The sequence below is a fragment of the Cannabis sativa genome, chromosome 4, assembly GCF_029168945.1.
Source record: "Cannabis sativa cultivar Pink pepper isolate KNU-18-1 chromosome 4, ASM2916894v1, whole genome shotgun sequence".
Lineage (NCBI taxonomy): Eukaryota > Viridiplantae > Streptophyta > Magnoliopsida > Rosales > Cannabaceae > Cannabis > Cannabis sativa.
Window position 1 is genome coordinate 60,302,591 of NC_083604.1, and position 72,089 is coordinate 60,374,679.

The 72,089-nt window shown below is 34.0% G+C and overlaps 4 protein-coding genes across 14 annotated transcripts; 3 read left to right on the top strand and 1 right to left on the bottom strand.

Annotated features, from left to right (window-relative positions):
- The first annotated feature begins 5,253 nt into the window (after positions 1 to 5,253).
- LOC133037027 (uncharacterized mitochondrial protein AtMg00310-like) lies at positions 5,254 to 6,039 on the top strand. Its single transcript, XM_061113828.1, has one exon. The coding sequence runs from the start codon at positions 5,254 to 5,256 to the stop codon at positions 6,037 to 6,039; it is 786 nt and encodes a 261-aa protein (XP_060969811.1).
- Positions 6,040 to 16,912: 10,873 nt separating this feature from the next.
- On the top strand, positions 16,913 to 39,946 carry LOC133037283 (uncharacterized). Of its 8 annotated transcripts, none has more exons than XM_061114250.1 (4): positions 16,920 to 17,294; positions 20,657 to 20,772; positions 21,737 to 21,932; positions 34,518 to 39,946. In XM_061114250.1, exon 4 carries the CDS (start codon positions 36,813 to 36,815, stop codon positions 37,986 to 37,988), a length of 1,176 nt encoding a protein of 391 aa, XP_060970233.1. In that variant the 5' UTR covers positions 16,920 to 17,294; positions 20,657 to 20,772; positions 21,737 to 21,932; positions 34,518 to 36,812; the 3' UTR covers positions 37,989 to 39,946. The 8 variants fall into 8 exon arrangements, 6 of the variants coding, with proteins under 6 accessions (XP_060970235.1, XP_060970234.1, XP_060970233.1 ...); XM_061114248.1 differs by having other exon boundaries at positions 16,921 to 17,294; positions 21,596 to 21,932; XM_061114249.1 differs by having other exon boundaries at positions 16,921 to 17,294; positions 21,645 to 21,932.
- LOC115712027 (serine/threonine-protein kinase Aurora-3-like) lies at positions 31,396 to 34,348 on the bottom strand. 2 transcript variants are annotated; one of them, XM_061114254.1, is made up of 4 exons: positions 33,880 to 34,348; positions 31,970 to 32,126; positions 31,640 to 31,882; positions 31,396 to 31,503 (listed from the first exon to the last, which is right to left on the bottom strand). In XM_061114254.1, the coding sequence occupies exons 1-4, from the start codon at positions 33,927 to 33,929 to the stop codon at positions 31,411 to 31,413; spliced, it is 543 nt and encodes a 180-aa protein (XP_060970237.1). In that variant the 5' UTR covers positions 33,930 to 34,348; the 3' UTR covers positions 31,396 to 31,410. The 2 variants fall into 2 exon arrangements, with proteins under 2 accessions (XP_060970237.1, XP_060970236.1); XM_061114253.1 differs by having other exon boundaries at positions 31,396 to 31,545; positions 33,880 to 34,333.
- Positions 39,947 to 44,216: 4,270 nt separating the features above from the next.
- Positions 44,217 to 46,193, top strand: LOC115715157 (RNA polymerase II transcriptional coactivator KIWI). Of its 3 annotated transcripts, XM_030643978.2 has the most exons (3): positions 44,218 to 44,700; positions 45,723 to 45,745; positions 45,826 to 46,193. In XM_030643978.2, the coding sequence occupies exons 1-3, from the start codon at positions 44,427 to 44,429 to the stop codon at positions 45,880 to 45,882; spliced, it is 354 nt and encodes a 117-aa protein (XP_030499838.1). In that variant the 5' UTR covers positions 44,218 to 44,426; the 3' UTR covers positions 45,883 to 46,193. The 3 variants fall into 3 exon arrangements, with proteins under 3 accessions (XP_060970239.1, XP_030499838.1, XP_060970238.1); XM_061114256.1 differs by lacking the exon at positions 45,723 to 45,745 and having other exon boundaries at positions 44,217 to 44,718; XM_061114255.1 differs by having other exon boundaries at positions 44,323 to 44,700; positions 45,723 to 46,193.
- Positions 46,194 to 72,089: the final 25,896 nt, after the last annotated feature.

The following is a 72,089-nucleotide window of genomic DNA, read 5'->3' on the forward strand; positions in this document are numbered from 1 at the left end:
CATCACTCAGGTTGATGCAGATGCCAGCCCCTCAGTTGTAACAGGTTAGCTTTCAGTTAATAACTCGTATTACTCAGTGCTGTTTGATTCTGGGGCTACACATTCTTATGTGGCAGCCAGAATCTTTAGTAAATTGGATAGACCGTATGATAGATATGAATCAGGGTTTGGAACCCTATTACCTGGTGGAGAGTTAGTTATCTCCAAAAGGTGTATTAGGTCTATGCCAATCAGAATAGATGGTAGAGAGTTAAGTGCTGACTTGATAGAGATGAGCCTAGTAGAGTTCGATATTATTTTAGGAATGGATTTCCTATCGAAATATTTGGCTAGTATTGATTGCAAAAGGAAGATGGTGATTTTCCAACCAGAAAGCGATGAACCATTTGTGTTTGTTGTTCTGTTCGGGGATCCCGGATCCCGGTGATTTCGGCCTTTTCAGCTAGAGAATTATTGCATGGTGGATGCTTAGGGTTTCTGGCTGTGGTGATGGACACCACTCGGCCAGAAACCATTCGGCCAGAAGATATCTGAGTGGTTCGGGAATTTCAGGATGTTTTTCCCGAAGAACTTCTAGGGTTACCACCTCAGCGGGAGATTGACTTTGTAATAGATTTGGCACCAGGGGTGGAACCAGTTTCCAAGGCTCCATATAGAATGGCTCTAGCTGAACTTAAGGAATTAAAGATTCAGCTCCAGGGGTTGCTTGACATCGGGTTTATTCGGCCTAGTGTGTCACCCTGGGGAGCCCCGGTTTTATTCGTCAAGAAGAAAGATGGAACTATGAGGATGTGCATCAATTACAGAGAATTTAACAAGCTAACAGTGAAGAATAAATATCCACTACCTAGAATCGATGACCTGTTTGATCAACTTCAGGGGAAGACGGTCTTTTCCAAGATTGACCTTCGCTCGAGTTATCATCAGTTGAAAATCCGAGAGGAGGACATTCCGAAGACGGCTTTCCGTACTAGGTATGGACATTATGAATTCCTCGTTATGTCGTTTGGATTAACCAATGCTCCTGCAGCGTTTATGGATTTGATGAATAGAGTATTCAAGGATTTCCTCGATATTCGTGTGATTGTGTTTATCGACGACATCCTTGTGTACTCTCAGTCAGAAGAGGAGCATGAGTTACATCTTCAGATGGTATTGCAACGGCTTCGAGAACACAAGCTTTATGCCAAATTCAAGAAATGTGAATTTTGGCTATGTCAGGTGTCCTTCTTAGGGCACATTGTTAGCAAAGATGGGATCAAGGTGGATCCCGGGAAGATAGAATCCGTCAGGGATTGGCCGAGACCGAAGACAGTGACAGAAATTAGAAGCTTCTTGGGTTTAGCTGGGTATTATCGTAGGTTCGTGGAAGGGTTTTCTAAAATTTCAACACCCTTAACCAAACTTACAAAGAAGAATCAGCGGTTTGTCTGGTCAGACAAGTGCGAAGCTAGTTTTCAGGAGCTGAAACAGAGATTGATTACCGCTCCAGTGCTAGCTTTGCCTTTAGACAACGAAAAATTTGTAGTTTATTGCGATGCATCTATACAGGGTCTGGGGTGTGTGCTGATGCAAGCCGATTGGGTTATTACTTATGCCTCCCGTCAGTTAAAGGATTATGAACAGCGATACCCGACTCATGATCTAGAGTTGGCCACAGTGGTTTTTGCTTTGAAGATCTGGCGGCATTACCTTTACGGAGAAAGGTGTGAAATCTACACCGACCATAAAAGTCTCAAGTATTTCTTTACTCAGAAAGATTTGAACATGAGACAGAGACGTTGGTTGGAATTAGCGAAAGATTACGACTGTGAGATTCTCTATCACCCTGGGAAGGCCAATGTAGTGGCCGATGCCCTGAGCAAGAAGGGTCCCGGGCAGGTAGCTAGCATGGTTCAGATCTCACCTCAGTTAGCAGAGGACATGGTTAGGTCCAACATCGAGTTTGTGGTAGGTCAGCTTCACAACTTGACACTGCAATCTGATCTGTTGGAAAGAATTAAAGCCGCTCAGATGACTGATCCAGAGTTAGTGAAAATCAGAGATGAAGTTTTGGCTGGTCAAGCCAGGGATTTCTCAGTGTCAGACAACGGGATGCTTCTGTATAAAGCTAGGGTTTGTGTTTCGAGTAGTGTGGAACTCAGGAATGAGATCTTTGAGGAGGCTCATTCTACCCCTTATTCTCTGCATCCCGGCACCACTAAGATGTACCAAGATCTTAAACCGTACTTCTGGTGGAGCGGTATGAAGAAGAATTTGGTAGAATTTGTATCGAGATGCCTCACTTGTCAGCAAATTAAGGCTGAACATCAGAGACTAGCAGGGTTGTTGCAGCCTTTAACCCTACCTGAATGGAAGTGGGAAGATATCACGATGGATTTCGTGGTTGGGTTACCTAGAACCACGGGCTTATTTGATTCCATCTGGGTAGTGGTGGATCGATTCACGAAATCTGCTCATTTCCTTCCTGTTAGAACAACCTTTTCAGTGGATCAGTTGGCAGAATTGTATGTTAGAGAGATTGTAAGACTTCACGGGGTACCGAAGTCTATAGTTTTGGGTAGGGATCCGAAGTTCACCTCCAAGTTTTGGCAGAGTTTGCAACGAGCAATGGGTACAAAACTAAAATTTAGCACAGCATTCCATCCTCAGACAGATGGTCAGTCCGAAAGGACAATTCAGATATTGGAGGACATGTTACGAGCCTGTGTTATGGATTTCGAAGGCTCTTGGAATAAATACCTACCGTTGATAGAATTTTCTTACAACAACAATTATCAGAGTACGATAGGGATGGCTCCCTATGAACTGTTGTACGGTAGGAAGTGCAGATCTCCCATCCACTGGGATGAGACAGGGGAGAGGAAGTACTTAGGTCCAAAGTCAGTTCAGCGGACCAATGAGGCAATAGAGAAAATAAAAGCTAGAATGCTTGCCTCACAGAGTAGACAGAAAAGTTACGCAGATCCGAAACGCAGAGATGTTGAGTTCCAAGTAGGGGACCATGTGTTTTTACGAGTGTCTCCAATGAAGGGGATCAAACGTTTCGGGAAAAAAGGCAAGTTATGCCCTAGATTTACGGGACCTTTCGAGATTTGCGAGAAGATAGGTCAAGTGGCATACCGGTTAGCATTGCCTCCAGCTTTATCAGCAGTTCACAACGTATTCCCTGTCTCGATGTTAAGAAAGTACGTTTCAGATCCCTCTCATATACTAAGTTATGAGATCCTTGAACTGCAGCCAGATATGTCCTACGAAGAACAACCAGTGCAGATCCTGGATAGAAAGGATAAAGTCCTTCGGAATAAGACCATAGCATTGGTCATGGTTCTCTGTAGAAACAGTAAGGTGGAGGAAGCCACCTGGGAGCTAGAGTCAGATATGAGAGCTCAATATCCAGGGTTATTCAGGTTAGATTTCGGGGACGAAATCCTTTTGAGGGGGGGGATAGTTGTAAAGACCGCTTAGTTTAATTTGGAAATTAGCAGTTAATCATGTTTAATTATGAAATTATTTATGGCTATTTAAATAATTATTATGTTGTTATTGTTGAATTCTAAAATGCATTTTATGTCATTTAGTGATTTTCATAAGTTTGCATTTCCGGTGCCCGGTAACATGAAACTCGGTGTTTGGCTCAGTAAAATCACAACTTAGTATGTTAGTAGATTGGGACGGTTTATTAGACATTGGGAATGTCGGGAATGGCCGGGAATTTAGAATTTCCCAAAATACCCTTTTAGTGCTCTTTATGTTATTTTAGTGTGAAGGGGCAAAATGGTCATTTTGCCCCATTGTTATTTTGTCCTTTAGTGGACTTAATAATTAGAAATTATATGTTATTTGATGTTAATATTGGCTGAAGTAAATGGGTTATGTGGCATTTATTTTCTTTTCCCAAACTTAGAAAAAATTAGAAATTTTCAAAGTTAAATGAAAAAGCCTTTTTCTCTCAAACCTCTCTCTCTTTTTCGGCCCCTTTGAAGCAGCAAGAACTTGGAATTTTCTTTGGGTTTTCAAGCTAATTTGTGTGCAACTCAAGCTTTAGGTATTGTTCTTACTTTTGTCTTCTTAGTTTTCTTGAATTTTTGATGAAATGGAGTAATGCATGCTTGATTTGGTTGTCTAGTTGCTGCTGTGTTTTGATGTTATTTTCAGGGGTTTAACTTTGTTATTTTAAGTAGATTAGAGCTTGTTAATGCATGGTTTTTACTTTGATTCAAGATTAGAAGTTTTTAGCTCAAAAATATGGTTTTCAAAGAAATATGTTGAATCTGTTGCTCTGCTTGCTGTAGTTGTTTGCTGCTATTTTCAGAGGTTAAATTATGCATGATTAAGTAGATTTGGGCTGAATTGAATGCATGTTAGTGGTGTTTGATCAAGTTTGAGTTTAGAACTCAAAGCTTGATGCTTTAATGGTGGTTTTGGTTTGGTTGCATGAAGCTTGGTTTTTATGCTTTAGAATTGATTTTTGACAATGTTATGGTGGCTTTTGAAGTAATACATTACTTAAAAAGGAAAACTAATGGAAGAAAAGGTTACATGGCGCTTAAGCTAGACATGAGAAAAGCCTACGACCGAGTTGAGTGGAGGTTCTTGGAAGCTGTCCTTCGAGTGATGGGATTTAGTGAACGATGGATTGGATTAATGATGGGTTGTGTTAACTCAGTTTGCTATCATGTCATAAATAGTGGTTTGAAAATGGGGCCAATCATTCCTACAAGAGGCATTCGGCAAGGTTGCCCTTTGTCTCCTTACCTTTTTATTGTGTGTGCCGAAAGGTCTGTCATCCTTGATTAAACATTATGAAGCCAACCGTCTCATCACGCGGTGTAAGGTTGCTAGGAGTGCACCTACTATCTCCCATTTGCTTTTTGCAGATGATAGTTATGTGTATTGCCAAGCATCGGAGGAAGAAGCAAATTGTGTTCTCTCGCTATTATATATTTTTGAAGGAGCTTCAGGCCAAAAAGTCAATCTTCATAAATCATCGACTTTCTTTAGTTCTAACTCCAGGATGGATATTAGGAGTCAGATTTGTGGTTTGATGCACATTCAAGAAGCGGAGGTTGATAGCATGTACTTGGGGCTTCCAAGCATCCAAGCATTGTTGGTCGCAACAAAAACGCAGTGTTGGGATTTCTTAAAGAGAGAATGAGGAAGAGAATAAATAGCTGGGAGGGTAAATTTCTTTCTCGGGCTGGGAAATAAGTGCTTATCAAGTCTGTGGTTCAATCGCTCCTGTCATATGCCATGAATGTCTTCCTTTTTCCAATCGGTACATGCAAAGAAATAGAGAGGATGATGGCAAGCTTCTGGTGGAAATCCAATAAATCTAATGGCAATGGGAGTGGCATTGTTTGGATGAATTGGGATAGAATGACTAAACACAAAGCTAAAGGCGGTATGGGGTTTCGAAATCTAAGGGACTTTAATCTTGCAATGCTGGGAAAACAAGGTTGGAGACTCTTATTTAGACATGAATCTTTAGCTAGTAAAGTCTTTAAAGCTAGATATTACCCGAATGGTAATTACTTGTCTGCTGAGTTGGGGTCAAACCCGAGCTTTATTTGGAGTAGTATCTATGCTGCAAAGGACACTGTTAAACTCGGTCTAAGGAAACGAATTGGGTCTGGTTTGACTGTGCAGATTACATCAGATCCGTGGCTTCCTGTCATGGATAGAATCTCTCCTTCTCCGATTGTTCCTGGTCTTGAAAACTTCACTGTGAATAGCTTGTTTCAAGTAGGACAACAAAGATGGGATGCTGATGTTGTGTGTGATTTATTTTCCCCAACCGACGCTGCTATCATACTTGGTATCCCTATTTCACAATCAAGTGGGGTTGACACTTGGTACTGGCTCGCTGAGAAGAAGGGATTTTATTCTGTGCATACAAGCTGCTTCAAGATCAAAAGTATCATTCGGACAACCCCGAGGGACATACTTTTTGGAAAAAACTGTGGGCACTTAAGGTGCCGCCTAAGACAAAGGATCTGGTGTGGAGGGCGGCATCCAATTGTCTTGCAACCAAGGTGAATCTTTGCATCAAAAAGGTCTTGGTTGATAACTGTAAAGACCGCTTAGTTTAATTTAGAAATTAGCAGTTAATCATATTTAATTATGAAAATTATTTATAGCTATTTAAATAATTATTATGCTGTTATTGTTGAATTCTGAAATGCATTTTATGTCATTTAGTGATTTTCATAAGTTTGCATTTTCGGTGCCCGGTAACATGGAACTCGGTGTTTGGCTCAGTAAAATCACAACTTAGTATGTTAGTAGATTGGGACGGTTTATTAGACATTGGGAATGTCGGGAATGGCCGGGAATTTAGAATTTCCCAAAATACCCTTTTAGTGCTCTTTATGTTATTTTAGTGTGAAGGGGCAAAATGGTCATTTTGCCCCATTGTTATTTTGTCCTTTAGTGGACTTAATAATTAGAAATTATATGTTATTTGATGTTAATATTGGCTGAAGTAAATGGGTTATGTGGCATTTATTTTCTTTTCCCAAACTTAGAAAAAATTAGAAATTTTCAAAGTTAAATGAAAAAGCCTTTTTCTCTCAAACCTCTCTCTCTTTTTCGGCCCCTTTGAAGCAGCAAGAACTTGGAATTTTCTTTGGGTTTTCAAGCTAATTTGTGTGCAACTCAAGCTTTAGGTATTGTTCTTACTTTTGTCCTCTTAGTTTTCTTGAATTTTTGATGAAATGGAGTAATGCATGCTTGATTTGGTTGTCTAGTTGCTGCTGTGTTTTGATGTTATTTTCTGGGGTTTAACTTTGTTATTTTAAGTAGATTAGAGCTTGTTAATGCATGGTTTTTGCTTTGATTCAAGATTGGAAGTTTTTAGCTCAAAAATATGGTTTTCAAAGAAATATGTCGAATCTGTTGCTCTGCTTGCTGTAGTTGTTTGCTGCTATTTTCAGAGGTTAAATTATGCATGATTAAGTAGATTTGGGCTGAATTGAATGCATGTTAGTGGTGTTTGATCAAGTTTGAGTTTAGAACTCAAAGCTTGATGCTTTAATGGTGGTTTTGGTTTGGTTGCATGAAGCTTGGTTTTTATGCTTTAGAATTGTTCCTTAGGGTCTAAATAGAAGGTCTGGAAGTTTTGGTATTGTTTGGATTGGATTTGAGCAATGTGTGAATTTTTGAGTTCTGCCTGCGAGGAACCGGAATTCCGGTTGTGCATCCGGAATTCCGGATGAGGGTTCAGGAATTCCCAGAACCGGAATTCCGGTTGCAGAACCGGTCTACCGGTTGGGGAATTTTCAGGAACCCTAGATTTCCTCGTTTTTATGTTATTTGGGGTATTGCCATGCTTTTTATCGATAGAAAAACTTTTAGTTCCTAGTTTAAGTCCCCGGGAAGTGATTTAGCGTATCACTTATAGTGTTGTGATTGTTATGGTTTAGGAGCCTGTAATCCGCTGCACAGTTCGTTCCAGTCAGGTTGACCAGCACACCTGAATTCGGAATTGAGGTAAGATTAGTATAACAGTATGCATATATAGATTACATGTTTAGCGTGCATGTAGGAAGCCTGTTAGATTACATTAGATATGTATGTTGGCTTCGAACCATCCGACTGTGTCACATCGGTACAGGCTAGAGTATGACTAGCAGCTGGAGTATGACCAGTGTACCGAGTATAGGCTGACACTGTATCACATCGGCACAGGCTAGAGTATGACTAGCAGCTGGAGGATGACCAGTGTGCCGAGTATAGGCTGATACTTGGGTTGGTGGTTCCGTACTATTTGACGTATCACATCGGTACAGGCTAGAGTATGACTAGGAGCTGGAGTATGACCAGTTCGACCGAGTATAGGCTGATACTGTAACACATCGGTACAGGTTAGAGTATGACTAGCAGCTGGAGTATGACCAGTTCGACCGAGTATAGGCTGTTACTTGTCAATAGTACCGTCCCTATGAACGTTCAGGACTCAGTATCGTGTTGGACACGGCAGTTAGGGTTATGGTCAGGGGTATGGGCGTCTGATCATGACTCGGGATTTATGTATGATTATTATTATGCTTTTCTTACTGAGTCTGTCGACTCACAGTGCTGTGTTTATGTGTAGGTAAGGGCAAGGCTAAGGCTGATGGACCATGAGAGCGAGCCGGTGAAGATTGTACATGTCGGGGCGGTTAGGCCTGGAGCGTACGATCCTCGGGACAGCAAGGCTATTTTTGTAACTAGTCGCTAGGCGACAAGTATTTTGTATAGACAGTAAACTTTTGTAAATGGTTTTGTAATCGGGATCCCGAGTATTTTGTATAAATATTTTATGAGTTTAATTAAAAAGCAAAAATTTTAATTAATCACGATTTCCATAAACCTCGTTGATTAGCAACGAGCTGCACAGTATGTTTAAAAAATCACGTAATACGCCTATGCTAGTTAGGGTGTTACATTAGGTCAACAACATAGCAGTCTAGTATTTGAAGTGTAAAATATTTGCTAGAGATTAAGCAATCAAATCAAGATACCATAAAATGTTATGAGGATTAGAAATCTTGAATCAAGTCTTTCGAATAGACTATGCAAGAATTCTTCTATCTTATTCTCATAATTCTGATACGTTATCTCTATCCATGTGAATGGTTAGATTTGTTTTTATCAGTGGTGTTCTTAAGTTCCTATCACAAATATCAACCAAACGAAGATGGATAAAGAATTTTAATATCCTCCCACTCAACTAAGGTAATGTGATACTTTATCAAAGAACTTTAATGGTATCATTAACTATTACAACAGTAAATCTAAACTGGAACATATAATCAAGATCAAGGATTTATTCTGATAATAGCTAATTATATTATTTCCATGCTTAACACTATGTGTCACAAAGGGTACTGTGGAATAAAGTCCACCCCTAAGTTTATAGAGATTATGATCCACCCCTCAAGGTTGTAAATCTCTAAGTGTGATAGAGAGTCTGTGGAGTTGAATATAATCCAGAGTTCATTAGATATAAAAGATCGTTGAACTGCATATTATTCTTAACTTTTCTCCACCCCTATCAGATCAAAAGATCTTTTTATTAAACAAATTCTTAAATAATTGTTTCAGAATTAACAATTATTCATAAACATAGAAGTACTTTCTAGTGTTTATGTAGTAATAACTCTGTAAGGAGTTTAAATACCTATAGAATTTGTATCAATAATGAAACACATACACATACAGACATAATAAATATAACAATTGGTAATAGATAAGATAAAGTACTGAAGCTCAACTCATAAATTGCAATTTATTTGAAAAAGATACTTTATTATAAACCAAAAAAAATGTTTGCAATATTATGAGAACCAAACAGGGAATAAAATCCCAAAACTTGAAATCCAAATTGTTTGAAAAACTAAACAATTAATTCAAAAAAAAAGAGCTTCTTCTTTATTATAGACGACCTCCATCCACCATCCAGCTTTCTACTTCAACTCGCTAAGACAGCATCCGAGTTCAAGAAGCTTGAGCTTGTTTCTTTGCAAGAAGCTTAGGACATTGGGATTTCTAATGGCCTTTCTCATTGCAGTAGAAACACTTTCCTTTTGGTGTATCACCAGAAGCTCCAGCCTTTTTGTTCTTAGCTGCTTTCACAGCTTGAGCTCGCTTCTTGGCATTTTTCCACTTCTTCTTATGATTGGATTTGGAAGTAGAAGCAACATGTGCCTTAGGATTACTCGTCTTATTACCATTTCTAGAATTCTGAGGTTTATTCCCTCTTTTCTTGGGACCTCCAATCAAATTTTCATATGTCTGAAGGTCATTGACTAAAGTATGAAAGTCTTGTTCCTTCTTATTCATGACATAATTTGATGTGTAGGGCAGAAAATCTGGAGTCAGACTATTCAAGATGAGACTCACTTGAGTAGTCTGATCCATTTCAGCACCATGATTCTGGGCTTCCTGGAAATAACTAGCCATCTGGAGAAGGTGATCACGCACATTCTGATGGGGTTCCATCCGTGCGTTGATGAATTTCTTAGTCGCGTCAAAACGAGACTGGATAGATGCCATACCGAATAGCTCAGTTAACTGCGTCATGATTTCTGCAACTGTGATAGTGTTTGCAAACCTTGTTTTCGAGGTGTCAACCATGCTGGAAAGCATGAAGTAACGAGCTTTATTGTTAGCATTCTACCAACGCTCGAACTTCTCTTTCACAGTTTTGGTTGCATTGTCACCTGGCTGCTCAGGGGACGACTCAGTCAACACAAACGAGGCACTTTCACCTATGAGAGCAATGTTAATGTTCTCTCTCCATTTTGGGAAGTTAGACCCATTTAGCTTATTTTCAGTTAATAGTGACAACATGGGATTCGACATTGCAATTCAGGATACTACAAGATAATAAATAGATATCAATTATGGTTTAACACAAAATCTTATTCAGAAATTATCAGCACATAGCAAGTAGGAATGACTAGAGAAAATACTAAAAAAAATTCAATCCTAAATAATTTCCAAGGTTTTCAACAAACTGATATCAGTGTCCCGTTTAGGCGAGAGTCAAAGCTACCATCCATTGAATAGAGTTGTCAGCTCATCTAAAATGACAAACATTCTAGCAACCTTTTATTCGATCGAAAAGAGAATCCGACGTTGTCCCGTTTAGGCGAGAGTCAAGGTCATTCTTATTTCATGAGCTTCTACCATTGTTTCATACGTTTGTAAGTCTTATACAGAAGCCACCATTAGGGTGATCAATACTAATATAAAATACTTACAAACATACTTATCTTTCGAGATTAAACGGCGCTAACTTGCTAATGAACGTTCCTCCATTAGGGAGGATTACTCACTAAAACAATAGCTATGTAAAACCAACAATGGAGATTGAATATCTTAAAATAATAAAGCTCATTATTTAAAATGTATTTTCTTCTATTATTTATTTATTTTAAATCTATATATATATTTATTAAATTTTAAATTTAGAATAAAATCTAAATAAAATTTAATTTAATATTTGTAAAATTAAACTTAGATTGTTAAGAAAATAAAATGAATTATTTTCCATCTTAGTATTAACTTTCCAACAAATATTAAGAAAATTACTTAATTTAAGTTGTATTTATTTAAATTAATTTGCAACTCAAATTATAATTTTCTACCAATATATATATATTGTATTTCCAAAAATATACAGTTTTCGAAACACATTAAAATAAATCAAACTTTACTTAGAAAAAATACTTCAAGCAAAAATATTATCTATCTAGATTTTCTTGACTAATTAATCTAATTTCTAATAATATATTTTGGTTCCTTTATTTTAAATTAATCATTAAATGAAAAGATCATTGATTTAAGTTGATTCAAAATTAATTAAAATAATTAATTTACAACTTTAATCTATCTTTCAAGATAAATTCAAAATCATCTTGCATAATTAAATGCAATTTTGAAAAATGATTAATAAAATAAATAAAATATATTTTGAAAATTATTCAAATTCAAGTTGTTATGAAAATATCCAACTTAAAATAATTTTCTATTTAATTAAATATCGTGAAAATAACAATATCTGAGTATCATTATGTAAATTAACTTAGATATATCATTTTCAATTTAATTAAATGTATTAAATTCAAGAAATAAATAATTAAGTGTAGAGAAGGCTTAATTATTAATTTCCAATTTAATACAAGGAAAAATATCCTTAATTGAATAGTACCAAAATTAACTATTAAACAATTAATTTCACAATCAATGATATTTTCCTATATTAGAAATAATAATTAGTATAGAAATAACTATCTAGAAAATATCTGAATTTAACTATGTATCTTTTCAAGATTTGGAAAATATCTTATTTAAGTTATTATATAAAGAATCTATAATTTACAAACTTAAAATTTTCCAAACAAAATTTAATTAAATATCAAAATCAGGTGGTAACTACCTAATTTAAAGATATTCCCTTTTAAGTTTAAAACCAACTTAAAAAATATCTTTTAAGAATTTTCAATAACTAATTCCTAGAATTTCTCAACTTAATATTAAATTCAAAATATATTCAAATTTAAGTTAAAAGGGAAAATTAGTAATAACTAATTCATAACTTAAATAGGAATATTTAATAAAATAATAAAAGTAAGTTTCAGAAAGAATCTAGTTAGTTAAAATTCTTTATTTAATTAAATATAAGAAAAATACAAATAGTTTATCTAGAAATGAAATTCATTAAACTATGTTTTTCTTAAATTAATTTCGAAGAAATTAATTATGTTGCTATTCAATTTTATTAGGTCAAACTAGTTTAATTAACCTAGCACATTTATCCAAATCAGGCAAATGGGCCTTCACAATTGAGGTTGTTCATGTGAGGGGGGGCTGGGTCCAATATGTCGTACCCACTTCTAAGGCTCCCAACTCTCACACAAGGCCCAAAAGAGAGAAATTTAACCTTAAAATGAACAACTGTTATTAATTGAATAGGCCCATTAACTAAATGAGCCTAAATAAAATCTATCAGGCTATGACATTTTATTTAGCAACAACAACCTATATGTGTCTATAACAGAAATTAAACATATAGGCTCACACAGGCACACAAATTTGGATGGATCCTATCATGTTACTAGGTCATACACAGATGAAAGAAGAATGTAAAAATATACCTGTTACAAATTATTTACTTGACCTATTGACAATTGAACCATGGGTTAAAATCAGATCATAGGATCTGTCAACAAGTTAACCCTGGCAATTTAGATCAAGCAATAATAGGTTTTAGAAAACTTACAAACAATCTAAAATACATACTCCTGCAACAAGTTTAGATTTGGATAGTTGGATGTAGGATTTATTTAATTTTAAAATATTAATCTTTATTTCGAAAATTAAAAAAAAAAAAAAAATCGGTTCTTAAAGAATAAATAAAATAATATTTAAAATTAAACCTACAATTTTGAAAAATTAGGTTTTGAGTAACCTAAATATCATTTCAAAATAAATTTGCTAACTTTCCTTTTAAATTTCATGTTATTTAATAAATTAAATATTCAATAAAATAGAAAATGGTAAATACATACCCTTTTCTGATTTTACAATCTAATTTAGGTAAAATAACAAAATTTAAAAAAATAACAAAAATAATCTTATTTCCCCTTTTAAAATACCATGATTATAGTAATCTTATTCTAATAAGGTCAATTTACCAAAAAAAATATTTTTTATAAAAAAAATTTAATTTCTGACCTTTTATTCAAAGTAAGATAAAATAATCAAAATTTAAAAGAAATAAGAAAATAGGTAAGCAATACTTGATTTTATCCTATTTTCAAATTCAAATTACACTAATATCTAAAATTAATTTTAAAATAAAATTAATTTATTTCTGATAATTAGATTTGAAAATTGAAAAACAAAAATCAAAATACAAAACGATACAAAAAATCGGAAGTCAATTCCATGAAATAGCATGAAAAATCGAAGAAAACGAAGAAAAATTGCAGGTGGTACGGACAGCATGCAAAACATGCTGTCCGCGCGCGTAATGAAGGGGGACTGTCGAGAAACCTCGGCGCTGGTAGGCTGCCAGCAGCCCTTCCGCGCGCGTGGGGTGGGTGATCACCACCTCGATTTTTTTCGATTTTCAAAAATTCATAACTAATTCAAATTAAATCGAAATCGAGTTCTGTAAAAAAGTAAATTGCTTAGAATTTTCCAAACTATCCAATAAAAATAATTCCAGATACAGATAATCAATTATTTTTCCCAAAATTCACAAACATCAATCAAACATCAATATGACACACCATGAAACCATCCAAATCACAAACTAATCGTTTTAAGTCCAAATTTCTTGCAAGCAAATCAATTACCATGGCTCTGATACCAGTTGTTGGAAATATATTTTACCAGGAACTTAGATCTACTCACAAGTATGTTGATTTAACAACCTAAAATTGAACTTCTAAAACGATGAATTAAACACATAAAAGTTAAGAATAACTTACAGTGATGGCAGCGGAATTAAGTGTCTCCTTCCACTCAGATCTCTAACCCTTGAAACCTGTCTGTAGCAGAGTATAATCAAGATCTGAGCCCGAAAGTTCTTCAGTTGGATGTGATCCTTCACAGTCTTCCAAACTATGATTGAGGCACTGAGTGATGTGTGTGGGCACTTCTCTCTCACTAGGATTTTCGAAATTCTCTCTTGTTTTCTCTCTTGATTTCGTGTATAGTGATTGCACACAAAGACCAAGCAAAAGCATACCAAGAGTAGAGAGAGGGGGCGGCTATAAATAGGAAAGGGGAAGAGCACAACTTTCCAGTTAAACAGTTTCCTCTTTTACTGTGTAATTGTATAACTGCCTTATTTAGTGTGATCCACAACTTTCCTATTTAGGCTAGGCTTTGATTAGCAATTATATGGCAATTTAAATTGAAAATAATAATTGGGAAACATGCAAAGGGTGGCCGACCATGGTGTGTATGGGCCTCACTGGAATTTTGCAGTTTACTCAATTTTATTTCTATTTCTCCAAAAATGTCATTTTTCCAATTCCAATCTTTTAAATGCCAAAACTAATTATTTAATAACTAAAATAGATTATTAAATAATATTGCCATTTAAAATAATTATTAATTAGACATGCAAAGTCTCTTAATTAATAATTAAACCTAGAAACCCTTTTATTTACAATTTCGTCCTTAAACTGTGAGAATTCACAAATTAGACATAGTCTAACTTTTAGAATTATAATTGATTAATCATTAATCAATTATAGAGTCTTACAAACAGTATAGTCTCAACTAGAATGGGGACCATGGATCTATATGCTGAGCTTCCAATAAGTTGAACCGATTTACCAAGTAAATCCCTAACTTATTAATTCCTTGTTGAATCCACTCTTAGAACTTGGAATTGCACTCTCAGATTTATATAGAGCATATCATATGTTTCACGATATCAATATGCTATCTCATTTAACCATTGTTATAATCGTAATGTGATTTAGAGATCCTCTATATAGATGATTTACATCGAGATGGGACCAATTTACCGTTTACACCCCTCAATGTATTTTGCCCCTTTGAACACTTAGTTACCTGTAAATGATGTTTTAGTGATCTAATATGTAGTCACTGAAACAAGAGCTCATCCATTTACTTTTATTTAACTAAGCTCAAAAGGAATCATCACTTTACTTCTATACACCAGTAGAAGCTATAGATTTCCATATTTATGTTCAGCACTCCCACTCAGTTATGCTATCATGTTCCCAAAATATATGTATTACCCTGACCCAAAAGTAGGCTTAACTAATAAATCAAAGAACATGAATGTCACTCCTGAGATTGAGCCTAAGCATATCAGGATTTAGATTCTCTTAATCTAAGATCAACTTTTGACATTGATTTGGAAAGATACAACGGTAAGTTTACAATATCTTTGACCAAGTTCAATATCGGTCCAGTCCAATGTATACTCTATACATTCGAAACTAGTATACTTTGCCAATGTTCTGGAAAGAACATAACACTTACTCCAAGTGTAAGTATACTTCATCGCTGATTATCACATCAGTGTAAATCCAAAACACTGATGAACAGGGACCAAATCTTTTAAATCAGATAATCACAATCACATTCCACTGTATTGAAAATACTGTAATTGTGAATAACTATATGTTCTGGATTTAACTGATTTTATGCATATATCAAGTATATATATTAAACCATAAACATGTAACATACATGTAATCATAAATCACTTCAAAATTCTAAATTGATACCTAATCAGATTGTAATGGGTTTTATTTAGGGCACAAAACCCAACAAAGGTCTCACCTGAATTAGCAGAAATTATGGGCATTAGAGAGGCTTTAAGTTGGCTCAAGTGCAACAATTACATAGGGGCAGCCATTGAGACAGACAGTCTGGTTTGTGTCGAAGCAATTAGAAGTCCAGAAAGATTTGTTTCTGGTTTCAGATTGGTTGTGGAGGAGTGCAAGAAGTTGCTCAAAAGTTTGTTAAATATTTCGTTATTTTTTGTTAAGCGTTCTACGAATCGTACCGCGCATTTTATTGCCCGGCATTCTATTTCTTTAGTTGAACGTATGTTCCCTATTAATAGTGTTCCTATGGATTTGATGTCTATCCTAATGAGTGATTGCTCAAGTTAATAAAGAACACTTTTATTCAAAAGAAAAAAAAAAGAAGAAGTAATTTTATGCTCAATCTTATTTTTTAACACCTTTAAGAGCTAAATTAGTGTATCAGTCCAAGATTGGTTCAAGTTATTTTTTTTTTCTTTTAAAAAATGAAAATTAAGTAAAAATGTAATAACTATAAAATCAGTAATTGTTAACTATTTTCACTCCTCGTTGAAATCATCTTCATTAATCTAAAAATTGTAAAAAAAAATTATCAAAGTAGATTACCAGCTAATTAAAATTGTTGTTTCTTTTTCACAAATAAGCATAACAGTAGAAAAATAGCAAGCAAATTATTAAAAATCAATGAAAATTTTAACTATAGCTGGTTGAATAGAGAAATGGGTTTGTGGTAGAGATGTAGGAGATTGCATCGAAGTGGAAAATTCACATAATATTTTAAAAAAATTATAAAAGAGGAAAATAGGTCAAGCGGTTGTTGCAAAATAATAATTAGATGTAATTTTTAAAAATTAATTAAGTATTCAAAATTTATTTTAGAACGGGTGGAGGTCTAAATTTTGTAAGAAAAAATAGAATTTTATTATAAATATTATAGTTAAATGGTGTAAATATTAAAAATATTATAATAGAGACTTAAATATAAAAATAAAATTATTTATAAATATTAATTACTAAAAATGATCTTATTAAATATTTAAATTAAAATAAATTACACATGATATGGGATTTTATAATTTTCTTTGAAAAATATGGCCGTTTTATGTTTGCCCATTTTTTATGGTATTTTTTGATTTTTAAATTGTTTTATGGTATTTTTTTATGACATATTTGTGTAAACTTAATTTTAAAACTCATATTTAATGTTTAGATACATTATTAAAAAAAACAATTTAAAGCTATTTCTTCTCCTCCATTACTTGCCTCATCCCTTAATAGTCCACCTACCCACGTCTATACACAGCGACACATCCAGCAATCGGTAGCGGCGACCCACACATCTGACGACTGACGACTCAAATGGACCCTGAGATCTCCACCAACAAAACCTTAAAGGATTGAATAGATTCCATGGTTGTTGGAGATCTAGATCTGCACCGTAATTGGAGCTCCACTGCCTGGTCCCGAACTCTTACATATTCTGAGGTGAGCTTCATCTTTCTTTTCAAATTAATTTTGTAGACTCCATACTGATTTTGTGCACTTCATCCCGTAGTTGTGTTGTTTGAATGACAGATTTTTTTCTTTCTTTCTTTTTAAAGAAATGGAAAATCTATATATATGGATATTGCTTTAATTTTTGTGCTTAAAAAACTGCAATATCAGTTGGTGAACAAGATTTGATATGCGATCATAGTAGTTAAATATAAGTAGACACTCAAACTATTCTCTTAATTGAATAATTGACAAATAGACCAGTATAACTGGTAAATTTTCTATGTAACCTGAAACCTGAGCGAGACTAGCTCAAGTGATATATAGAAAGAAAAAAAAAACCTTGTAAATATGATTATGCTAGGATGATATTCTATACTTCTTTTGTTTTTACGAAGTGTTTCATCTTTAAAACTAAGCTTGGGTTATATAGTTATAGGGGTGTTCATCAAATCCAATCCACACTATTTTGCTCATAGTGCATTCGATCCGCACTAAGTGCGAATTTTATTTTTTGGATCCAATCTAATTCACACAATAGCTCAAATCCATTTTAATTGAATCCGCAAAAGTGCGGATTGAATTGGTTATTTTGGATTGGTTGCTTTTTAATATTAAATAATTTAATATTTACGAAAAAAAATATGTTTTCTTTCAGATAATTGGAAACAAAATAAATAAATTATAATTATTTTTTGTCTCCAACAGCATATTAAAATAAATAAAATAACAAATAATAAGTTTAAAGGAAGAAAAAAAATGTATGTATAAAAAAATATTTACTTTTATTTTAAATTGTATGTAGAATAAAAAATTATATATAATAATAGAATATACATTTGATCTATTAAGTTTTGAAATATAATTGTATTATTTGCATTAGACTTAAATTACGATTTTCTTTACATTAAAATATCATTTTGTATATATAATTTTTTTTTTTTATAAAGATGTGTGGATTGGATTGGATAAGTTACTTTTACATGTCAATCAATATCCAATCGGTACAAGTACAGATTTTGAATTTTCCAATCCAATCCAATCCGCACAAGTACATATATCCGCACTTTACGGATTGGATTGGATCATGCGGATTAGATTGGATTGGTTATTTTATGAACACCTCTATAATATATACATATATGTTGTACTTGATCAATCTTACTATACAGTTTGATTATATCTGTAGTCATGCTTTGTTACATCTATCTCTATATAATGGGAAAGCATGTCGTTAGATCTTATTTGGTTCTGTTGATTAGAAGAGCTAATGATAACGTTGGCTCTTTATTAATAAAGGAGCACAGTGAACTTGTAATATATTTTTATGCAAACTGGTTTAATATTTTTATTTTTGGTAAGTTATGTTAATGGTGTTTGTTAAAAATTAGTTTCAATTTTTTTTTTGTTAGATATGTCAATGTATTATGTCCTTCTTTCAAAGTTAAGGTGGTACCATGGTACACTATTTTACCATAAATTTTTGTTATGTTGATTTTTATAAATTTTAATAATGTTATATGTAATTATTTGTTGTAAAAATTGGTTTTGTTATTGTTCTCTATTTGATTTGTCTAAAAATATAATGAAGTGAAGAAAAAAAAAGTGATAATTTATATTCAAGTAACTTCATTATGATGTCAGCCTTTTAGTATTTTTAATAATTATTAGTTGATGATTTGAGATTTTTTTCATTTCATTTTTGTTATGGTTTTGTATGAGTTCACAAGTTTTCTTATGGTTTTACAAGTTGTTGTTATAATTTTTCATAAGGTCGAAATTGGTTTTACAAGGTTAACAAGTTCGAAACTAGTATCACAGGTTCGAAATTGGTTTCAGCAAGTTCACAGGTTCGAAACTAGTTTTATATGTTTTGAGGTGCTCTATTTTATGATGTTAGGGTTCGTTTGGAATGCCGTATTAGGTCGTATTGTATTGTATTGTATTATATTGAATTGGATTATACATTATATTTTTATATAATACTATGTCAAACTTTAAGTTATACTAAAATATTATATATTTAGGTGTCCATAAAAGTTAATACCACATATAGTTTTACATAAAAATATTGCATAAAATACAATTCAATATAATACAATACAATACAATACGACCTAATACGGCGTTCCAAACGAGCCCTTAATGTATGTTTTTTATTTTAACTTTCTTTTTTTATGATTTTGTTTCTAGGTTTAAAACTGGTTTTAATTATATTTTGTGATTGGTATTTTGTTATGCATGGTGTATTGTTTTGATTATATTTATAATTAGTGTTATTTTTTTTGCATTTTTTTTGCATTTTTGTGTGTATTTTTTCTTTTTTTCATTTGGTTGTTTGGTAAAACTAGTTTTAGTTAATTTTATGTTTACCATTTCAATTTTGTTATGATTTTTTATAGGGTCGAAACTAGTTTCAGAGGGTTCACATGTTCGAAACTGGTTTCATAAGTTTTGAGGGTTCTATAATGGGGTTGCTCTATTTTATGATATTATTGTATATTTTTTATTTTAATTTTCTTCGTATTATTTTGTTTTTAGGTTCAAAAACTGGTTTTTATGTGTTAAATTTTTAATTGGTTGTTTTATATAGTTGGTTTCTATGATTTAATTTATATAGATTTCTTAAAAATTATTTTGTGGCATGTCTTATTATTTTATTGATTTTTATAACTGTTTTTTTAAGTAAGTTTTCATAACTGATGAAACTGGTTTAAGTTATTTTTATTGTATATCATTTATGTTTTGTTTCATAATCTTCAATGTTGTTGTGTGACGAAACTAGTTTTTATTTCGTTTCATAATGTTCATTGTTGTTGTAAGATGGAATTGGTTTCAATTTATTTTTTTTTAGTTTTGTTAAATTTAATTCCTCCAATAAAAATGCAATGGAAGTCGTTGGTACATTTTTTTTTATGTATGTTCTTTTTTTTAAAAAAAAATTATCTTCTCATAGTTTTATATGTTTATTTGTATGAAATTATTTTTTTAGGTATGTTATGTTTGTTTAATTTTTTAGTTGTTTATTTATAAATTTTAAAATTGGTTTGTTTTTAATAGAAAACTGATTTTTTGTAGGTGTCTTATTAATGTTCACTTTCTTAGTTAATTATACTAAATAACTAATTTTCGTGTTTAAATGTTAATTTTTTTTAAATGTAATTGAGGTTTAAGGTTTTTTTTTTTTTTGGTTTATACAAGAAAGTGGTTTCATTGTTCAGATTTTTAATTAGCTAATAAATGTAATTGGTTTATGAGAGACAAATTTCAATGTCTAACTCCAGTGACGATTCTGGCATCAAACTCTAGTGACGGCGATAACTCTGATAATTTTGTTTGCTGATTTTTTCTAGTGACAATGTAAATTTCGACGACTTTTTTGGCACCATCAGCAACTCTAGTGACTTTCTGTCACTGTCAGTAAATTCTGACGACTTTTTCGACACGACAGTAGCTCTCTGGCAACTAGGTTGGTGTCTTAGAGCTTTTAAGAAAGATGTAAAATTTATATGAGTTTTAGTTTTTGTAATTATTTTTTATTAAAAAACTAGTTTTCGATTATATAGAATTAATTGGTTTATTAATTTATTGTCTTAATAAAATTATTTAAATATTATTTTAGTTTTTGTAAAAAAAAATAAAAAATAAAATAAAATTCAGTTGACATTAATTTTTTATTCTAGCATTTTATTTTTCAAAAAGAAAAAAAAACACAATTTTAAAGTTTTTATATGGCATTTCTTCTTACATATAATAATTTTTATCCATATTTATTTATTTCTTTTAAAAAAAAATGTAATATTTTGTACAATTAAATTTTTATGCCATATATATATATATCAAAACTTGTATTTATTTTTCTATATTTTTGTAAATAGCACAATTAATTATTTTAAAAAAATTATTAATTATGATTAATTTAATTCTTAAAAAAATTACCTATTGATAACTTACTAATACAGGTAAAAAAAATATAATAATAAAAATATTATCATTGAGCAATCACCCTTATATCCATATTATATATATACATTTAACACTACCACATATTAACTATAAATTTTTTATTGTATTATAAATATTAGAGTTTTCTAAATTTTAATGGGTTCCTCGTAGGTGCCCAATGGATATAATTATGAATTTTTTTACACCATACTCCTAATTAAATAAAAAATATTACTTTTTAACAGTTGGTAGGAGTTTTTTTTACATTTTTAGGGTTATTATCTGATATTTTCATTATTTTAATGCCAAATAATTCAAACCTAATCCTAGTGGAATGCTATAAATAGATAGTGAAGGCTTCAGGAAATTTACACTTTTACTTCTGATTTCCTTCAGAGAAAAACCTGAGCCTTCTCTCTCTATACCTAGCCGCCACCTTCTTCTCTTTCTTCCCTCTTCAATTTTGAAATTACTTAGTGTTAGAGTAGTGTCCACACACAGCAAGTGATACCTCAATCATAGTGAGGAAGATCGTGAAGAAAGATATTCAACAAGAAGGAGTTTCAGCACTAAAGAAGGAGAGAAATAGATCTAGGTTCAGATATTGATAATGCTCTGCTACAGAAAGGAATCAAGGGCTAGATATCTGAACGGAAGGAGTCATATTATTTCGCTGCACCCAATGTAAGGTTTCTCATACTTTATATATGTTTATTTCATCGTTTTAGAAAGTTCATATTTAGGGTGTTAATCAACATACTTGTGAGTAGATCTAAGATCCTGGTAAAATAATTTCCAACAACTGGCCTCAGAGCCATAGTAATTGATTTGCTTGCAAGAAATTTAGACTTAAAACGATTTGTTTGATGTTTTGGATGGTATCATGTTGTATTGAGTGTTATATGATGATTGATTGATGTTTGTGAATTTTCGTGAAAAATAATTGAATATCTGTTTATGGAATTATTTTTATTGGATAGTATGGAAAAAATTAAGCAAGTTACCTTTTTACAGAATTCAATTTCGATTTAATTTGAATTAGTTATGATTTTTTGAAGTTTCGGAAAAAATCAGGATCGTGCAACAGGGACACGCGCGCGGAAATCGTGCAATTCCTTTCCTGGGCCGAGGTTCCACGCCCAAGCACACCCCATGCGCGCGCGGACATGTATGCTCAGCATACTGTCCGTACAGCTCGCATTTTTTTCGTTTTTCTTCGATTTTTCATGCTATTTCATGGATTTAACTTCCGATTTTTTGTGTAGTTCTGTATTTATACATTTACTATTCCTAATTCAATTCTAATTATCATAATTAAATTAGAGTAATTTGCGGCATAAATACCTAAGTTTTATGCCGAGTAGCAGATTAATACCTAAGTCGTATTTTTGGCGGTAAAAATACCTTCCGTCACTAGTATGGAACTTCCGTAGGTACCTGGCCGTTATGTGCCAAGTTAGTGTCCACGTGTCACTATGTGATTAGTCCAGATCATATAATTTTATTTTTATTTATAAATCAATTTAAAATATTAAAAATAAAACAAAAAATAAGTTTAAATTCAAAATAAAATAATAAATATTTAATATTAATATTTTCATTAAATTAAAATAAAATAAATTATTAATTAAAACCTAAAAACTAAAACTAACAAATAAATGCTAAAAAGAAAATAAGAATGCCTCTTCGTCATCCTCTTCTTCAACCTGCACTTCTTTTTGCTGCTGAAAATATCCATATACATTTTCCTCATTATTCAGTTGCAGCAAAACAAAAAAGGGCCAAAAGACACAAACACAAAGAAACCCACTCACTCAAAATCACTATTGCGAGCATCTGAGAACCCCCCAATGTTGGTTTTCCCTCGCGTTCTTCACTCTCTCTGCATCTCTTTCTCGACTTTTATCTTCTCAGAGCCAAATGGAGGTTCGCAACCCTTGAAAACCTCTAGATCTAGATCTGCTTCACTCTGTCTCCCTCCTCGCAGTGTCCCTCTCTCTGTTTCTCTTTGCTTGATGCCAGACGGAGCATCTCGACGGAGATCTAGGAGAGAATTTCATGGGACGCCTGGTCGCAGAGATCTGGGCAACGTCGTCATTCTCGGCATAGTGAAGACCGGTTTAGAAAAAACTCTTTCCTTCATCGTACATGTGAGTTAATTTTTGTTGATGGTATTTCAATTTTTTTCTGGGTTTTTGATATTTTTTTTGGGGTTTTTTTAATATTATACCTAAAATTGATTTTATTTATAAAAATATCTTTAAGAAAATTATTTGCATAAATACCGATGTGCCACGTCAGCATATATACCGAAATTCAAAACAATTACCGAAAATATAAAATACTGGAAAAATCTCGTTTCCAGAAATTTTTCGCTCTTCAGGAGTTTTGAAAAAAGCAACCATTTAGTTGCTTTTGATGTGAATAAGATATTAATTGGTTACTTTTCCATTAAAAAATTTATTTCAAAATTTTACACATATATAAAATAAAATAACCATTTTAATATGTGAGAAACATAAAATGAAGAATAATATTAAAAGTATTTTATTATGTTATTATATTATTTAAGATACCCTGAAGTTACTTTTTTTTTTTAAATGTAACTCATATAATGTTTCAGATACTATTTAGTTTTATTACAAATTATTTATATACTTATTAAAATAGTTTTATAAAAATAAGTTTATTTTTTATTTGTAATTTTAAATATAAAAAATAAAAAAAATAGTAACTTGTTCAGTTGTTTCATACATTAAATTTTATTTAAATTTAAATATTATTTATTTATTAACAAAATATAAAAAAAAAAAGACTAAAATATTTAAAAAAAAAAGAGAATGTTTGACAAGTTTATTATTATTATTAAAAAAAATATATTTTTACTATATATGCCATGAGTCATATAAAAATAATAAATAAAAAAGTAATTAGCAAAAAAAAAAAAAAAAGAAAACGTACAAGCACTGAATTAATTTATTTTAAAATTATTAAAGTGAGACAATATGTAAATAGCGCATTATTTTAGTTTTTTAATTAATAATAATAATAATAATAAAAGAGAGAGAAAAATAAATTGAATAAATAAATAAGAGAAATTTTTTGAAGTGCATCGCGTACTAGACTATCAACTAGAAAAGAGGAATATATTTTCATTTCGGTATACGTGCTTGAAAGCTAATTCAAATGATAGCGGTATTTCAATTAATTAAAGTGATGAAGATAATTTTACAAATATTTTATTATTGTCGTTGTATTGTGCAATTAATTCTTTTTTTTTTTGGGTTTCGAGTATAGGTGTTGTTCTTGTCATTTTGATTTTGATGTTAGAGATGTTATAAAAGTTGTATTTTTTTTTTCAAGGTTTTGAGTATATGGTGTTGTTGTTGTTATTTTGATTTTGATGTTATAGAAGTTGTTCTTGTATTTTTGCATCTGGGTGTTTTGTATTTTTTTTTTCTGGGTTTGAGTATATGAAAGGTGATTGATGATGAAATATTAAAGTTGGGGGTTCAAAATTATGGTTGTAGGTAGTGTATGATAAGTTAAAATCATTATTAATAATAATTATGTTTAATTTTATTTTTACATATTTAATTCACTATTAATAATTTTTTTTAATTTTAAAATCATTGTAAAAGGTTTAAATTGATTTTAAATAAAAAATAAAACTTAAGTGATTATATTTAATTTTTGTTTATTTTTTATAATTTTAAAATCATTTTTAAACATTAAAATAATTATTTAAATCATAAATAACAAATTTAATGACATGGACCAATGAATGAGTGACACGTGGACACTACCCTGGCACATAACGGCCAGGTACCTACGGACCTTCCACACTAGTGACGGAAGGTATTTTTACCGCCAAAAATACGACTTAGGTATTTATCTGCTACTCGACATAAAACTTAGGTATTTATGCCGCAAATTACTCATTAAATTAATTAATATTTTTTTTTAATTTAATTCATGATATTAGTGTAATTTGAATTTGAAAATAGTAAATATCTATCTTTTTGCTTAATTATCTATCTTATTTTTTAAATTTGATTATATCTTATCTTATTTTTAAAATTTATGGTCAGATATTAAATTTTTTAAATTAATTTTTTTAAAAAAATAATTTGACCTTATTTAATTTTAAAATAAGATAACTATAATCATGTAATTTTAAATAGATGTAAGATATTTTGCTAACTTTTAAATTTTGTTATTTTATTTATTTAAATTAAATTATAAAATTTGAAAAAGATATTTATTTATCTTTTTAATTTTTTATTTAATTTTTATTTATAAAATAACATTAAATTTCAAAAATAGTTAGCAAATTTTAAAATGATATTTAGGTTGGTTGAAACCTAATTTTTCAAAATTGTAGGTTTAATTTTAAATATTATTTTATTAATTTCGAAAATATTTAAATTTTATTTTATTTTATTATTTTTTTTCAAAAATAATTTTTTTTATTTATTTAATTAATTTTTTTTCGAAATTATTTATTTAAAATTAAATAAATCCTACATCCAACTATCCATCTAACCTTGTTGCAGGAGTATGTGTTTTTAGCTTGTTTGTAAGTTTTTAAAACCTATTATTGCTTGATTGCAAATAGTCATGGTTAACTTGTTGACAGATCCAATGATCTGATTTTAACTCATGGCTCCCTTGGTCAAGTAAATAATTTGTAACATGTATATTTACAATCTTCTTTCATCTGTGTATGACCTAGCAACATGATAGGATCCATCCAAATTGTGTGCATGTGTGAGCCTATGTGTTTAATTTTATTATAGATGCATATAGGTTGTTGTTGCTAAATAAAATATCATAGTTCTTGATAGATTTTATTTAGGCCCATTTAGTTTTGGGCCTATTCCATTAATAAAAGTTGTTCATTTTAAGGTTAAATTCCTCTCTTTTGGGCATTGTGTGAGAGTTGGGAGCCATAGAAGTGAGTACGACATACGAAACCCAGCACCCCCTCACATGAACCACCCCAATTGTGAAGGCCCATTTGCCTGATTTGAATAATTGTAATAGGTTAATTAAATTAGTTTAACCTAATAAAATTGATTAGCAACATAATTAATTTTATTTATTTTGAAATTAATTTAAGAAAACCATAATTTAAAGAATTTTATTCTAAGCTAAACTATATGTATTTTCTTGTATTTAATTAAATAAAGAATTGTAACCATCTAGATTCTTTCTGAAGCTTAATTTAAATTTTTCATTAAATATTCCTATTTAAGTTGATATTTAGTTATCTCTAACTAATTAACTTAAATCTGAATATATTTTGGATTTAAAATTTTAAAATTAAATTGAGGAATTTTAGGAATTGGTTATTAAGATTCTTTAGATATTTTTTAAGTTCATATCTTTTCGAATATTAACTTAAAATGGAATATTTTCAAATTAAGTGGTTATAACTTAATTTTTGATATTTAATTAAATTTGAATTTGAAAATATTTAAGTTCTAGATTTTTTCTAATACAACTTAAATTAGATATTTTTTTTCAAATTTTGTGGAAAAGATACTTAGTCAAATAAGATATTTTCTAGATAGTTATTTCTAGACTACTTATTATTTCTAATATTAAATAGGAAAATATTATACATTGTGAAATTAATTATTTAAATAATTAATTTTGGTACAATTTATTTTAAGTATATTTTTTCCTAGTATTAAACTAGAGATTAATAATTAAGCCTTCTCTACACTTAATTATTTATTTCTTAAATTTAATACATTTAATTAAATTGAAAAATTAAATATCTAAGTTGATTTTCATCATGATACTTAAATATTTCTTTTTCATGACATTTAATTAAAAGGAAAATTATTTTTAGTTGAAATTTATTTTTCAACTAAATTTAAATAATTTTCAAAATATATTTTTTTTCTTTATATTATTAATCAATTTTTGAAATTGCATTTCATAATGCAAGATGATTTTGAATTTATCTTGAAAAATAGATTAAGTTGTAAATTAATTATTTATTTTAATTAATTCTTGGACCAACTTAAATCAATGATTTTTTCATTTATTGATTAATCTAAAATAAATGAATTAAAGTATATTATAAGAAATTGAATTAATTAGTCAAAGGAAAATCTAGATAGGTGATATTTTTGCTTGAAGTATTTTTCTAAGTAATTATTATTTAAGTATTTCGAAAATATAAAGTTTTTATACTTTCTTTTTCAAAATACAACAAATATATTCTCATGAAAATTTATTTTGAGTTGCAAATTAATTTAAATTAAAACAACTTAAATAATTTTCTTAATATTTATATATCAAAATTACTACTAAGATGGAAATAATTCAACTTATTTTAATCACCATCTAAGTATAATTTTATAAATATTAGATTAAATTTTAATTTAGAATTTTAATTCAAAATTCGATATTTAATGAATATATTTTATTATAAATAATAATGAAAATACATTTTAAATAATGAGCTTTATTATTAAGATATTTGATCTCCATTGTTGGTTTTACATCGCGTTTGTTTTAGTGAGTAATCCTCCCTAATGGAGGAACGTTCATTAGCAATTTCGCACCGTTTAATCTCAAAAGATAAGTAGTTTGTAAGTGTTTTATATGGTATGGATCACCCTAATATTGGCGACCATATTTGACTTGCAAATTATGAAACAATGGTGGAAGCTCATAAGATAGAATTGCCTTGACTCTCGCCTAAACGGGACAACACTGAATTCCAATCTTGATCGAATAAAAGGTTGCTAGAATGTTTAACATTTTAGATGAGCTGACAACTCTATTCAATGGATGGTAGCTTTGACTCTCGCCTAAACGGAACACTGATATCAGTTTGTTGAAAACCTTGGAAATTATTTAGGATTGTATGTTTTAGTATTTTCACTTGTCATTCCTACTTGCTATATGTTTAATAATTTTTGAATTGTGTATGAATTTATATTGACCCATGTTATTTTCTGTTATTAAGTTGTAGTTTAATTTCGAATCTTCATTGTTGGTCTAACTTGGTTTGTTTATCTAATGAGATAAATCCCTAGTGGATTTTCACCATTAAACATACATAATAATGTTAGATCTCGAAAGATAAATATTGTATATGCAACATCTAGCTGTTCATCAATTGATGACACCTTAGACTAGTATTTTTACAATATGAAACAAGAAAATTATATAAATAAGATTACGTTGACTCTCGCTAATCGAAGCATCATTGGATTCTTATTTATAAACGAAATTATTTTAATTCCTCTTAGCTTATTCATTGCGAATTAGCTCAATAACATATCATTGGATGAATGGTCTATAAATCATTTAATGTCATTCTATTTTCTTTTAAGAAATTAAACGACACTTTTGATTATATTCCCGAAATTCTATCCCAAAATGATATAAATCCTCAATCTTAGAAATCTCCTACTTGTATAGGAAAATCTGACTTAGAGTTTATATTAGTAGTGGTGGTCCAAGATAGAATTACTCATTATATTTGGTATAAATTTAAGTCTTTGACTTTAATTTTAGATTCCAAACAGAAATTTTCTTATATTTCTATTTCCATAATACAATACAGTTACACTTTCACAAGTATTTAATATCCATCTTCTATTAATAGATTCAAAACTGTATATTAAAATATGGAATATGAGTTTAATATTCTGTGACCAGGATCCACTTGCATTATTCTATGAACTCATTGAAGTAACTAAACCTAAGTCATCAAACGACACAACCACATTTTCTTGATCTATGGCTTTTGTATCTTGTTCATAGTGGTTTTGACAAGATCAATCTCTGCAAAGAGTTTATATGCCTATATCCACTGAAAGTTGTTCATCTCATTCGTAGATGGATGTACATTCAGGGGTGGATATGAGTTTTTCGTTGTATTCTTAAAACGGTCACTCTAGATTATACCTTATGCAAAGAAATTTGAAATGTTTGAAAAATTTCATAAATTTCTAGCAATGGTTAAAACCATTAAGGTAAGTGGTTAAAGATCTTCCGAATTGATAGGGGTGGAGAAATAGTTAATAGATATGCAGTTCAAAGATCATTAAATTGATTTTTGAATTATATCCAAACTTACCTCCCCAAAAATTTTTATTTGCATATTGATGATTAGTTACTAGTCGTTGCCTAAGACCTTCTATGGTAATACAATTTCAGAATGATGTAATGATTGTATACTTAATGTAAATCATTACTAGATTCATGGATGACCTAATCAAAATCTTAAGAAAAGCTAGAACCGTTAACCATGGTTAGCATGTTTGTTAGCTATTCTAAGTGATTAGGGGTGGACCATCACATAGTCAATAGATAAGAATGTGTTTGTTTAAACAAATACTACTTTTCCAAGATAATGATTAAGTCTGAAAATAAAGTAGCAAATAAAGGAGATATTTTTTCTTGATTCCAAAAGTGTTCTATCATCTTATTTGACATATGATGATCCCACTGCCTCTGTTGTCTTGTCACAACTGAAGAGGTCAATACCATTTAGTTTTCTTAGACATAATTCACGGTATCTTGTCGTAGTGGGAGAGTTTCTAGGAACTCACCTTCTTATGACTTGGAAGACACTAGTGATTAAAATTCATTGTGAGTTTAAACAAGTAATGGATTGTCAAGATAAGAAACTAAGAAGAAAAGCCAATAGAACTATGGTTTAATCCATTCACATGGAGTAACCTAAACTTTCTATTACAAGGACATAAAAGGAAATTTCGTGTATAAGTCTATTCAATGGACTTAACAAGACTTCCTGTTCCTAGTATTATAGGTTTGAGTTTATCTAAACCTATGGCTTATGGTATACCTAGTAATTACTTACTCTAATGCAAGCAACTTACTTTAGTATAATGCTGAAGCATTTTCTTTCTAATGGCAATCTATAGAAGCTTCTCGACTTATAGGCATAGATTTTATTTATCTAAGGAAAAGTCTCAACTATTCAAGAAAAGATAAAGCCATGAAAGAATTTCTTATATCAACAGTGAGAGGTCTCAGATATGCTTTAGTATGCTTTAGACCAGACACCTGCTGTTGAGTGGGAGTAATGAGTAAGTATCAGATTAATCCAGGAGAAGAACATTGGAAGACAATCAAGTAAATCTTAAGATTAAGAAGAGGAACTATATGTTAGTCAATAAGGGTGTATTTAAAACTCTTAGACTAAACCACATCAGATTTTGAGATTTGCCTTTGTGCTAGAAAATCTTTCTGATAAGATGGTGATTACTCTGGGGGTGGAATAGTGATTTTGGAGAAGTGTAAAAACCTATCTGAAGTCTCTAGGTCTACCAGAAAGGGACTGAATGTTAAAGTTGCAGGAAAGGTACTTATTCAGTCTAAAAGGATTGTAATTAAGAAGTTCCATTACCTTCTGACTAAAATACTACATAAACATTAACCCACTTTTGGAACATCCATCAAGAACGGAAATGCTAGTTATTGCAAATACCACTGGAATTTGCAAACCTGATAATCCAAGGGTGCTCCATAATGTTCCGCAGAGAGAGTCTCTTTGAGGATTCTCTTACTAGAAGCTGCAACAAAAAAATCACACATAAAATTACACCTCAAATCGTTTTATTGATGATATATTCTATTTCAAAAGGCAGACACCATCAAAAAACATAGTCAGGTCCGCAAGCTCACCCTGCTAATGAGATTTTTGGCTTCTTGAGAAACATTAGGTGTATGAGGGAAGCACAAATCAACTTGCACTGTTCTGTAGTTTCATAAAGCATGAAAAAAAAACATCAATTACCCAACTTTATATTAATCCACATTAGACTAGTTTATGACTATTTACTAACTATCCAGGTAATGAACTTACAAGTAAACAAGTTATTTGTGTTACCTTCTGAATGTATCTCTTTGAGTTGCAGCCTCAAATGGAGGTGCCCCATATAGAAACTCGTAACAAAGAATACCCAAAGTCCAGTTATCAACAGCGTAATCATGAGCTTTATTCTCAACCATTTCTGGTGCTAAGTAATCCAACGTTCCACACATGGTATGCCTCTTGCTACTTGACTGAACAGACCATCCGAAGTCTGCGATTTTCAACCGACATTGCAAAGTTAGATTATGTGATCATTAAATTGAAGTAATTAGGTAAAAGCACACTACCAAATTATAAATCCAAATGACTGAAACTGTGAGTAGGCAGTACCTGATGGTCAAGCAACAAATTCTCTGGCTTTATATCTCTATGAATTACATGCTTCTGGTGACAATACGCCAGCGCTTGTGTAAGGCTTAAAATATACTACAAACAATAAATAAATAATGTCAACAAAATATAAATATTAAGCTTGAAAAAGAAGCATAAAACATAAAAATAGCATGCCATGATTTAGTACCGTAGCGGCTTGGTTTTCAGAGAAATGGCCATTTTTTCTAAGCTCCCCATAGAGCTCGCCCCGATGAGCATACTCGAGAATTAAGAAGATGCGTTGAGAATCGTGAAACCAGCCATAGAGTCGAAGAACGTTGGGATGCCTAAGACTGGTCTGAATTTCCATTTCACGCTTGAGTTGATTGTGCATCGAATGCTTCTCCATTTGCTCCTTGAATATAATCTTCAATGCTACTATGTATTTGCTCTGCTCCACCATTTTTCAAAATAATTTATAATATTAAAAAATATACATACATGAGTTTTGAAAAAGGGGGGGTTTATATTTGAGCACCTTAATTTCTCGGGCGAGATAAACTCGGCCGAACTTTCCCTTGCCAAGTGGTTTTCCGATCTCAAAGTCTTGCAATGACCAATTTCGTTTTGAATATCGGCTCCATTGTTTCTCCGTTTCTGATCTCATCTTCTCGGATTCGGTTTCCATGTTTACTCTGAAAGGAGGGAACTTTCGAATTGGTAAATGAGGAATCAATAATCTAATCAAAATTAACTGACAATAGTTTTTGTTAACACTTTTATTTTTTAATTTTTTAATCACAAAATTAAAAGTAAATTTTTTTAAAAAAAAATTTGATTTTGAAAAACAAAAATGAGTTCTATAACCATTTTTGTTTTTTAATTTTAAAAACAAAAAATATGAATTTTGAATTTTTTTTTTTAGCTTTTTCTAAATACAAAGGATCAAATAAAAAAAACACATTAACATCTTATAATAATAAAGTAATTTGAAATATCAGAATTCATTATCTATCTATAAGATAACACAAAACTGACAAAACCATACATAATAAAATAAAATAAACATATAAACTATTTCCAATTTTGAATAAAATATTAAAAAAGTCCTAACAATAGTCGATTTTGTATAATAGTATTTTAACTTCAAGAATCTCTTCATCTCCATCGATAAATATGTCTTTTTTCTCCATGTTTTTGAGTCTAAATAGAAGCTTGGCCATTGTCGATAATAAGCACTTCACTATCTATTCTTACCATCTATTTAATCTACATGTAAATATAAAACTATTCATAAAATTCCTAAAACAAAATAACAATTACAAGACTATTAGAATGAACCAAAAGAGATTCCAATCATTACAATATTATGTAGATTAGGAATACAATGATCAAATGTGGAGAAGGAAATCTCAAGTTATAGGATCTAGGCTCACTGAGTTGGGTAAAAGAGTCTAATATATGGGGGCGACAATTAATCCTTACAAAATACTAATTACTAAAAAGGGCCTACTTTAAATAATGATGCATTTTGAAACCTGTTATACCACTATACCAAAGCAAGGTAACCAGATAATTCCCTACTATATGATAATTAAATCGAGCTCTCAAAGCCCATCCCCTTCTCTCTATTCCTTCTACTTTTGAAAAACCCCTTCAAAGACTCTTCCTTCTACTTTTGAGAAATCCCTTCCAAGACAACTTATATGTCTATGATTGTGATTTTTTTTCTTTAATACATACTAAATGGAAAATTTAAATTGGAATCTCTTCTTGTCTCTAAAAATAATAGCCAGTTCCAACTTTTGCAAAGTTTTGCAAGTTGATCATAGGAAACATATCAGTCATATATAAATATAAATTGTCAAAAGACAAAGCAATCACAATAATATCACTAAAATTGCAGCCTAATAATTTACAGCGGGTGATGAGATGAAGCATAAGAGTTCATCAATGATTGATTTGCAGTGGCAAATCCATTCTTCATTCTTCCACATATATTGGCTCTAACCTTAACACTATATTCTTCAGAGGGACTTAAAATAGACTTGGGTAACATAAATTATTCTCACCACTAATCTCTAGCAAATACATTATGTGAATCAACCACAACCACAAGCAAGCAAATCAGAAACTATATAGATCCACGCATACATACACGAAAGTGATTGAGTCATTTCTACAAACACATATATATAACAGAATAGAATATTTATACTAACATCAAAAGAAAATTACACAAAACAACATATGAAATCAAAATAAAAAGAGAAGTAGATTTATGCACAATCGGAAAACTAAAATCTAAAAGACCAAAATCTTATTTCAGAGAGATTAAACCCAAAACCCAAATAAGAGATTAAATTTAAAATCCTAGAAAAAGCTAAGGAGAGATTATCTCAAACTTTGAAAATCCTAAAATCAGAAAAATACAAGAAAAAATCATACTTGTAATAGTAAAAAAACTTCCTCTCTCTGATAAGTGATAAGCTACTCATCTCGTCATCTTCATACTGTTCTCATTTTTCATTCTCAAATCTGAGAATAAAGGAAACATAAATAAATCTGACAGAGAGGGAGAGAGAAAGCCACACACATATATATACAGAGAAAGAGCGAGATATATATATATTTATATATATATATAGAGAGAGAGAGAGAGAGAAAGAAAAAAGTGTTGTTATTATGCATATAAGTGAAATTGCTTTGTTACAACTTCAGGTTGCAACTACTTATATGAAAATACCCGGGAATAAGTTAAATAGAGCAAAAAATATTTGGAGAAGAAAAGGACTAGGGTTTAAGGAGAAAATTTTAAAGGAATAATGCCCTAAATCTAAAAATCTTGTTCGGTTTATGGGTCAAGTGAAGAACTATATATCTACCCAACAAAAAAAGCAAACCAACCATTCATAGATGTATCATAATTTGTGTTTGAATTTTGATTTTGGTCTCCGTTTATTTGAGGTCAAAGAGTGCATAAAAGAATTAGAGCATCATAATTCAAATTACTAAATGGAATATTGAGTGTAAATGTGAAACACGAGTTGATTATTTATTTATCCATATAAGCTCAACTGCAACAGGATTTAGCAACGGACGAAACCTAGTTTGGATGTGCAAGACCCAGAGTAATAACACCATCTTTTAAGATAGAAAGTTACATGGGAAAGATCAACTGCCAAAGATTGCCGATTCTTGAAGATCACTGGGAACTGATGTGTGTGCTTCTGGCGAGAAAGATGATACAAAGAGTAGAAGACATAAAAGTTTTGGCGTTTTCAGTTTTGGAGGCAAAAATTGGATATAGAATTGTATTTGAATTTTAGTTCTAAAAATGAACCGCAACTCGAGAGTATTTTCTTTCAATGGATGAGAATTTTAATTTATTTTACATTTTTTCTAAGAAAAAAAAAACAAAACAAATTCTCCTGTAATATTCCATAAAACCTCTTTTTTTTGTTAACCCATTTTATTTTTACCTTTCTTTTCTATATATTTAATTTATAACCTCTTTTATTTATTATATCCCGATTATACGTTTATGTAATGAAAAAAACCTTCCTCACTTTTAGTGTGTTAACACCTTTGATGTGTTTATCAAGTGTAACTATAGTTTTCTTCAGTATAATGTATAATCCATACTAAAATTTTGGGTAAATCCCCATGTCAGAAATAATAATAGCTTCATTCTAATCTGTGATATCAAAATCTTTCTGCTCCGACAAAATAACCATTAAAAAATTTGGTCCTCTACATTTAAGCAACATAGTAATCATTATGTTTGTTTTTCAGCTAAAGTTTATTGTACTTGCTCTGTTGATCAATAAAATATCGTCATTCAGGTAAATGATTAGGCAGTTGGATAAATTACATAATTCATTGGCAAAAACCTACCTTCAGACATAATTTTGGTCGAGGATCTTTGATTGGTAGAACTTAATCCTTGGATACAATCCACCATCGAACTTTTTTCATACGTGTTTCTTTGTTGACGATTTCGTGTGTAAGTTCACATTAGTCCAGTGTCTGCTCCATTTTGGCACCATTCTAAATTACCTTAACTACTAGTGTTATTTCCTGATTAACCAAAAGTAGTTGCCAAAGGTATATGAGAACGCTAAGATTTACAAGGAAAGAACTAAAAGGTGGCATGACCGGAACTTAGTCAGGAAGGAGTTTCAACCTGGGCAACAAGTTCTACTTTTCAACTCAAGGCTGAAGTTGTTTCCTTGTAAATTGAAGTCACGGTGGTCAGGGCCATTTACAGTGGTTAAAGTGTTTCCTTATGGAGCGGTGGAATTGAAAGGTGAAGGCCCTAATACTTTCAAGGTGAACGGGGCAGCGGTTAAAGCTCTACTTGGGAGGTCAAATTGATCAAACCAAGTTCGCCATGATTTTGGCGCCACTATGAAGACTCAATCAACGTCCAGCTGTGCGACGATAAAGGCAACGCTAATTGGGAGGCAACCCAAGTGTTCTTTATGGTTTAGTTGAACTCTTTTATTTTGTTTTAGTGTTATTTTCTTTTTCTGTTCTGGCTAGTTTTCTTTAAGAAACTGGTAAAACAATCTTTAGTTTCTTGTTAATTTAGTATTGTATATATAAAAAAAAAAATTAAGGTACGACCAAGTGGCCGCGGCCAGATGTAGGCCGCCGCGGCCAAAAGGGTCTTACAGGGGGCCTTTTTTTCGAAGTATTTTGGCCGCGGCGAGGGAATGTATGGCCGCGGCCAAAAGGTCTGGGCAGAATGGCCAATTTTTGGGCCTATTTGGCCGCGGCGAGCCCATTTCTAGCCGCGGCGAGATGGGTCACACGGGATTTAAAACCCAAAATTCCAACACATTTCAAACTTCAATCTTTTCTCAACCCTAACCATCTCCACGCCGAATACCCCTCTCCTACACCATTTTTCTTCTTCAAATTCCATTTAAAACCTTTTTCCATCAAATCTAACCATAAATTTTCATCCCAAATCATCATAAACCATTATTTCTCTCATCAAACACTCTTTTCCTCTAAAAATCCAACCCTAAATCCCTATAACCTCACCCAAATTTCAAAAATCACTATTCATCTTCTTCTTCCTCACAAAACTTCAAGACTTTCTTCAATGGAGGTTGAATAAAGATGGATTCTCATTGAGGTAACAATTTTGAATCTCTCTATATAAGTTTTATTGGATTATTTGTGGATTGTTAGAGAATTTTGGACTTTTTGTTGGATTTTTGAGATTTTTGCTCCATACATTGTTAAAAATTATTGTTGTGAGTAGAATTGAGTTTGTTTGTGAAAGGGTTAATTCCCGGGAAGTGGATTTTTAAGGGGAAGTGCTGTCAAAATTTTAAAAAAATCTTGAGAGTTAGAAAATTTGAGGTGAGATGGGTCCTAAAAGATCAAGAGTGAGTGAACAAGGGGGAACCTCATCATCCAACCCACCTAGGGGTCGCTCTAATCTAGATAGAGTAAGGTTTACCAATACGGATGCTCAAGAGCGGTTTTTGAAATTGAAAGATAGGGCATTTATTGAAGATAGATGGATTGATATTGTTAACCTGAGCCAAACTGCAAACATTCCTGCTGTATTTGCGTCCATTAGAGATCAAATCTTAAATAGGCAGTGGACTAAGCTCGTGGATGTCACCGAGCGTAGCAACCAAACCTTAGCTTTAGAATTCTTAGCCAACTGGCCAGAAAGAGAGGATGACAAAGTGAGAGTTAGGGGGGTTAAAGTGCCTGCTTCCACAGCTGAAATTCATGCTCTTTATGAGCTCCCAACCTTCACTGTAGAACAGCAACCTTTGAAGCAGCAATTTCGGGCAAAAAGTTTGGATTATGTGGATATAGCCGAAACTCTAGGGTATCCTGGACTTAGATTTCATACATATGATGGAGAACCATATCAATTGTTTCGGTGTGAACTCAACCAGGTAGCCAAGGCGTGGCTATACTTTGTTAGTGCAAGGATGCTCCCGAACAAACATTTTTCGGATGCTCAGATGGACAGGCTTAAGTGGGTGTATGGAATTATGAAAGGTTATAATTTGAATGTGGGGGACATCATTCGAGTGACATTTGATATAATGGTTGAGGGGTCTTGTGGTGGTGGACTTGGGCTTGCTTGCATTATCACCGATCTGTGTGAGAAACATGGAGTACCACAGTACTCTTATGATACCAAGGTAGCGCCACAACGCAGTATTAACTTATCCACTGTTATTCGACTCAAACCTCCTCACCCTCATGGTCAACCGCCAGCTCAGGGAGATCCTCCTGCAAGAGAACAAGAGGAGCAGGAAGACATTGAACCACCACGTCTTGCTGGGCCTCTTGACCCAGCCATGCAGTACACTCATGATCAGCTGAATTATCTGATTCAGCAAAATATGCACATGCAGAATTACATGGCCCAACGGAGTGTTTTCGATGAGCAGCAGGTGGCCCAATTGAACACACTTGTCACGAGGATGAATGTCGGTGTGGACGATCCTAATTACTTTGCCATGCCACCCCGCTTCAACCCCTATGATCAGCCACCGCCGCCAAACCCCTTTTAAGGGGCTCAGGTAAGTTTCTCTCCTCCTAGTTTATTTTCACACATTGGGGACCATGTGCATGTTTAGTTTGGGGGGAGAGACTTAATTTTTTCAGTTTATTTATTTTCGTTAATTAGTTTTTTTTTTAGGGTCATGTGTTGATATCTAAGTTGGAAGATTGATTGAACCACTGTTATTCACTTGTGCAATGGATTAAAACATAACTGTGTGCTTGATTTGCAACTGTTTGAATCAAGGTGGATGTGTGTTATGAGGTTGTTCATGTAGATATAAAACATTAGTTTTTGATGCATATCACGTCTGTTCTATTTGGTTTGTGGAATGATTGACTGTACATGGAATAGAATTTGTTTGATATACTTTCTTGAAGCGAAATCCTTGATGATTTTTGTTTGGAAAATGATTTAGGCAAGTTTTCTTTGGAGCGATTGAGCCTTTTGAGCCTACCCGAACATTTTACCATAATATACCCAAAGTTGAGCCTTAACCTATTCTAAAAAAATTTCTCACCACTTAACTAAGCTAAACTCATTATCCTTAACTCTTTTCACTCTAAACATACCTTATTATGCCATGAGCCTTTAAGCAAGTTTAGGGGGATAAATTGTTGTAAGTGGGGAAATAAAGTGTATTAGTAAGGGATTGAAAAAAAAGAAAGTATTGTGTGTTGTGCCTCTAGTGAAAAAATAGAGGAAGAAAAAAAAAATATGTGATAATGTCTCCTTGAAAAAAAAAATAAATATGAAAAAAATATGAGGTACGCACATTGGAAAAATATGCAATCTCTTACTATTGTCTTTGGGATATATGAAAGAAGAAAAGAAAGAAAATAAATGTGGGTGCTTGCTTGGTTAATAGTGCTTATGGTATAATGTAGCTTAAATGACTTGTCACCTACCCATGTACCTAAGTCACGTTGTGATAACCGAAAAAGACCTATTGATTCCAAAGAGAAATCTGTCAACATTAGTGGAGAGAGGCATGTCATTCAAACTTATTGATCATGTGTTAGTGGAATGTCGGGAAGTTTAGAACGGTTGTGATATGGACGGCAATTGCGATGTTTTGTGTTTGTATGAATTGCTTACTTCTAAATTGTACATCCAAATTAGTTCTTAGAGTTGGCAAGTTGAAACTCTGGTTATTGATGGCTTGAAGTTGTGCAGGTGGTGGTAGCGGTTCAATCGTCGGAAAGTTTAGTTATCTATTGTGTGTTTGTTTTTAGTTTGAGTCTTAGTTTTACTCGGGGGCGAGTAAAGATTCAGTTTGGGGGAGTTTGTTAGGCTATTTTTAGCCTATATTTTGGATCTATTTTATGTGCGTTTTTCACTGTGTTGGGACGGAATTACGCTTGTTTTCTATGTTTTCAGGTTCTTTGGAATAATAGAGGTCTCGGATGCAAAAATTCAGTAAAAGACGAGCTGAGCCAAGGAAAACACGATGTTTGAAGAATTATGCATATCTCGCCGCGGCTAGACACAGCTTGGCCGCGGCTAGAACACGAAATAAATGAGAGATTTTGGGAGTTACAGTCACCGCGACGAGGGGATGTATGGTCGCGGCTAAATACTAGTTGCAGAACTAGGTGTTTTCAGCATTTATCTGGCCGCGGCGAGCCCATTTCTAGCCGCGGCGAGATCCCGTACGGCCCAGGGGTATTTTTGTCCATCGAACTCTAAAAATTAGTTATAAATAGAAAACTGCGATTGGAAGTCAGGGGAAGCAATTTGGAACCCTAAAACACAGCAGAGAGCGACAGGAAGAGCATAGTGATTCAAGTGACGATCCAGAATTCATCCACCAACAGTTTCTTTCTTTATTCCTCTTTAATTTCTTTATGTTGAATATTGTTATAGGAATGGTTATGGATCTATTTCTGAACTAAATTCCCCATTTAGGGAGGATGATGATTGTTGTTTAATGTTTTGCCTAGTTAATGTTTAATTGCCATTCCTTCATTCTTGTTTGTGAAATTATCTTAATTTGCATTTAATTTCATGTTTAAGATTGATCACCTTGTGCATGCTTTATGATCTCTATTCGAAATCTGAAAAGTGAGAATTGAGAATGCTAAAATTTGGATAATCGATGTTCTATGTGAAACGAGAGTATTCACATGACTTATGTGACGAGTAGATTATTACCTAATGCTGATTTCATATTAGTTTAATTAAGGAATTAATTAGATAATATGTGATTTAGAACCTAGAAGATCTGAAAAGAGCTAGGTTACTTTATAATTTGTCATTCACTTCAAGAATAGGATAGTAATTAGGCATTAACGATTTGGGTAAACAACAACAGGATTCTCCTCCCTATCATCTCATCTTGCTTAAACTTTAAATGTGTTTTAAGTTTTCTGAATTACTTTAATTCTCTTAAATCATAATTGTTTTCGATTTGCCAAATAGAATTATAAGTATAGTTTAGTAGTATTTAATCCAATTCCCTGTGGTTCGACCTCACCTGTGTGAGTTTACTACTTGATTGCGTATACTTGCGTAGTGTTTATAATTTTTAGCAACAGTATAGAATCCAGTCTCCCAAAAAGAGTAGACATATAGAGAGGAATTTCACATTATTAATGATTTTGTGATTAAGGAAGAGTAATGGTGGAGAAAAATGTTGTGTTTAAATCAACCTTTCAGATCCTATTACGAGGAGTTTACTACTACTACACTTGATTTTTATATCAAGGTGTTGAGATTATTTGAAATGCACTTTTTGTTTTATATTAGTGCAAGTGGGAGTTTGTTAGGTTTTATGCCCTAAATAAAACTCATTTCAATATAATCAGATTTACTTATTAATATAGATCAGAAATAACATTTAATGTTGCATGGTTCACATGATTTATTTCATGATTATATGTACATAAAGTATGAATTCATCTGAAACCCTTTTCACATACTTGATCCTGTTTATTGTGCTGTCAACACTTTGGAAAGTAAACATGACTATGTGAATAAAGTTTCCTAAATTTATCAGACACAGGGTTTTACTGATATGATAATCTACAACAAGAGTTTACTTGCATTTGGAGAAATACTATGTTCTTTCCAGAGCATTGGTTAAAGTAAAGCTCAGGTTGGATGCATGGAGTATGCATCGGAAGGGACCGATATTGAACTTTGACTTAGATTTATTAAACTTACCGTAATATCTATTCAAGTCAATATCGCCTAGTTGATCCTAGATCAAATGATCTTAATCCTGTTATGATTAGGCTCAATCTCAAGAGGCTATTCGTGTTCTTTGATTTGTTAGTTAAGCCTACTTTTAGGTCAGGGTGATACGTACATTTTGGGAACACGGTAGTGCAATTGAGTGGGAGTGCTAACATAAACATGGAATCTATAGCTTCTATCTAGCGAATAGTAAGTAAAGGATGATCTCCTTCGAGCTTGACCAAACGAAAATTAATGGTGGAGTACTCATTTCACATAAGCTGAAATATCATTTATACGGGGTTAAGTGTTTTAAGGATTAAATACATTGTAGGGTGTAACGGTAATCTAATCCCTTTACAGTGTAGATCATTCATATAGAGGATCATTGATCAAATTAAGATTATAACAATGGATAACTAATGATGTGTCTATATGGTGGAACATATAGAGCATTCTATATACTGAGAGTGCAATTCTAAGTTCTATGCGTGGATTCAACGAAGAATTAATAAGTCAGTGAATTTAGGTAATAAATTCTTGATCTGCTTATTGGAAGCTCGGTTATATAGACCCATGGTCCCTCCACTAGTTGAGATAATATTGCTTGTAAGACTCATATACTTGGTTTTGATTAATCAATTATAATTCTCAAATTAGACTATGTCTATTTGTGAATTTTTTACTAAGTAAGGGCAAAATTGTAAAAAAAGAGTTTTATGGGCATATTTGTTAATTATGATAGTTTGTATGGTTCAATTAATAAATATGATAAATGAAAATATTATTTAATAATTATTTATAGTTATTAAATAATTAGAATTGGCATTTAAATGGTTGAATTTGAAAATTGGCGTTTTTGAGAAAATCAGATGCAAAAATGATAAAACTGCAAAATTGCAAAAAGTGAGGCCCAAATCCATATTGTATAGGCCGACCACTTTTATAGGGTTTTTCATCTGGTATTTTCATTATTTTAATGCCAAATAATTCAAACCTAACCCTAGTGGAATGCTATAAATAGATAGCGAAGGCTTCAGGAAATTTACACTTTTACTTCTGATTTCCTTCAGAGAAAAACCTGAGCCTTCTCTCTCTATACCTAGCCGCCACCTTCTTCTCTTTCTTCCCTATTCAATTTCGAAATCACTTAGTGTTAGAGTAGTGTCCACACACAGCAAGTGATACCTCAATCTTAGTGAGGAAGATCGTGAAGAAAGACATTCAACAAGAAGGAGTTTCAGCACTAAAGAAGGAGAGAAAGAGATCCAGGTTCAGATATTGATAATGCTCTGCTACAGAAAGGAATCAAGGGCTAGATATCTGAACGGAAAGAGTCATATTATTCCGCTGCACCCAATGTAAGGTTTCTCATACTTTATATGTGTTTATTTCATCGTTTTAGAAAGTTCATATTTAGGGTGTTAATCAACATACTTGTGAGTAGATCTAAGATTCTGGTAAAATAATTTCCAACACTAGTGATGTCTCCATTATGAAGAATCACGTCAATTAAGGAAGGATATGGATTACTCTCACCTAATCCCTATGATACCTACAGCATAGGTCATGTATACCCTATTTTACATCTCTTAGGAACTTGTGGACATACATGGCTGACACTCAGAGACAAGTGATTCCTTTTTAGTGATCCTTACCAAACTCTATAAATACCCCTGAACAAAATGGGAAGATTGATCGAAAAAAAGAAAACAAGAGAGAGAGAACTCACCAAGAACATTCTCTGTATAAGAACTCTCATTAATAAAAAAGACTCGTGGACTACGGCTCATTAATGCCTGAACCATGTAAAAACCACATGCATTAATTATTTCAAAGCTCTCTTCATTATCTCATTTAATTGGTTGCCGAAAATCTCGGTCAACGATAGTATATCATTTATTTAAGATGATATTTGGTTTTTATTTTATTATATATAAATTTTTTGGTATGTATACATATTTTAATAGTGGTATATATAATTTTGTTAGCATGATATATATATTTCTAGTATTAATTTAGTATTATTATAATTTCTTTGTGGTATATAATTTTATTACTACGATATATTAATTTTCAGTGATACCATAAATCAAATACTGTTGTATTTATTTTATAATCCAATATATTTATTCGTTTTTGTTACAATATAATAATATGTAATACTAAAAAAATTATATAACTTAATTTAATTATTATATATATTTTTTTAAAAAATAATGTGTAATAAATACAATTAATTTATTATATTTTGTCATTTTTTAATTTTTTAAAATAACATATAATAACTTAATTTTTAAATTCAGAGACATTTTGAAAAAAAAAAAAAACTGCCTAAGAGAATAGAGAGAGGAGAGTAGAGATGGAAATTTATACCGCTGAGACCCGCTCCTAATGGGTGGGGATTCCCCGTCTTGGTGGTTAATGGAGCGGTGGTGGGGGACAATTTCAATACCCGAAGCGGGAATGGGACAGGGGCGGGAATAATACTATCTGCACCATATCCGACCCCGATATAGATATATATAATTTCCTTTTTATTCTTAATTATATATAGTATATATATGATTGATAATCAAAATTATTTTGATTATCATCCATGATCAAAATTATATATCATATGCTTAAATTATAAAGATCTAATGACAATAGTGAACTGATGATCATTGTGGATTACATGTGTAAAAATATTTTCTTCTCGATTCTTAATTTCATTTTTGTTTACTTTTTAATTTGTTGGGAGGCTTGAGAGGTATGAGACTATGATCCTATACTTGAGTTATGATTTTTTTGTTTTTGTTTTTTTTTCAAACTTTGAGACATATTTAGTTTTTATTTTCTACTAGGTTATGTTTTTTTTAGGTAGGTTTATCTTTTATTTTCTATGAATTATGAATGCATAATACATATTTGTGAAAATATTGGTTTAATTTATTTTTAATTTTTTTTTTCATTTTACCTTAATGGATACCCGATGGGTATTTCCCTACCCCGAATCCGCTGGTTATTAGACGGGAATGGAGGTATAAATAGGTAGCGGGAATGGGGGTATGAATTGCATTCCCCGTACATTAACCGCCCAATTTCCATCTAGAGGAGAAGAATTTTGTGTTAATTATATGAGAAAAGAGGGGTTAAACTTAAATTTTTGAAAAGCTTTGAAGCGGCGTAACTGAAAGTGTGAAAAGGCATAGCTTCCCTCGTTTATTTTAGTATAACCACACAGAGCAGAAACAGAGAAGAGATTAGAGAAGAGTCAAAGTGAGTGAAAATGTCATGCTTGGGAAAGAGAAAGGAGGAGGAGGAGGATCAGGACCAGGACTTGGCCTCCGAAGCCTTGGCCGGCAGCCATGTTCATCATGCTCAGGGTCCCCCCAAGAAGACCCTCAAGAAAGAAGACTCTGCTGATGACTCGAACGACGACGTTGTCGTTTGCGAGATCTCCAAGAACCGTAGGGTTTCTGTACGCCATTGGCAGGGCAAGATCTTCATCGACATTCGCGAGTACTACCTCAAGGATGGCAAGCAAATGCCTGGCAAGAAAGGTTCTCCTTCTTCATTACGTTTTTATGCTTTTTAGGGTTTTATTCTATTTGATGATCTTCCCATGCTTTATCTATCCACTTCTTTCTTTCTTTTATTTCTCTACTTATCTATGCTTACAAGTTGAACCAAGAAGAGAAATGAACTAGATAACTCCTTTCGAATCAATAATTAAATTCCTTTTGGTTTTGGATTTCACCCGAGTTTCGGAATAAGTTTTTGGGTTCTATTCTAATGTATAGAAACCGAATAAAGCCCCAAATGATGTATGGAGACAGAGATAGCCGTTTATTTCTCTGTATGGACATTAGGGTTTGTGTTATTTCTGCTCCATAAATTCTAGTAATTCCAGATTCTCACCTAAACTAGTTGTAAACTTTTGCTAGTTGTACTTATAGTACCTGCTCTCTTTTGGCCTTGTCCTTGTGTGGAACAATCTGTATTATTAGGTTTGATTGAGATGAAATACTATGAGATGATTTTTTTCTTCTGTGTGTGCATTCACTTGCTGAAGTATGCTTTCATACTCTTTAGATTTCCCAACTCCCTCCCTAAATCCTTGTAAGAATTGAATTTCAATGGTAGGGATAGAATCTTGCCATCATTAGTTTATGATCCATACAAGCCTCTGCCACTATTTTGTCGTCCACCATTGCCTACTTATTGATTTTAATAGTATCATCTGTTTCATAGAAAAGATGAAATCAAATCTTAGGTCTGCTTTAGTCATAATCAACTACCACTTACCAAAGAGTTTGGTGATATGATTGTATTCATCTCCACATTTTTTTCAGCTTAAAGTCAACCTTAATTATTTGGCACATTACTCAATATGCATCTAGACCGCAATATGCCTAGTTTGTGCAAAATGCTATGCTATGAGTTTTGGTTGAACACCATTTCATTTTATCTTTGCTACTTCAAAAGAGGGGAATTTTTAGCACATCTTGGTTTCTTTGGACGCGCGGATACTCATCTTTATAAAATGTAGTTCAGGTTATAACATGTTTTCCTTTGTTTTCAGGAATCTCACTTACCATGGATCAGGTAATTTTCCTTTATTTTCTGTTTCTGCAAACATTGACTTGGAGAGTGTTACAATACTCATTTTTAATATTCTCTTGCAGTGGAAAATTTTTCGAGATCACGTCGAGACAATTGACAAGGCGGTTAAGGAGAATTGATAGGAAAGAGTAGTTGTTGGTGGTGGGTGCCCTTCTTTTGTTCATTTTGTTTCTGACATATTATGGAACAGCTTTTAACTTTTACGTGTTTTAACCCTGTCTTACCAGTAGTTAGTTTGCTGGGCTTATGTTGATATTAAGGGAGGATATGATAATACTAGAATGAAAGGTTTGGGTTATCACTTATCAGGTTGGTTTTAATGTGTATCTAGCTTGTGATTATATTTAGGACCGACCTCCAAGCTTACTGATATTCTGTTTTGGGAATTTAGGATGGACCATATTATCAATATATATCTTAATTTGATCCATTGATTTATAGTTTCAATTTTAATTTTATGTGCCACGGCATTTGTTCGTGGAGTTGTCTTTAAATTTAGGATTTTATTAGTGGGGAGAAAACCATTCCTTTTTAAAATAGCAAGGAAAAGAAAAACGGGAGAAGGAAGATGGACTACCACTACATTGTTTTTTAATTTTTCTCATTTCGTATTTCAAATTTTTCACGGCCAAAATTGGTATATTACTTAATACTAGTTCAAAAAAAAAAAAAAACAAATGTAATTCTATAATAATCAATATCAATATATATATATACTAGCAAAAAGCTACGTGCGAGGCACGTATACTAAATTTTATGCTAATTTTTTTCTATGTTATTTGAAAGTTATACAATTAAAAATTAAAGAAAAAATATTATTAGTTATTCGGTGAGATTATTATTATTATGTGTATAGGAAGAAATCACAAATTAATTAATCTTATAATTTTAACTTTAATCAAATAGGATCTAGATATATGAACAATAAATAATCACGTAAAAATCAAAAATAATTATTTGAATAAAGAATTTAATATACACAGTTATATATATGAATCCTATTAATAAAAAATAATTATTCAATATATGAACAATAATTTGTCACGCTATATGTTTTCAATAAAGAAATCCACCTCCTTATAGTCAAAAATAAATAATACATGTAATACAGATCTTTGTAATAGGATCTTTGTAATACAGATCTTTGAATAAAGAATTTAATATACACAGTTATATATATGAATCCTATTAATAAAAAATAATTATTCAATATATGAACAATAATTTGTCACGCTATATGTTTTCAATAAAGAAATCCACCTCCTTATAGTCAAAAATAAATAATACATGTAATACAGATCTTTGTAATGGAGTACTTAAAAGAAACAAAACTTCAGTTATCATAATCGGAAAAGGTTTAAGTGAACTAAATAATGACTAAGAAGATCTAAATTACAAAATGAAAATAATATGTCTATATGAGTATGATTTTTTTGCTATATGAGCATGATTGATCTAAGAGAAAATAGATAAACCTATAAACATATAAATATACTTAATATTAATTTTGACAAAGAAACAATTCAATTATAAACAATTCTAAATATCAGCTTGACAATTTCAACACACTAATTTACTCATTAAATAACCATAATGTATACTTCATGATAATTTTATTTTATTTGATATCAAATGATAGAGATTATTGAGGTTTTCAGCCATGAAAAACACACTATGATCAAAAAGTAATGCTCATTAATTGTATATTTCAAAGAAACCCTAATTTCCATGAATGTCCCTAATAAGATATAAACAATCAAGTTGTAAATTAAAAAAAAAAAAAAGTAGCAAAATTTCAGTTAATATAAGAAATAGAACAAATTGAAGATTTATACAATATTGGAATTTAAACTTTTAGAGGCCATTAGCGAAGGGGCGAAACTCGTTAGATCCCCTAGGAGAACACTACCTTAATAGTCTGAACACAAAAATTGTAGAAATCAAAATATGAATAAATTAGCATCATCAACAAAAGGAAAATTAAAGGGAAAAGACTTAATAATTACGTGACAAATAATTATTGATTGAATTAAAAAGTTAAGATTATAAGATTAATTCAAATATTATTCATATATTGATTCTAAAAAGAGTAAGAAAAAGAAACATCATTTCTTTGTGCCCAAGCTCTTTCGGATTTTACAAACTCTTTGATATTAACAAAATTGTTGCTTTAATTTTTCATCACACTAAAAACATATTGTTTTAGCTTTATTGGACAACCATATTTTCCCTCCTAAAAAGTCATTTTTTTTTTTTTTAAAATTGAAAGATGTGATGTTTGAGTAATTACATGTTGTTGCCCCTGATTTTGCCCAATATACGTGGACCAACCAGATAAGGACACGTGGATCAAGCAATTTACAATATTTGCTAAGTCTTTATGCCATAAGGTAGCGTCCAGGACGTAGCTCCCGGAGAAGGCATATGGAACTCCATATGCTCCCGGAAGCTCGAGTAACGTTAAGGCATCCCCGCGAGGTGTCAGTTTTCTCCTGAGCAATCAAGTCGCATTAAATGCCGCATGGGAGGAAGCGTGTTGGGACTGCTACACGCAATAAAGCCTGACGGCACAACCTCCAACCAACAGCTGCACAGTAATGATCATTTAAGTCTAGCGACGGCTACACTGTGAAGAGTCACATCAGTCAAAAGGCAATAAGGACATTCCACATAAAAACCCTACAACACCTAGGGATTTGACCATGCCTTACCCATGGTATATTCATTGGGAATGCCCAACTTTATGGATACTTACAGATACACTTGTAAGGACAATTCTGGGGATCACCCCACCAAAAACACTATAAATACCCCCCTCAAAGCTCATTAAAGGGGGTCGAGAATCATGGGTTGCATAAGAGCAAGAAGAGTAAATACTCACCAAGAACATTCTCTGTATTTATAAGAGTGAATTACTCACCAAATACATTCTCTGTATTAAATACATCCATAAATAACAAAGACTCGTGGACTAAGGCTCATTAACGCCCCAACCACGTAAAAGCCCTTCTCTAATTTTCTTACAGCTCACTAACTTTATAATATTTTATTAGTTGTCGAAAACCTCGGTCAACATTTTGGTGCTTTCATTGAGAGCTGAAGAAAGCTACTGTAAACGAACACTTGACTTCACAAACATGGTGGAGACTAGAAGTACTCGTCAGCCTCGCCCTCTAGAAGATGCTCAAGACCCGAATGAGGAAGATGTAGCCTCAAGAGCAGCAGAGGGCTCCGAGGAAGAAGAAGGAATTCCAGATGATGGCTACGAGGGAAACCTCGATGAGTATGCCTACGACGAAGGTAGTTACTCGGAGTTGGTGCTTCTCAGACAAAAAGCTATCAATCACGAAGCCGAGATCGAAGCTCAGAAAGCGCAAAACCAGAAAATGCAAGAAGTGATGCTGGCCATGCAAAAAGCCATGGAGGCGGCTGGCATTCACGTGCACCCCAAGGCAATGACCGCTGGACTTGGCAAGGAACCAGCGACGTCCTCGCCTAGTTCCCAACAGCAGAAATCTAGGGAGCCTAGCCCTATAAGGTACCCTGCTGAAGGGAACCAAATAAAAAACCCTACCTCTACCCCAGAGCGAAAGAAAAAGGCGCAGGATCCGCAAAAGATCCGCTCAGATTTCCCTAAAGGGAAAGGTCCGCAGAGGGGCAAGCCCCAAAAAGGGAGCTTTGGCCCTCAGGATCGAGAGGACCGAAAAAGCGTTTCCGTGCACCAAGAGCCCGGGGGTAGAGGGAGAAGAGGACAGAGGTGTCCTCCCGTTGATCTGAGAAATCAAATGGGAACCAAGGTGATCTCGGAGATCACCTTGACCAAAAAAGATACGGACCCGCGGTCTCCACGGGTACGTTAAATGAAGGAATTATGGCGGAACTCGCCATACTTCGAAAAGACATTGCCCGAGTCTCCCGAAGACAGAAAGGAGACGACTTCGACTCAGACAGCGAGGATCGGGAGCCATGTGCTAAGCACATCTTAGAGGCGGAACTCCCTAAGAACTTCAAGATGCCCAAAATGGCAGCTTATACCGGGAACTCCGATCCTAGCGACCACTTGTCACGATTCAACCGTATCATGACGGTCATGAGGGTCAGCAATGACGCCAAATGTCTGTGTTTCCCGCTTACTCTAAGTGGGTCCGCGGAGGAATGGTTCAAAAAATTGGAACCGGGATCCGTGGGCTGTTAGAACAAGCTACAGACCAACTTCCGGAGACAGTTTGTCGCCGCAAGAAAATTCAACCTGGAGGTCAGTGCCTTGACTAATATCAAGCAACTGCCCACCGAGACCTTGACGAATTATATAAAGAGGTTCCGAGAGGAAGCCTCGAAAACCAAGAAAGTTGACGACGGACAACAGCTTGCGCTACTCCAAGCAGGCATCCGCACTGGGACTCCTTTCTGGAATGAACTACAGCAAGAAGGAGCCGCTAGCCTTCAGGACTTCCAGAAGAGAGTCCAAAAATATATCAACCTCGAAGAAGCCCAAATCGTGGCTTACGGAGGATACTATCCCACCGGGATAGCAGGATATACGCCCGGAGTATCGCCCTCGGGTATTACCCCGACCGCAACTCCACAAGCAAGTGGCATACAATTCTCTGCTACCCCCGGATATAGTCAGGGCCAGGCCTTGGCACCAGCATCATCCCATTTCGGCAACCCGTCCGGAATAAATGGACAAACTCCTTCGCACTCTGCTCCGGCTGCTAGCCTGGCAGGCCCTTCCCAGGGCTCGAGGAGTAAAAGGTCCTCCAAGGATAGCACCCGGACGGGGTAGAAGCGCCTGAAAAGGGGGTACACCCCCCAGTACACTCAATACACAGAGCTGTCGGACTCCCAAGAGCGTGTGTACTTTGCTACTAGGCAAAATACACACTACCGGAGGCCACAACCGTTGTACAAGGATAGCTCCCGGAGAGATCCGAGCAAAAGATGCGAGTACCACAACGACATCGGTCATAACACCAATGAATGCAAGAATCTCAAGGACGAGATTGAAAACCTAATCCGGTTAGGCCACCTCTACGAGTGGATCAAAAACAGGTTGCCCCACCTTAATTCGGGCCAGGCGACTGTGGGTATGCCTCAGGGAACACCGGGGGGTACAGCAGGGGCATTAGCTCCAGCTGCTCCCACGGGCGACGCCCAGCACATCCCCGGTCTGCCGCCCAGGCCTAATGGGAGGGTAGCCATGATCTCCGGAGGTCCCCATATCGGAGGAACTACTCGCAAGGAGCTTAAATGATACGCAGGGGCCATGAAACACAATGAGGTTTGGGAGGTTACTCAACTCCCAGCTCAAAGGCCCCGGCTGATGGACCAACCCATCACGTTCACGGAAGAAGACGCCAAGACAGTGCGCTTCCCTCATCATGACCCATTGGTCATAGAGACCCCCATCGCGAATAAAGTGGTGGCCAGAGTCTTAATTGACAATGGAAGTTCCGTGAACCTACTCTTCAAGGAAGCCTTCACCGCAATAGGCTTGACGGACCGGGACCTCTCGCCCAGTGGGTCCCAGCTCACAGGGTTTAACGGGACGACACTTATCCCAATGGGAAAAGTAAGGCTCCCAGTCACCTTGTGCCCGGACACCCCTAGAGCACATTTAAATACTGCACTTTCGTAGTGGTGGACTGTCCGACTGCTTACAACGCGATCCTCGGCCGACCGGCCTTGGTAGACTTTGGCGCAGTCACATCGATTTGGCACCTGTGCTTGAAGTTCCCTACCCGAGAAGCCGGGATCGAAACGGTGAGGTGAAACCAGGGGGAAGCAAGACAATGTTACAATGTCGCAACCCACCGGCCCGTACTAATGATCCGGGAATCAGTTGACCCAGAAGTGGCCGAAGAAGATGAGTTAGACCCCCGTGTAGGGTCCGAAAGAATTGTGGAACCGATGGAGGATGTCGAGGAATTATCAGTGTGCGACCTCGACTCCACCAAAGTACTCCGGCTGGGGAAGAACCTAGATCCGGAGGAAAAAGAAAAAATAATAAAAACACTGAAGGGCGCCATCGACATCTTTGCATGGCGCCAAGAAGACATGACTGGCATAAGCCCTCATGTCATCACCCACGTACTCAATGTCAATCCGGACATGCCCCCCGTCCACCAAAAGCGACGCCCGCTCGACTCGGTAAAAGCCGAGGCTCTGGAGAAAGAGGTGGACAAACTTTTGACTAACGACATGATCCGCGACGTATACTATCCGGAGTGGCTAGCTAATCCGGTCCTGGTGCCCAAGCCGAACGGAACTTGGCGAGTTTGTATAGATTTCACTGATCTAAACAAAGCTTGTCTGAAGGACTGCTTCCCGCTCCCCAGGATCGACCAGATGGTAGACGCCACTTCTGGGTTCAAACTACTATCCTTCATGGACGCCTATGCTGGGTACAATCAAATAAAGATGCATACGACAGACCAGGAGTGCACTAGCTTCAGGACCGATAAGGGGGTATACTGTTACTTAGTCATGCCCTTTGGACTGAAAAACACCGGAGCAACCTACCAGAGAATAGTCAACCGGATGTTCAAACGCCTCCTGGGGCGAAATATGGAGGTTTATGTAGACGACATGCTTGTCAAGTCCAAAGCATGCAACAGCCATGCAAGCGACTTAGAGGAATGCTTCGAAGTGGTCCGGAGATACGACATGAAGCTCAACCCAAAGAAATGCACCTTTGGGGTCAAGTCAGGAAAGTTTCTGGGCTTCATCGTCAGTCAAAGGGGGATTGAGCCAAATCCGGAAAAAATCCAGGCCCTCCTGAGCATGCCATCCCCCAAAAAGCATAAAGATGTGCAGAGCCTGACTGGAAAGGTAGCTGCCTTAAGCCGCTTCATCTCACGGTCCACGGACAAGTGCATACCCTTCTTCAACATATTGAAGAAGTGTCAAAAGTTTGAATGGTCGGACGAGTGCGAGGAGGCATTCAAAAAACTAAAAGAGCACATGGCCAAGCCTCCTATCCTATCAAAATCCGTTTTTGGAGAAGACCTATTTCTATATTTGGCTGTCTCCAAACACGCGGTCAGTGCTGCCCTAGTCCGGGAAGAAGAGAAAACTCAGCATCCTGTGTACTATGTCAGTAAGCGCATGATAGGAGCCGAAGCAAGGTACCCAATCATTGAAAAGCTGGTTTTTTACCTCCTGATGGCATCAAGGAAATTGAGGCCATATTTCCAAGCACATTCGATCAAGATACTGACCAACCACCCACTCCGGCAAGTCCTCCAAAAACCTGAAGCATCCGGAAGGCTCCTCAAGTGGGCGATGGAGCTAAGTCAATTTGACTTGCACTACATACCCCGAATTTCTATAAAAGGCCAAGCCTTGGCGGACTTCATTACTGAATGCAACGAAGCCGAGGCGACCGCAAATATGCCGGTACCGCCAATCCCCACATGGAGAGTATTTGTGGACGGAGCCTCCAATGAAAATTGTTTCGGGGCCGGAGTGGCGATGATATCACCAACCGGGTTGCGGCTCCAAGTGGCCCTACGGTTCAACTTCGCAGCTTCAAACAATGAGGCCGAATATGAAGCCCTAATAGCAGGGCTGAAATTAGCGAAAGCTGTAGGAGCCAAAAGAGTGGAAGTCTACAGTGATTCCCAACTGGTCGTAAACCAGATATCGGGAGAATACCAAACACGGGGCGAGCGAATGGCCGCGTACGTAACAATAGTCCGGGAGCTACTCCACGAGTTCACGGACTACAAATTAGAAAGAATCCCCAGGGAAAAGAACGCTCACGCGGACTGTCTGGCTAAGTTAGCCTCAGATAGCGAAATCGAAGAGTTGGGGGTAGTACCAGTGGAAAGCTTGGCAGAGCCAAGCATCAAAATAAAAGAGACCACAATAACGGTTGGGCAAGAACCCAGCTGGATGGTCCCCATCATAAAATACATAACAAAAGGTGAGTTGCCCCAAGAAAGGGCACTGTCTCGGAAGATTCAATATCAGGCTCATCGTTATGTAATGATGGATCAAATTCTCTACCGAAGAGGACTCAGCATGCCTTATTTAAGGTGTGTATCGGATCCTGAAGCTAGACAAATCATGCTAGAGGTCCATGAAGGGTTCTGTGGAGATCATATGGGAGGACCCAGTCTCTCAAAGAAAATATTGAGACAGGGGTACTTCTGGCCAACAATGAAAAAAGATTGCATAGACTACGTCCAAAAGTGTGATTCGTGTCAAAGGTTCGCGAACATACCGAGAGCTCCTCCAAATGAAATCACCCTGATGACTAGTCCCTGGTCCTTCGCGGTATGGGGAATAGATCTTATTGGGTCCCTGCCAACAGGAAAAGGAGGAGTAAAGTATGCAATAGTAGCAGTAGACTACTTCACCAAATGGACGGAGGCTGAGCCCATGAAGACAATAACTGCTAAAAAAGCACTGGACTTTGTTATCAAAAACATAGTGTGTCGATATGGCTTGCCTCACAAAATAGTCTCTGACAATAGAAAGCAATTCGATTGCGAGGAATTTACTGACTTCTGCAACCAACACGGAGTAGTGAAAAGCTTCTCCGCGGTGGCCAGACCTCAAACAAACGGTCAAGCGGAAGCAGTCAACAGAATCCTAAAGGTCACCTTGAAGAAAAAGCTGCTGGGCTGCAAAAACAACTGGCCTGAAGAGTTGCCTAGAGTGTTATGGGCCTACCGGACGACCCCCAGAACCACGACCGGTCACTCGCCTTTTTCAATGGTGTACGGTTGTGAGGCGATGGTCCCGGTAGAAACGTTATTCCCGTCCCACAGGAGAACGACTTACGATCCAGCCACGAATCAGGCTTTGCTTCAAGAAGCCTTGGATCAAGTTGAAGAACTCCGGGACGAGTCTCAAATACGGATGGCAGCTTATCAAAAGAAGGTGACCAAATATTTTAACTCTAAAGTTAAAAACAGAAAATTTGCTATTGGGGATATGGTCTTAAGAAGAGTCTTCCCAGCCACCCAGGAACCCGGAGTGGGGGTACTTGGGCCAAATTGGGAAGGACCATATGAAATCGAGGACGAAATCGGCTCAGGCACTTACAAGCTAAAAAGAATGGATGGAACCATTGTGCCAAGAGTCTGGAATGCCGATCACCTCAGAAAATATTACCAATAGCCAAAAATGTAACTTAGACTTTGTTTAAAGAGTTTGTACCATCTAAATTATGCATCTTCCACATGTTGAATAAAACTGAGTGCCTTAAAAACAAAGTTGTTATGTCACTCAGGGGGGTACTAGGGTATACCGCACGGACAGACAGAAAACAAACTAAGTAAAATATCCTGACCCAAAGGGCAGGTCAAAAAGAGTATGCACAAAAATAAAAAAAGCATAAGTATAAAAATCCTGATCCAAAGGACAGGTCAAAAAGAGAAATATGTGCATCAAAAAAGATCACGTATAAATATCCTAGCCCTAAAAGGCAGGTCAAAATATATACAAATGGCCCGGGGACAGGCCTTAGAAATTGTCTCCCCTCTAAATAAAAACAGCTATATAAATATTGTCTCAAAATAGCTGTATATAAACAAATATATATATATATAAAAAAAAAGAGAAGTGGGTGAAATCCTGGTTGTACTGGGTTAATCTCGAGCGGCCTAATCAATGCGCGGAGGGAGACGAGGTCCGATGCGTGCCTCCACCATGGCATCAAGCTTTTTCTTCTTCTCCCGAAATTTGGCGATCATCTCCTCAGGTTTGGGGTAGAAGGTAAGCTTGATATTCTGGTCATTGGTAGACCAAGCCATGAAGACGCCATCGTCAAAGCGCTTAGTGCACTGGCTGCAGGAAACGGGAGAAAGAAGCTCAGCCCTTTTTGCCTTCTTTGAGGCTTGTTCCTTGAAGTCCCTGAGCTCCTTCAGCTCCGCGGCCAGAGTGGCCCTGGATTCTAATTTTTCCTGGTGAGTTTCCTCTAAGGATCTCACCTTGGCAGCCATCTCGTCCAAGGCTTCCCTGGCTTCCCGAAGCTCCCGCCTGGCCTCTGCAGTGGCCTCGCCTTCCGCCCTCAGCTCCTCTTGGTGCCTGGCCTCCAGCCTGTCTCTCCGCAGGGCCTCCGCCCGGATCATCGCCTCTGCCTGGGCTTCCCTCCGCTTAGCCTCTTCCTCATTAGCTTTGGCAGCGGCCTCCCGGCGCTCAGCAGCCTCTTGGTAAAGCCGCCTCTCAGCAGTAAGATCCTGAAGAATCTTCCTGACCTCGTCCATGTCCCCAAAATCAGACAGGACGAAGCCATGGTTGATTATGTTCTTGGAGAGACGGCCGGCTTCAGCAGCAAGCTAAAAAACAATACAAGTATAAGAAAGAATCTCCGAAAAAAAAGAAGAAGAAAACAATAAGGGGAAAAGCAAATTACAAAACACTTACCACAGTGAGGGAGTGGCTGAGATCCTGGACTTGGAAGATGGAGTTCAAGGATGCACAAGCAGCGAACCGCTTAGGTGCGCACCGGGTAAGCTGAGACGCAAACTCGCCAGTCATCTCTGCAGCAAAGGGAGCTAAAGTGGGCCCAAGGAAGCGACCGAACCAGTCCGACAGGGGGTCCAAATTTAGGTCCCACGGATTCTGGTATTCCGGGTTGTTGATGGTGTTTTGCATCTCAACCCGCAAAACCCTCCTAAGGGCTTCCACCTCAGCATACCCCCGGGAGTATTCATCCATGGCGTAGTTGTGTTTAGCTATCCGGAGCTCCTGTCTCGCCTCATCTCCAGGAACCGGAGTTAGCACAATGTTGGGAGGGGCAGTATGTTCTTCCATGGGAGAGACCCCACCATCAAGACCGTGGGCCGGAGTATCAGCCCTCCGAGGCCGCTTGGGCTCCTCCTGGGCAATCATTTTGCCTTTACGTTTGCGAATCAGAGCAATTTCTTGCTCTTCTTCACCTTCTTCAGCTTCCTCAGGAAAAGCCCGGAGCCCTCCTGCACCTTCTTCAACTTCCTCAGAAAAGCCTCATTGCTTTTCTTGACCTTCTCCCGGCAGCACCTCCTCGTGATCCACTAAATCAATAGTGTCTGGAGGAGCACTGGAAGAAATCTTTAAAGCGGGGGCCATCGGGGAAGAAGTGAAGGGCGGAGGAGCCTCAGGAGTGTGAACCCTGGTAAGTTCGGCCATAATGGCGTCCATAGAAGCACCTGCTACAATAAAAAAAAATCAAGTGTTAGAACATCCGTGGGAAACCGCCAACACAAGATATGACAAGCAAGCTAGTCCTACCCTGACTCTCTAATTCGGCCCTAGCAAAGTTCCGAATTTTGATGCTGGCAGCATCATCTCCGAGATAGCTGTCCGAAGGCCGGAACCAGCTGGATGTAATGTAAGCTGAAGGGCCTAAGGGAACGGGCTCCGGAGGACCAGAACCCATCCGGGACCGACCTAAGAAATCTCCTAAGTTTGAAACATAAAATTCCTTCAAATGGTCTCCCCACCGGGTCGAGGGCATCCTAAACCTATAAAGACGCTCGTCGAACCCTACGGGCCTAAGACTGGCATACTCGCCAGCAGAAGGAACATAATGAACTACTAAAGGAGACTTACCGCCGGCGCCGGAAGTGCTGGCACCAGGAGCCCCAGTGTTCGGCTCCTGAGCCGAAGGCTGCGGCCTGGGAGCCCTTCTCTCCGCCGAGTCCCCAATATGAAGGGGCTTCCCGGCAATCGCCTGGCTTCTTCTCTCAACCGGGCTCCCCACGCGAAGTGACCTCCCGGAAGTCGCCTGGGCCTTAGAGTACGCCTTCTCCTGAGCCTTCCGGTAGAGATACTCCTGGTACTTCTTCTCTGCAGTGGCAATGATCTCGTCCCGGAAGGTCTTCTCTGCGACCGGTGCCCTCACGTTGGGACAGATAACCCGGGAAAGGTTAGAGTCCTCCACGGATTGGTGCGGAAGGATGAGTTTTGCCTTCCTGCAGTTCTCCGTAGTGACCAGGCCCCCGACGTCAAGATCAGCCCGGTCGTAAGAGGCAAAGGCCTGGGCTCTCCGAAGAAAGACCTGAGTAGGTGCAGTCCGTTCATAGGGAGGAATCCTGACCCACTTAGTAAGGAGCTCCGGATGGTCCACTGCCCGGAACCTGGACGAGAAGAAAAAACGATGGCGATACTCCTTAACGTGAGTTTGCCTATTATACGGGACCACCCCTTCATTAGCAGGGTGGGCCCAGAACCCGTAAAAACCATCCTTAAGTTTGTCCCCCTTCTTGGAGACGGAAACAAGTTCGTAAAAATACAATATTTCCGCCGGGCGGGGAGATCCCCATCCCCAGGCGGAATAAAAAATAAATAAGCCTGAAAGCAGGCGGTATGCTTGGGGAATAAGTTGGTATGGCGCAAGGCCGACAAAAACTAAAAAATTAACAAAATAATCTTGAAGAGGAAGCATGGCCCCAGCCATCAGATGCGTCTGGCTCCAGGCCCCGAAGCCGCCGTAATTGTGATTGGGCGTCTCCGCGTCGCGAGGTGGCCGATGGTAGGTCCCTGATGTGGAAGGCTTGATTCCAGCTACCTCAACGATGTTCTCCAACTGATGGGGACAGGTCAGAGTGGAGTGAAGCTCGGCCGCCTCCCATCCGGTCGCCCGAGACTTGTACCCCTCCTGGGCAACGGGACCCAGGGAGACCTCCTCGACGGTAGCCAGGCGCTTGCCGCTCTTCTTCGATGATTTTTATCCAGAAGCAGACATTTTTTGATTCTGTAAAAAGAGTAAGATTCCAGCAGTTAGGCCCCATACCAAACCCCAAATCAAGAAAAAGGGAATGGGGGTCCCCTAACTGCTGGAAAGAGGCCCCCTCCGGACACCTGTCATACGGGAAACCCTAGGAGGATTCCCTGGACAAGAGTCGGGTGCAATAAATTCACAGAAGACGGCCTTACACGCTAAAGAAAAAGAAGAGGTAGAAAACAGAAAGAAAAAAGTCTGTCCTGTGCCCTAAGCAACCATTATACGAAGAACGTATGGTCTTCTACAGAAAACAACAACAGATGCGTGACAACAGTAATCCTATCACTAGAGCAGCAAACTCAAACCGATTATATGAAGGATTTAAACACTTGCATGCCCAGAAACTTCGAATGCAAACCCAGAAAAGAACAAACAGATAAGTAACAGCATGCCATTCAATAATAAAGCAAAGGGTGCAAAGAACTTACGATGAAGTGTTGAAACTGGGGGTCCTGCTGTGAATCGAATAGAGACAAGAAGGACTGATAGTAACAAACGAAGAGAAACTGGAGAAAATTGCAGAGTGTTTAAAGGCGTTGTTTTGGGTCTGAGAATTTTCTCTCTGGGAAATTTGAGCAAAGTTGGCAAGAAATGGGAAGTAACCGAAATGAAGAAAAGGTGGTGGCTTTTATAGGCAAAGCTGCATGAGGAACATGCGTCATCACCTACCAATCAAACGGTGGGGGAAGCGCACGATTCGAATGCTCAAAGATCAACGGACCAGATTGATTTGCAATAAAGGCGGTGGGAACGTTTGAGTATCCGTCTGACACCATTAATGCGCCGTATCAATCAATGGGCGCGAAACGAATCGACCCCTGCAAAAAGTGAATCGCTGCATTAAAAACCATCATTAAATACACCCTCACGCGCTCAAAGCTCGTGCCAGGAAACCGAGGAGTCAACCGGAAGTACTTGAACAAGCCTTGTTTTATTTTTCAAATAAACAAGGCTTGGGGGGTAAATGTTGCCCCTGATTTTGCCCAATATACGTGGACCAACCAGATAAGGACACGTGGATCAAGCAATTTACAATATTTGCTAAGTCTTTATGCCATAAGGTAGCGTCCAGGACGTAGCTCCCGGAGAAGGCATATGGAACTCCATATGCTCCCGTAAGCTCGAGTAACGTTAAGGCATCTCCGCGAGGTGTCAGTTTTCTCCTGAGCAATCAAGTCGCATTAAATGCCGCATGGGAGGAAGCGTGTTGGGACTGCTACACGCAATAAAGCCTGACGACACAACCTCCAACCAACAGCTGCACAGTAATGATCATTTAAGTCTAGGGACGGCTACACTGTGAAGAGTCACATCAGTCAAAAGGCAATAAGGACATTCCACATAAAAACCCTACAGCACCTAGGGATTTGACCATGCCTTACCCATGGTATATTCATTGGGAATGCCAAACTTTATGGATACTTACAGATACACTTGTAAGGATAATTCTGGGGATCACCCCACCAAAAATACTATAAATACCCCCCCTCCCCTCAAAGCTCATTAAAGGGGGTCGAGAATCATGGGTTGCATAAGAGGAAGAAGAGTAAATACTCACCAAGAACATTCTCTGTATTTATAAGAGTGAATTACTCACCAAATACATTCTGTGTATTAAATACATCCATAAATAACAAAGACTCGTGGACTAAGGCTCATTAACGCCCCAACCACGTTAAAACCCTTCTCTAATTTTCTTAAAACTTTATAATATTTTATTAGTTGCCGAAAACCTCGGTCAACACATGTATCGTGTAGTTGAAGATTTGATGTTGAGTAATTTACATGCTGTGTAATTGAAGATTTGATGTTGAGTCATTTCACACTGGAAACATATTGTTTTAGCTCTATTAGACAACCATATTTTCCCTCTTAAAAAGTCATTTTTTTTTTATAATTGAAAGATGTGATGTTTGAGTAAATACATGTATTGTGTAGTTGAAGATTTGATGTTGAGTAATTTACATACTGTGTAATTGAAGATTTGATGTTGAGTCATTTTTTTGTTTTTATTTAATGATGTTTTTTTTTTTGAATTTAATGGGATTTATTTTATTATATATAAATAAGAAGTGATCTATGAATTTCTCATAAACCATTTTATTTTTTTATGAATTTCTCATAAACCATTTTATTTTTAATAATAAATTATTTTATTTTTAATATAAATAAAAACTCACCCACGAATTTCTCATAAACCAAGAATTCGGTTATATAGGCACACTTTATATAGAAAATAGATATAAAGTAGAGTTTTAGGAGAGTTGATGTGGCAATTTATATGTCATTTTTTTCTAATTTCTCTTCTCTTAATTTTTTAAATTTACTCCTATTTTTAAAGATTTAATTTTATATTTAGTCTATTCTTTTATTTTAATTACCTATAAAATAGTTTTAAAATTTATTATATTAATTTATAACTGTCAAAGAATACAAATAGTTTCTTTATATTATTATTAAATGAGAAATCAAAACAATTTTGTAACCGTTAATAAAAAGCATCAAGAATGTGAAATGACTAACTCACATTTTGTTAATCGTCGTTTTCCTTTCTTTTATCAATTATTATAATTAATATTAATAATGCTAATACTTAATTACAAATAAACTCTCATGCCCCCTTATATATAACATAAGCGTTTTTTTTTTTTTCTAACTCGCATCCTATTTTTTTCGAGCAACATCAGATTATGATATCCAATCCAACACAGTTTCTAATAAAGAAAAATGGTTATATAATGTGATATCTCAAGTTTGATCCTTTATTTTTTTTGGTTAAGAATTTCTTCACTCACTAATATTTTATATGTTGTTTTTTACGTTTTTAACTTTAGTTGTTTTGTTTTTTGTTTCCAAACCTGTGATAATATTTTTCTAAGCATATGCATTGAAAATTGAATCTTTTTTTTTCATGTGGCTAACATAGGTGACTCAAGATTTATCTTAAGAAATGGAGTTGTATTTTAAGTGAACTTTTAATGGCTCACAAATTACAATAAAGTGGTGATAATTCCATCAATTTTTATTGAGATATTCTATAACTAATTACATGCCCAACCAAATTTATATATAATATTACATGATCATACTTTTGTAATAAAAAGAATATTTGATATTCCTTATAAAAGGATTTTTAATAATGCGCTTATGATTTGATGTTAACATTATTTTTTTCTTTGCAGATTTTCCATTTCTTTTATGAGTAATATATGAGTGACAAGTATCATTATTAAGAATTTTAAAAATTTTAATATATATATTTATATAACATTATTGCGTTTCATGAATACCAAATTGAATAATGAGGGAGATGTAAATTTCATTGCAATAGACGACCTTTGGATAAATTGTATGAAAAAGAAAACACTTCAATTGTATAAAAGTCATTGAAAGTCTGTTGAGTGAACTTTTTTTTAGAAAATATATCATGTTTCTCTTAAAAACTTCTCTATTATATATTATTATTGTAGCACTCTTTGTATTCTTATTGATAGTTAATATATAGAGGTTACTTTATATTTTATAATTCTTTATCATTATTATTATAGTTATTATCGCACTCTTTATATGAAATTAAATTATAGCAAACTTTGTTAAAGTTTATATGAAATCAAACTTGATTCACATTCATAATATATTGTGTCTCAATGTAAAATGTTACATTGTAAATGTAATAGTACTCTTGTTAGGCTTAATAAGAGCCATTTTGACAAGCTGTAGTAACTTTTTCTTTTTTCTTATTTTTCTTGATTTAATTAATTTTTTATTCTCTCTCTCTCTCTCTCTCTCTCTCTCTCTCTCTCTCTCTCTCTCTCTCTCTCTCTCTCTCTCTCTCTCTCTCTCTCTCTCTCTAAGTTTTCAATTCTCTCATTTAATTACATTGTACAAGAAAATTATGTGTGTTTTCTTATTTTTTCCCTCTATTTGTTTAGCCAATAGAACTTAATCGTTCAATTATCATCAAGTTATTAATAACAGTAAAATTAATACATATATTCTAAGTAATTAATTAGATTGAAGATCATTGAGGTAAAAAATAGATATAATATTGATGATATTTTTTTTCTAAAAACAATATTTAATATATGCTATTAATTTATTAATATAATTATGTTTATTTGAAAAAATATAAAATTGTAGAATATTTAAAATTTAAGTAATTATTACAAAAGTAACACATTTTTACAATTTATATATACATTTAAAGATGCACAAACAATTTCAAACTATTCTAATCATTTTAATTAACTATTTATTTAATCAGGTAAAGATAAATAAATATTTTATTATAGAAAAAAATAGTCTTACTCATCATCGCCTCCATTTTGTAAGGTACAAACTTATTGAAATAATTTGTTAAATTTAATTCTCTTACCTAAACATTTTTATAATAAAATTCTATCACTGATATTTTAATACAAATTTTCATTTTCAATATAGATAATGTTGTATGAATCTCTTTATAGTTGTCCTCTTACAATCACATATGCAGAGAAAGAATTTCACAACATTATACAAAATGTCCATTTAATTTCATAAATAGTAGTTAAATATTATTTTTTAATAGTTTTTTTTCTTTTTCTAAATTTTGGTTGAATTGTTATCTTTTTCTTCTATTTAATTTTAAATACACATACAATTTTTATGTTAATTCCATCCTTTTCTTTATTTGTTAAAAATAACCACATCTTTCTACATATTTTATAAAACACTAAATTTTATTTCTAAAATTCTATCATATATGTTACACATTTTTTTTTTAATTTTAATATCACAATATCATATTTTATGTTATATTACTCAATTAATACTAATAAAAATATAATATAAAAAGATAATAAATGTTGGACAATACCGCGCGAAGTGCGACTTAGTTCCCTAGTTATCTTAAAACTGAAAGTAGTTTTTCCATTAACACAAAATGCAAATAGACATCACAAAAGTAAATAGAATAATATTATTTTTAAGAATCTCATCCAAACTTGAAAGAGAAATGTAAGTAAATGACCCTATTTCTAACTCTATCGATAGTTAATGTCTCTTTTTTTAAAATAATAAAGCATATGTCCTTTTTTACTTTTTATATACCTAAAATACCCTTCATTATATAAAAGGCATTATATATTTTAGTCCTTTAATAGAAATTATGAAAAATAATAAATCAAAACCTCTCTACTAATTTTGTCAACTATTTTTTCATTATATAAAAGGTATTATATATTTTATTCTTTTTAAATTTTACTGCTGTTGTTGTTGTCTAATATGTTATTTAACCATATAATTAATTTTTTATTAATGTATCGTATGATATACAAATAATATACCTTAAACCAATATACATATATCACAAACTTAAACTAATATACTATTAGATGAATTGTTTTCCACAATATACAGTAGTATACAAAAACTATGTACCACAATCATAAGCAGATATACCATAGTCAAAAATTAATATACCACCAGCATAGTAAAAAAAAAATTATACAAAAAACTTAATTTAATATTCCACAAGTTTTTTTTTCTTGTTCTTTCCTTCATGAAATACCAATGAACATAAATCAATATACCTCAGTCAAATATAACTATACCTCATACTTAAATTAATATTTAATAGTTTTTTTTTTCTTTATATCCTTCACGATATACATATCACATACAAACGATGTACCTTAGACTAATATAAATATACCATAAACTTAAACTAATATACTATTAAATGATTTTTTTGCACGATATATAATAGCATATAAAAATTATATTCTGCAATCATAAGTATAAATACTATAGTGAAAAATTAATATAACCAATATAGTGAAAAATATATATATACTAAAAATTTAATTTAATATTCCACATGTTTTTTTCTCTTTTTCTTTCTTTCATGATAGATTAATGAACATAAAGACAATATTTCTTAGTGAAATATAACTATACCTCAAACTTAAACTAATATTCTATATTTTTTAATTTCCTTCTTTCGTTCATTATATACCATAGCACATTAAAATAATACACTACAATCTTAAACTAATATACTACCTTTCAGTTATTTCAAAATATATATATACAACCTTTCAGTTTTTTTAAATATATTATTGCACATAAAAACGATATACTATTGTGCAAAATAACTATACCAAAGACTTAATTATTCAAGGTTATAATTGTAATTTTATCATCAAATTTTTAACTAAAAGGACATTTTGTTAATTTTTTTTTAAAAAATGACATTTATTAACTTCATTGTTAGATTTAGGACCATTTTGCATCTTGGCCCTGAAAAGTAAATTCAATTGGAACAACTATATATTTATTATTGATAAAAATCAATATCAGTAAAACATTAATAGGCCACCCACTAAACATAACAATCATATAAGCTTCTCTAGGACAATATAGAGAAAAGGAATAGCACACAAACCTCAATGACATTGATATCTCTAGTAATACAACTCAAATGTGGCTGATCATTATTGGTATTTGTCAAAATGGCTTGTACACCGCAAAGCAATCGGTCTACTTTTAACCTTATGCGTTGCCCCTGTTTTGAATGTATTATCCATCGGTTACTAACAAAATAACTAAATAATAAATAATATAAAAGTGAATTACTTTAGTGCTGTTTGGTAACACTTTTATTTTCTAATTTTTTAATCACAAAATGAAAGTAAAATTTTTGTTTTTAAAATTATGTTTTTGAAAAACAAAAATGCGTTCTGTAACTACTTTTGTTTTTCAATTTTAAAAACAGAAGGAAAAAATGTGTTATGTAAAGTTCATTTTTATTTTATTTTTTAATTTTATTTAAGTCAGGTCTAAGTCCGAGGTTGAATTCGGGTTCGGGTCAGAGAGCGGGTTCAGCGCAAGGTACGTGGGGGGATTTGGGTCCGAGTCTGGTCGGAATTTAAAATATTGATTAAGAAAAAAAAACTGCTTAAAAAAATATTGAAAATGATTTTTTTTTTTTGTTTTTAAAATTTTGATTCTCAATTAAAAAATTGAAAAGTAAAAACAGTTTTATAGAACATGTTTTTCAAAAATACTTTCACTTTTCCAATTTTAAAAACAAAAAACTGATTAAAAAAGTGTTACTAAACGCCACCTTTATGTATTATCTTTTAACTTTTTTTTTTTTATTAATTTTACGTTTGGATTGTTTCGGTGAAAATCATGTGGCTTGTTATATAAAGGGAAATTTGATTTTCTATTTTTAAAAAACCCTAAAATTATTTCCCTAAACCTAAATGTTATACCATAGGCAATATATGACTACTTTTGCTTTATCCCCATAATACCCCTCACATTTGAACCAAAGCAATTCTCTCTCTCTCTCTCTCTCTCTCTCTCTCTCTCTCTCTCTCTCTCTCTCTCTCTCTCTCTCTCTCTCTCGGCCAAAACAGCTCCACCACCTCCAACGACGACGACGAGGACCATCCAGCCCCCTCTGTCGGACCCGAAGCCTCAACCACACAGCCCCCTCTCTCTCTCTTCGTCTCTCTCAAACCGAAACAAAAAAAAAAAAATTACAGTGGTCCGATGGTCGGACCATATGGTCCGATGGGGTCCGACCAATCGGACCCATGGTCCGACCATCGGACCACTGTAATATTTTTTTCTTTGTTTCGGTTTGAGAGAGACGAAGAGAGAGAGGCTGGGTCCGATGGTCGGACTGTTGGAAATTATTTTACCAGGATCTTAGATCTACTCACAAGTATGTTTATTAACATCCTAAATAAGAACTTTCTAAAACGATAAATTAAACACATATAAAGTTTAAGAAACCTTACATTGGGTGCAGCGGAATATAATGACTCCTTCCGTTCAGATATCTAGCCCTTGATTCCTTTCTGTAGCAGAGCATTATCAATATCTGAACTTGGATCTCTTTCTCTGAATCCTTGATGCTGAATCTCCTTTGCTGATGATCTTTCTTCACGATCTTCGTCACTATGATTGAGGTATTGCTTGATGTGTGTGGGCACTACTTTAATCACTAAGGATTTCGAAATTCTAAGGAAGAAGAGAGAGAGTGGTCAGCTAAAGATAGGGAGAGAGAAGGCTCAGTTTTTTTCTGATTCAGAAAGTCTAAAGAAAAGTCTTATTTTCCTGAAGCCTTCACTATCTATTTATAGCATTCCACTAGGGTTAGATTTGAATTATATGGCATTAAAATAATGAAAAAATCAATTTAAAATATACATATAGGTGGCCGGCCATACATAAGTGGATTGGGCCTTGGGTTTTGCAATTTTGCAATTTTACCACCTTTTGTATCTGATTTTCTCAAAAATGCCAATTTCCTAATTCAATCATTTAAATGCCAATTCTAACTATTTAATAACTATAAATAATTATTAAATAATATTGTCATTTATCATATTTATTAATTGAACCATACAAAGTATCATAATTAATAAATATGCCCCTATAAACTCTTTCTTTACAATTTCGCCCTTACTTAGTGAAAAATTCACAAATAGACATAGTCTAATTTGAGAATTATAATTGATTAATCAAAACCAATTACATGAGTCTTACAAGCAATATTATCTCAACTAGTGGGGGGACCATGGGTCTATATAACCGAGCTTCCAATAAGTAGATCAAGAATTTAGCACTAAAATTCACTAACTTATTAATTCTTCGTTGAATCCACGCATAGAACTTAGAATTGCACTCTCAGTATATAGAATGCTCTATATGTTCCACCATATAGACACATCATTAGTTATCCATTGTTATAATCCTAATGTGATCAATGATCCTCTATATGAATGATCTACACTGTAAAGGGATTAAATTACCGTTACACCCTACAATGTATTTATTCCTTAAAACACTTGACCCCGTATAAATGATATTTCAGCTTATGTGAAATGAGTACTCCACCATTTATGTTCGTTTGGTCAAGCTCGAAGGAGATCATCCTTTGCTTACTATTCGCCAGATAGAAGCTATAGATTCCATGTTTATGCTAGCGCTCCCACTCAATTGCACTACCGTGTTCCTAAAATGTACGTATCACCCTGACCTAAAAGTAGGCTTAACTAACAAATCAAAGAACACAAATAGCCTTTCAAGATTGAGCCTAATCATAACAGGATTAAGAACATTTGATCTAGGATCAACTAGGCGATATTGACTTGAATAGATATTACGGTAAGTTTAATTAAATCTAAGTCAAAGTTCAATATCGGTCCCTTCCGATGCATACTCCATGCATCCAACTCCGAGCTTTACTTTAACCAATGCTGCGGAAAGAACATAGCACTTCTCCAAATGCAAGTAAACTCTGTTGTAGATTATCATATCAGTAAAACCCTGTGTCTGATAAATCTAGGAAACTTTATTCACATAGTCATGTTTACTTTCCAATGTGTTGACGGCACAATAAACAGGATCAAGTATGTGAAAAGGGTTTCAGATGAATTTATACATTATGTACATATAATCATGAAATAAATCATGTGAACCGTGCAACATTAAATGTTATTTCTGATCTATATTAATAAGTAAATCTGATTATATTGAAATGAGTTTTATTTAGGGCATAAAACCCAACAAACTCCCACTTGCACTAATCTAAAACAAAAAGTGCGTTTCAAATAATCTCAACACATTGATATACAAATCAAGTGTAGTAGTAGTAAACTCCTCGTAATAGGATCTGAAAGGTTGAATTATACACAACCTTTTCTCCACCATTACTCTTCCTTTAATCACAAAATCATTGATAATGTGAAATTCCTCTCTATATGTCTACTCTCTTGGGATACTGGATTCTATACCTTTGGCAACTACTTTTGGTTAATCAGGAAGTTAACACTAGTAGTTTAAGGCAATTTGGAATGGTGCCAAAGATGTATAGAACTTTCCTTAGACTGAATAAGTACCTTTCCTGCAGCTTTAACATTCAGTCCCTCTCTGGTAGACCTAGAGACTTCAGATAGGTTTTTACACTTCTCCAAAATCACTATTCCACCCCCAGAGTAATCACCATCTTATCAGAAATATTTACTAGCACATAGGCAAATTTCGAAATCTGATATGGTGTAGTCTAAGAGTTTTTAAACACACCCTTATAGACTAACATATAGTTCCTCTTCTTTATCTTAGGATTTACTTGATTGTCTTCCAATGTTCTTCTCCTGGATTAATCTGATACCTACTCATTACTCCCACTCAACAGCAGGTGTCTGGTCTAAGGCATACAAAAGCATATCTAAGACCTCTCACTGTTGATATAAGAAATTCTTTCATGGCTTTATCTTTTCTGGAATAGTTTAGACTTTTCCTTAGATAAATAAAATCTATACCTAAGAAGTTGTGAAGCTTCTATAGATTGCCATTAGAAAGAAAATGCTTCAGCATCTTACTAAAGTAAGTTGCTTGCATTAGAGTAAGTAATTAGGTGTATACCATAAGCCATAGGTTTAGATAAACTCAAACCTATAATACTAGGAACAGGAAGTTTGTTAAGTCCATTGAATGGACTTATAAACGAAATTTCCTTTTATGTCCTTGTAATAGAAAACTTTAGGTTATTCCATGTGAATGGATTAAACCATAGTTCTATTGGCTTTCTTCTTATTTTCTTATCTTGACAATCCATTACTTGTTTAAACTCACAATGGATTTTAATCACTAGTGTCTCCCAAGTCATAAGAAGGTGAGTTCCTAGAAACTCTCCCACTACGACAAGGTACCGTGAATTATGTCGAAGAAAACTAAATGGTATTAACCTCTTTGGTTGTGACAAGACAACAGAGGCAGTGGGATCATCATATGTCAAATAAGATGATAGAACACTTTTGGAATCAAGAATTAAATATCTCCTTTATTCTCTACTTGTTTTCAGACTTAGTCATTATCTTAGAAAAGTAGTATTTGTTTGAACAAACACTTTCTTATCTATTGACTATGGGATGGTCCACCCCTAATCATTTAGAATAGCTAACAAACCATGGTTAACAGTTCTAGCTTTTCTTAAGATTTTGATTAGGTCATCCATGAATCTGGTAATGATTTACGTTAAGTATACAACCATTACATCATTCTGAAATTGTATTACCATAGAAGGAATTAGGCAACGACTAGTAACTAATCATCAATATGCAACTCAAAATTTCTGGGGAGGTAAGTTTGGATATAATTCAAAAATCAATTTAATGATCTTTGAACTGCATATCTACTAACTATTTCTCCACCCCTATCAGTTTGCAAGATCTTTAACCACTTACCTTAATGGTTTTAACCATTGCTAGAAATTAATGAAATTTTTCAAACATTTCAAATTTCTTGCTAAAAGGTATAATCTAGAGTTATCGTTTTAAGAATACAACGAAAAACTCATATCCACCCCTGAATGTACATCCATCTGCGAATGAGATGAACTACTTTCAGTGGATATAGGCATATTAACTCTTTGCAGAGATTGATCTTGTCAAATCCACTATGAACAAGATACAAATGCCATAGATTAAAAAAATGGTAGTGTCTATTGACGACATAGGTTTAGTTACATCAAAGAGTTCTTAGAATACTGCAAGTGGATCACAGTCACAGAATACCTAACTCATATTCCATACAGTTTTAATCCATTAATAAAAGATGGATATTAAACACTTGAGAGAGTGTAACTGTATTGTATTCTGGAATTAGAAATATAAGAAAATTTCTATTTGGAATCTAAAATTAAAGTCAAAGACTTAAATTTATACCAAATATTATGAGTAATTCTATATTGGACCACCACCACTAATTTAAACTCTAAGTCAGATTTTCCCATACAAGTAGGAGATTTCTAAGATTGAGGATTTATATCAATTGGGAATAGAATTTCGGGATTATAATCATATGCGTCATATAAAATGACATGAAATGATTTATAGACCATTCATCCAATGATATATTATTGAGCTAATTCGAAATGAATAAGCGAAGAGGAATTAGGATAATTTCGTTTAAAATAAGAATCCAACGATGCTTCGATTAGCGAAAGTCAAAGTAATCTTATTTATACAATCTTCTTGTTTCATATCGTAAAAATACTAGTCTAAGGTGTCATCAATTGATGAACAACTAGATGTCGCATATACAATATTTATCTTTCGAGATCTAACACTATTATGAATGTCTAATGGTGAAAATCCACTAGGGATTTATCTCATTAGATAAACAAGCCAAGTTAGACCAACAATGAAGATTCGAAATTAAACTACAACTTAATAACAGAAAATAACGTGGTTCAATATAAATTCATACACAATTCAGAAATTATAAACATATAGCAAGTAGGAATGACAAGTGAAAATACTAAAACTTACAATCCTAAATAATTTCCAAGGTTTTCAACAACCGATATCGATTGTCCCGTTTAGGCGAGAGTCAAAGCTACCATTCATTGAATAGAGTTGTCAGCTCGTCTAAAATGTTAAACATTCTAGCAACCTTTTATTCGATCAAGATTGGAATTCAGCGTTGTCCCGTTTAGGCGAGAGTCAAGGCAATTCTATCTTATGAGCTTCCACCATTGTTTCATAATTTGCAAGTCAAGTATGGTCGCCACCATTAGGGTGATCCATACCATACAAAACACTTACAAACTACTTATCATGCGAGGTTAAACGGTGCGAAATTGCTAATGAACGTTCCTCCATTAGGGACGATTACTCACTAAAACAAACGCGGTGTAAAACCCACAATGGAGATCGAATGTCTTAATAATAAAGCTCATTATTTAAAAGGAGTTGTATTTTCTTTGATTCTCTTCATTTATTCTATTTATTTTAAATATATATATTTATTTAATTGAAATTTCCAATTTAGAATGAAAAATTCTAAATATAAATTTTAATTTAATATTTATAAATTTTACTTAGATGGTTATGAAAATAACATGAATTATTTCCATCTTAGTAATAATTTCCAATAAATATTTAGAAAAATATTCAATTTAAGTTGTTACAAAATTAATTTAAATTAATTTACAACTCAAATTTAATTTTCTATAAATATATATATTGCATTTCGAAAAATTAAAGTATATAAGAATACAATTTTCGAAAAATGCATATTAAAATAAAAAATAAATCCTGGAAAAATTATTCTAATTTAATGTTGGCCCAAAATTAATTAATAAAATTAATTTACAACAAAAAATATAATTTTCCTATTTAATTAAATATATAAGAAAAATTTCAAATATTTAAGTATGATGATGAAAATCAACTTAAATATTAATTTTCTATTTAATTAAATACACTAGAAAAATACTTCAAGCAAAAATATCATCTATCTAGATTTTCCTTTGACTAATTAATTCAATTTCTAATAATATACTTTAATTCAATTTATTTTAAATTAATCAATTAATGAAAAAATTATTGATTTAAGTTGGTCCTAAAATAATTTACAACTTTAATCTATTTTTCAAATAAAATTCGAAATTGCAGCATTTAAGAAATGCAATTTCGAAAATTGATTAATAAAATAAAGAAAAAAATATATTTTGAAAATTATTTAAATTTAGTTGAAAAAATAAATTTCAACTAAAAATAATTTTCTATTTAATTAAATGTCATGAAAAAGAAATATTTAAGTATG

What these genes read in the sequence shown, in the direction of transcription:
- LOC115712027 (XM_061114253.1), bottom strand. Translation starts at nt 33,929, where the DNA reads ATGAGTAGCTTATCACTTATCAGAGAGAGGAAGTTTTTTTACTATTAC. An exon ending in ATCTCGCCCGAGAAATTAAG is followed by an intron (nt 31,883 to 31,969) that starts GTGCTCAAATAT and finishes ATGGTGGAGCAG; the next exon opens with AGCAAATACATAGTAGCATT. An exon ending in CTGAAAACCAAGCCGCTACG is followed by an intron (nt 31,546 to 31,639) that starts GTACTAAATCAT and finishes TATTGTTTGTAG; the next exon opens with TATATTTTAAGCCTTACACA.
- LOC133037283 (XM_061114252.1), top strand. Translation starts at nt 36,813, where the DNA reads ATGGGTCCTAAAAGATCAAGAGTGAGTGAACAAGGGGGAACCTCATCA.
- LOC115715157 (XM_061114255.1), top strand. Translation starts at nt 44,427, where the DNA reads ATGTCATGCTTGGGAAAGAGAAAGGAGGAGGAGGAGGATCAGGACCAG. An exon ending in GCAAATGCCTGGCAAGAAAG is followed by an intron (nt 44,701 to 45,722) that starts GTTCTCCTTCTT and finishes CTTTGTTTTCAG; the next exon opens with GAATCTCACTTACCATGGAT.
- LOC133037027 (XM_061113828.1), top strand. Translation starts at nt 5,254, where the DNA reads ATGAATGTCTTCCTTTTTCCAATCGGTACATGCAAAGAAATAGAGAGG.